Raw genomic sequence first — 72089 nt, 5'->3', positions numbered from 1 at the left:
GGTGGCCCCTGAAGGGGTCACGTTCCTCATTTCCCATCGCACTAAGTCGGGCTCGACCTCGGTCTTTTACCCCTTCTTTCCCGACGACCCGCAGCTCTGTGTCGTGTCCACCCTTCGCAGATATGTTTCGGTTACCTCCTCACTCCGGTCCTCTACGTCGGGCCAACTCCTAGTCTCCTACGTACGCCCTCACGCCCCAGTCTCGGTCACCACACTGGCCCGATGGATCCGATGGATCCTTTCCCTCGCAGGTATAGACCCCGCGTTCGGCGCCCACTCCGTTCGCGGAGCGGCAGCGTCTTCAGCCTTCCTGGCAGGGGCGTCCCTTTCGGATATTCTCCGAACGGCGGACTGGTCTAGGGAATCCACTTTCCGTACATTTTATTTTCGCACTCCCCCTTCTGCTGGGATGTCTCTTCTTCAGCGTTAAAATTGCAAAATAGGAAGCCTCCTGTCATGTTATAAAATTGAAGATTATGCTAGCTTTAGTGTACTAATAATCTTAATTTTAATAAGGACAGGAGGCGAGTATTTTCCCTCCCTTCTGTTCCCTACCCTGACTCCTCGGGGGAGTGGATCTTAAGGTGATGGATATTGGGATTTATTTTATAGTCACTCTACCTTCTGGACATATTTGGAATCTCTTCCATCTCTATCCCCAGTATTGCCACCTAACAGACAGTTTTAGTTGTACAACATACTTACACCTAACACATATTTAGCCTCTGGCCAGTTTACTATCTGTTTGTACTGATTTAATTTACACCATTTTGTTAAAACACACAGGCGTGAACTGTTACGGTTTATTACCTAACCGATTTTATACTCTCCTTTCAGTGTAACCCTCTTCAGGACCTCCACTGGTCGCTGGTTTGTTAACCTCACGACTCCGTAAGATGGGATGACGGCTTCGTTTGGTCTTACCTCCTATCTCGTTACCAGGAGTCTCCTCAAGTTCCGCTCGCCAGAGACCACAGTTACAGTTTCGTTGAGTTTCTGGATGTTCGAGCATCTATCTGGACTTGGATGTCGCTTCAAGAAAGAGGAAGTTGTGCAGGCAGCATGACCCTTATATACTATGCTGCTCAGTGATTTACTTGTTACTCTTTACGTTTTTCTTTACTGCTGTGGAGTTTAGTAAAGAGAGTTAATGCAAAATACTCGCCTCCTGTCCTTATTAAAATTAAGATTATTAGTACACTAAAGCTAGCATAATCTTCAATTGTGAACTCACTCAATTTCCAACCACAGTGTTTAATATACTGCACAATCATTTGTATATATTTTTGTTTTCTTTTGTATATTCACTATATTGGAGAACGCAAAGGGTACCTGTCTTTGAACCACAGGTAATTTACTGTAACCAAACACAGCGCTGCACTCTTAAAGGTAGAGGACCCAAGGGGTGGCAACACCAATTGGGCCTGAAACCTTTTTTGTATCTTGGTGATTATCTTTGTATGGTGGGCTTTTGAGGAGTACCCACAGAGTGTTTTTCAGCAGCTAAAACCCACTGTTTATACCTACTACTTAGCGCCACATATTCCACACCTATTGTGTAAAAATCCAGCATCTGCTGTATGACTGCAAATCATTCACTAGACTTGTAGATTCATGTCCGAACTGCAATTGGGGCTTTTCAAACTCTGAGCCACAATGTAGCCAATCACAAACCAGATGAAAAATGCAACGTCTGAGCATGTTCACAATAACTTGTGATTCAGAATTTTGCTCATAGTGCCAAAAAAAGAGAAATGATTACAATTAGTTTTACATTACACAGTAAATCGATACAGTCTGTTGATGATTAAAGGAACACTATAGTCACCTAAATTACTTTAGCTAAATAAAGCAGTGTTAGTGTATAGATCATTCCCCTGCAATTTCACTGCTCAATTCACTGTCGTTTAGGAGTTAAATCACTTTGTTTCTGTTTATGCAGCCCTAGCCACACCTCCCCTGGCTATGATTGACAGATCCTGCATGAAAAAAAAACTGGTTTCACTTTCAAACAGATGTAATTTACCTTAAATAATTGTATCTCAATCTCTAAATTGAACTTTAATCACATACAGGAGGCTCTTGCATGGTCTAGCAAGCTATTAACATAGCAGGGGATAAGAAAATCTTAATTAAACAGAACTTGCAATAAAGAAAGTCTAAATAGGGCTCTCTTTACAGGAAGTGTTTATGGAAGGCTGTGCAAGTCACATGCAGGGAGGTGTGACTAGGGCTCATAAACAAAGGGATTTAACTCCTAAATGGCAGAGGATTGAGCAGTGAGGCTGCATGGGGCATGTTCTATACACCAAAACTGCTTCATTAAGCTAAAGTTGTTCAGGTGACTATAGTGCACAACATTTTTTGAAAAAAGAGTGGAAAGAATTAAGAAGAGGGAAAGCAGTAAAGATCGGGGAGAGGAAAAGTGGACAGTAGACTTGTGCATACAGTTTCAAACAAATTGCAATTCATCTTAATTTTGAACAATCAGCAGTTGTTCCGAATTCTGTAACTTCGAAGCACTGTATGGATGAGTCACCAACAAATGGAACGGACAATGAAAGCACAGTTTAGTTTGTTCCATGATTCAGAGTTCCATCCGTGGAGCCAAAAAAGGAGATGATTGATGGCTAGAAGACAGGTACTAAATGTTGATTTTATTCACAGATCAAGTAGCCAATAGAGGGAATAAAGAGGAGCAGTAAAAAAAATAGATATATATTTATATATGATGTACATTTTTGCACATCTATCAATCACTGTATTTCAAAGACACATTACTGTGAGTATTGTTGATATGGCCCTCGGTATACCCTCAACACACACACTGTATGGAGCTCCTAGAAGAGAGGGGCATTGGGAGAGAGGAATTTGAGTCAAACTATATAAGGAGACTTGGTAGGTATGCAAAGGACCTATAGTCCAAAACAAAAAAATATCTATCAGGACAACCAAAGATTGAGTATATGTTGCCTTTTACCATAGAAAGGTTTCTGCTATATAAATTATAAAGTAGCCATATATAGATGGCCTTAGAGGACCAAGACCTAGGTGTATATTGTCCTCAGGTAAAGTACCAAGATATAGCCCCTGAGTCCACTTTCAAAGCATCCCAGAGCATTGAGCCACACCATAATTAGAAGCCCAGAGAGATGTTAGGATGAGAAACAAAATAAACGCCCACACTTGGTTTACTTGTACAGGGAATTTTGTAATTATTTAGACATTTGTATATGTAAATAGTAAATGGCCTACATCTGCTAAGATGATTTGTTAAAAGAGGTGTATTGAAGCAGGGCTTGCTCTGCCTAAGGGATATATTCTATCATTTCCTATAGGAAAAAAATATATATATTTTATTCCTTCCAGAATGACATACCTAGGAGTTATCCCTGTAAAAGATTTTAACTTTATTCATTAAGTACCAAAGACATGCCGTGCGTGCCAAAACAAAAATGGATTAAAAAGTGTATGAACCCATATTGTTAATAGAAAAGTAGTCTGATACCTGTATTTCAAAGTGAAACAAATTGATAACCATTGCTTTTGACCTCAGGTTTACGAGTAAACTTTACCCAGTTAATGAGGAGATACACACGCAATTTGAGTTATATCCAATGTACATTTTGAGATTGCACAACTAACCTTCATTTTGGTACCAGATAAAGTGAATGCAAACCAAAAACTAGATTAATGGAAAGGTAGGTACTCATTTATTTGCTTGAAATGCATTTTAACATACCTCGACTCTTCATGAAAACAAAAAAAAAAACGCACAGGATGGCCTAATGTAATCAAAAGCACAGTAAGATCAGCCCATATGTTCACATGCAGATTTCAAAATAAGACAAATCTGCAAAAACAACTTTTCACCTTTAACTTCAGATATGTGAAAATACAGTTTCCATGCTGTAGATTGCTGGACTTGTTGTAAGAGTAACAAGTCCAGCAATCTACTTTACCAACCACCATTAGATAGCAGGTCTTCTTCCCAAATTGGAAGCACCTGCCTCCCATCTGAAGAGGCCAATTACTTCTCCCCAGATTAACCCATTTAATGGAGGATGACTTCAATGCTGAGCACATGCTAAACATGCAAGCACAAAAATGATGAATAGGCCAAAGTAAAGAACAGAATCCATACTACGTAATAGTCAATGACCCACTGGAGCTCCATATTCCTCGATTAGAACTGAAAAGGAGAAATTGATATCTCCTGTGTCCACCAGACTATAGCATACTTCCTCAGAAGCTATCCATTAGCCCTGGTATTGTCCTCCTTCTGTGTCCATGGCTGTAATATAAAGGCAGACTTCTAATGAAGTAAAGCCATTAGATGCACTCTTTTATTTAGTTCCAATACTGGACATATACAACTTATCTAGATGATCACTGATAACCTCTTAAATACCACCCATTAGTTATAAGAAAACCTCAATGGAATTATGCTAATCAGTAATTTAAACTAATGATGCACTTGCCTGAGACGGAAAACCCCAAAACTAAGTAGCCGTAATAGAAGCAGATAGGGTGCTACATGCCTGTATTCCACTGGAATTTGGAGATTTTACAAACTAGTTGTCTAATCTGTTTAAGCTGGAGGCCTCTTTATGCACCCTATTGTTATCACCTCCATGAGAGAGGTTAGGTCAGACCCTTGGTCACTAAAAGGGGTACATCCAGGAAGTCACCTTGCTTAGGTGCTCTTTACTGGGTCTTCAGAAGAGGCTGAACGCAGGCAGAGCCTTCAATAATGTTGGCCTACGTAAGCATAGAATAAAATTTAGGCAGCTAAAGTAGGCTTATTGCTAACTGCTATAGGACAGGGGAAAAAAGACCTAAGCTTCTACAGAAGGAACATAATTTGTTAATTAATACTTCCTGTCCTGACTGCTAAGTGGGGATTTCACCCATTAGTAATGCTGCCATCTTGGCCAGGAACGTTACATTAAGTTTAGTCCTGAATAAAATATTAGGAAATTAATAGGGTTGTGAGATTGGCTGGAATTCTAATAGCTGTTTTAGGATGATGCGAATTTACACATTTGCATTGTATTTTGCCACCCCTTCCTTTTCATTTACATTTTATATAACAATTTCTGAATCAATATAACAGTTTATATATTTCTTAAAATTGTATGTAATTATTTGCAGAAGTAGTCAACAGGTCAGTTCAGGTTTTTTTTTATTTCTCCATAGATTTATTTTAACTTGATTTTCCCAAACCTGCCTCCAAAAAGGAAAATTTTCTGTGTTTCTCATGGAATCTGTACATTTATAAAACACCTAATTGGTTTACTTTAAACCCGACACCAAACATGTTCAAATTCAATTTTCACATATGGTCTCTGAATGTCCATGTTTTTTAGCATTACTATGATTTATAGCATTTATTGTAAAATTATATTTATTATCATTTATATATATATATATATATATATATATATATATATAACATATACCATATACTCATTCACAAATTTGACCTGTAAGACATTCATCTAAGGATAGTTTTTTTATAACTTTCCAACTAAGGTAAGATTTTGGGTGTTCATGATTTAAGAGAACAACCCTCCCTAGACCCTGTAACCAGCATTATTTGGGGGTTTAATGATAATTTGTCTATTAGTCTGAAGCAGTTGGAAGGTTTTTGTGAGTTTCTTCTGAAGGTTGCATTCAGCTGAATTTCTTGTTTTGCCTCTTTTTCCAGTTCATTAATCAGAAGCGCTGAAATTCTCGATTTTCTTTCCTTTAAGACTTTGAGAACAGAAATGTTATTTGCATCTCAAAGAACTGGGAATATATGGATCAGCTGTAGAGAAAATATTGGTGATATTAATATTTAAAATGAAACTATTTTCAATACTCGCTTTTAAGAAATACCTAACAGATTAGAGTTAACTTTAAAACAAAAAATATAAAACAAAAACATATTGATGATGACAAATTAAGTAGCTCTTTTTTTAGTATATGGTACTAAATATTCACTCTTTCTTTAATGAGGACTTTGAAGGGACGTCAATCTTAAATTTTGTTGCACACATTATTGTACAAACAGTGTGTAACATGTTTTATGACTTGTGTTTGAGAGTTAAACATAAGTATTTAAACAAACATTTATAAAATATGTAAACAAAGTTGCAAAATGAGCAAGCTAAGATTTTGGCCGCCGATATCTACATGAGAGCAGACACACAGAGTTTGAAGTAGCTGGAAACAGTGTGTTGATGATTAAAGGATCACTATAGTCTGCTGACATCATCAGAAGTGGTAGCCTGATCCAATAACAGTGCTTCCCCATAGGATTGGCTGAGACTGACAAAGAGGCAGATCGGGGCAGAGCCAGCATGATTCAAACACAGCCCTGGCCAATCAGCATCTCCTCATAGAGATGCGTTGAATCTCTATGAGGAAAGTTCGGTGTCTGCATGCAGAGGGAGGAGACACTGAATGTTTGGATGCATTTTAGGCAGCCATGACCCAGGAAGGATCTCTAACAGCCATCTGAGGAGTTGCCAGTGAAGTTATCACTAGGCTGTAATGTAAACACTGCATTTTCTCTGAAAATACAGTGTTTACAGCAAAAAGCCTGAAGGTAATGATTCTACTCACCAGAACAAATTCAATAAGCTGTAGTTGTTCTGGTGATTTTAATGTCCCTTTAAACATATACTCCTGGAAAGCTGGGGTGTGGTTTGTAGGGGGTAGGTGGCTTCTCCTCAAGTCTTTTGGGAGGTTTAATATCACATTAAGGAGCCATGGGAAGTGTAAAGAATCCTGTCCACATCCTTTGTCATGCAAGGGCTAAAGTATGACAGGTTAGAAATAAGAGTGGAGGGAATTGGAAAGAGGAAGAGTGAAAAGGATTTGCAACAGGAAGAGTGGAGGGGATTGGGAAGAGATAGAGTGGAGGGGATTGATAATAGGAAGAGTGGAGAAGACTAGGAATAGGAATAGGAAGAGTTGTGAGGATTGGGAAGAGGAAGAGTGTAGGATATTGGGAATTGGAAGAGCAAAGATTAGGGAGAGGAAGAGTGGAGAGGATTGGAAAAAGGAGTGGATACGATTGGAAAGAGGAAGAGTAGAGAGGATTGGGAAGAGAAAGAGTGGAGGGGACTGGGAAGAGGAAGAGTGGAGAGAATTGGGAACAGGAAGAGTGGAGATGATTGGAAAGAGGAAGAGTAGAGAGGATTGGAAAGAGGAAAAGTGGAGGGGATTGGGAAGAGAAAGAGTAGAAAGGATTGGTAAGAGGAAGAGTGGAGGGGATTGTAAATAGAAAGAATGGAGAAGACTGGGATGAGAAAGAGTGGAGGTGATTGGGAAGAGGAAGAGTGGGGAGGATTGGGAAAATGAAGATTGGAGGGGATTGGAAAGAGGAAGAATGTAGAATATTGAGAATTGGAAGAGTGAATGAGATTGGGAAGAGGAAGAATGGAAAGGACTGAGAAGAGATTGGGAACAGATTTGGGGGGGGGGGGGGGGGGATTCAGAATTCCATTTGTGGCACCAAAAATAAAAAGAGATGATTGATGGTTATGGTACAGTCATTAAATGTTGACTTTATTCACAGGTATTGAACAGTGTTTAATATAGGAAAAAAGAGTAGTTAAAAAACATCTATATTTCTAAATGTATTTATTATATATTTACTAAATTATTATTAATATATATAAAGCACTAACACATTTTGCAGCGCTGTACAATAAATATATATAATTTTTTTCATCTCCTTCTGTTTATCCTTCTATTGGTTGCTTGTTCTAACATGATTTGTGAACCAAATGACAGAAAACTGAGCCTATCAGTGTACTGCAAAATATATTTATTTATTTATTATTGCCATTTATATAGCGCCAACAGATTCCGTAGCGCTTTACAATATTATGAGAGGGGGATTTAACTATAAATAGGACAATTACAAATAAACTTACAGGAACAATAGGTTGAAGAGGACCCTGCTCAAACGAGCTTACATTCTATAGGAGGTGGGGTGTAAAACACATTAGGACAGGAATTTACAATCAAATAAGGTGGGCTGCCCTTTAGGAGAGGGCAAGAGACAGGTATGTGAGGTAAGGGTTAGTCTTGGAGGCCATAAGCTTTCCTAAAGAGATGGGTTTTAAGGCACTTCTTAAAAGATGCAAGACTAGGGGAGAGTCTGATGGCGGTAGGCAGGCTATATAGACATAATGTTTATGTTTATTTACAATCGTAATATTTAAGACTCATTCAAACGACTGTTAACAGGTACCATGTAGAGGAGAAATTTAGGTAGAAAAAACTAAATAAAAAATATCATATTTTATTTTAAAATTTCTATTATTAGGAATATAGTGTGTGTTTATGTATGTATATGATCCATAAGAAGGCAAAAATACAAAAATAATTAAATATCACTTGATTTTAGGTAATAAAAGAGCATATGTTATGTTAATATAGAGATCTAATTGTTTATCAAATAATAATAGAGTATTTTAAAGATAGATGGTGGAAAGGAAATAAAATAAATGCAAAACATAAAAATTCGGTGAATGTCAGACCCTCAGAAAGAAGATACAATATAGCAAAGTTAATATATACAGGAATATACAGTACGTTTTGATTAGACATGGAGCTTGTTTGAAAACTACTACTCCATTACTCATCGACACTTTAATGCATGTGGTCCATCAGTTTAACAGTCAAGGATGAAGCAGGAGGGTATTGGAGGCCACCTGAGAATAAACCATTTAATAGCGGAAAGATGGGATTATTCTGATGAGGTGGTTGGAGATACATCCACCAGAAGCCAAACATCAAGTAACAATATCAGGTGGAGCAGCAGGTCTGGGGATGCAAGTTAGATCTGGAGATGATCTTAAACCCATGTTTTCTTAATCATAATACCTGCTTGACTTGTTTCAGGCCTAACTGCAATTCGGCCACCTTTGGACGGATCGGGTGTTCGGAAAGATTCCTGAATTCTGAACTTTAACGTACATGGACTTACCAAAACAAGCAAAGTTGAACATGTTTGGGGAGGATCAATATTCTGAATTCCACCCATAGCGCCAAAAAAAGAGCTGATTAATGGGAAAAAATATGATTGATGACTAATGGCAAGTGGACAATAACTAGACATTGATTTTATTCACAGATCTAGTAAGAAGTGACCAATAGAAGGAAAATCAAGAGAAGCAGCAAAAAATATGTAATATATTTAAAATATATACACTGTTTAAAAAAATAAAGGGAACACAAAAATAACACATCCTAGATCTGAATGAATTAAATATTCTTCTGAAATACTTTTTTTACATAGTTGAATGTGCTGACAACAAGATCACACAAAAATTAAAAAATGGAAATCACATTTTTCAACCCATGGAGGTCTGGATTTGGAGTCACTCAAAATTAAAGTGGAAAAACACACCACAGGCTGATCCAACTTTGATGTAATGTCCTTAAAACAAGTCAAAATGAGGCTGAGTAGTGTGTGTGGCCTCCACGTGCCTGTATGACTTCCCTACAATGCCTGTGCATGCTCCTGATGAGGTGGCGGATGGTCTCCTGAGGGATCTCCTCCCAGACCTGGACTAAAGCATCTGCCAACTCCTGGACAGTCTGTGGAGCATTGTGTCGTTAGTGGATGGAGTGAGACATGATGTCCCAGATGTGCTCAATTGGATTCAGGTCTGGGGAACGGACAGGCCAGTCCATAGCATCAATGCCGTCGTCTTGCAGGAACTGCTGACACACTCCAGCCACATGAGGTCTAGCCTTGTCTTGCATTAGGAGGAACCCAGGGCCAACTGCACCAGCATATGGTCTCACAAGGGGTCTGAGGATCTCATCTCGGTACCTAATGGCAGTCAGGTTATCTCTGGCGAGCACATGGAGGGCTGTGCGGACCCCCAAAGAAATGCCACCCCACACCATTACTGACCCACTGCCAAACCGGTCATGCTGGAGGATGTTGCATCCAGCAGAACGTTCTCCACGGCGTCTCCAGACTCTGTCACGTCTGTCACATGTGCTCAGTGTGAACCTGCTTTCATCTGTAAAGAGCACAGGGCGCCAGTGGCGAATTTGCCAATCTTGGTGTTCTCTGGCAAATGCCAAACGTCCTGCACAGTGTTGGGCTGTAAGCACAACCCCCACCTGTGGACGTCGGGCCCTCATACCACCCTCATGGAGTCTGTTTCTGACCGTTTGAGAAGACACATGCACATTTGTGGCCTGCTGGAGGTCATTTTGCAGGGCTCTGGCAGTGCTCCTCCTTTTCCTCCTTGCACAAAGGCGGAGGAAGCGGTCCTGCTGCTGGGTTGTTGCCCTCCTATGGCCTGCTCTACGTCTCCCAATGTACTGGCCTATCTCCTGGTAGCGCCTCCATGCTCTGGACACTATGCTGACAGACACAGCAAACCTTGCCACAGCTCGCATTGATGTGCCATCCTGGATTAGCTGTACTACCTTAGCCACTTGTGTGGGTTGTAGACTCCGTCTCATGCTACCACTAGAGTGAAAGCACCACCAGCATTCAAAAGTGACCAAAAAATCAGCCAGGAAGCATAGGAACTGAGAAGTGGTCTGTGGTCACCACCTGCAGAACCACTCCTTTATTGGGGTGTCTTGCTAATTGCCTATAATTTCCACCTGTTGTCTATCCCATTTGCACAACAGCATGTGAAATTGATTGTCACTCAGTGTTGCTTCCTAAGTGGACAGTTTGATTTCACAGAAGTGTGATTGACTTGGAGTTACATTGTGTTGTTTAAGTGTTCCCTTTATTTTTTTGAGCAGTGTATAATAATGTAAGAAATGTGTAAGAAAATTAGAAAATTACCACATACTTTGATAAGATGTGTTTTTGTTTTATTGATATAGCCACCAATTCTTCTGCATTGTCATGTGTTGAATTCACTTTGTTTTTCTAATGTTTTTCATTTTAGTGAATAACTGAGAACGTGTTACAATTCGGACACGTTTCTATAAGTTTAAGTCTGTTTTCTCTGATTTATTTAATGTGGATTTGCTATTCACTTATCATAAATTCTTGAATTTTTTTTATTAAATCTGGACTTAAATCTAAACTAGAGGAAACATGAATGGACATGGGCGCACACACGCACACACAATTTCTCTCTCTCTGCACTATATTCAATGCCAGCCATTTCTCTGTAAAAAATGTTTAATTCATATGTAAAATGTCTGTAGAATATGTACTCCTTGTTGTAAATGTGAATAAGATCATACGTTGTAGGTTAACTCAATTTCTGTAGCCCCAAGGAGCCAAAGCGCAGCTTAGCGGAAGGAGGGCCTTGGCAGGGGTGAGGAGGCGGGCTTAGGAGGAGCCGGCCAGGACTGGGGGGTTGTGGGAAATAGGGGCTGGTCTACTTAAGTAGGCAGCCATTTTAATCAGAGCACATTTAATTTCTTACCTAGCCGAGTTTGTCCCACCCACCCTCCCTGTGTTTTTTCAGATGACTAATGGTATCCCGTTTTGTCACAGCGGCGGGATAGGGAGCCGAGGAGGAGGAAATAGGCTCCCATGAGGAATGTCACGGACATGGAAATTGTGGTCACTGGTGGTTGGTAGGTTTCGAGTCCTGGAGGTGGCTCAGAACCTGGTGGGGTAGGGGTATCCGGGTATATTATGGTTGGCACTTAAATTGTTATGTTGGAGTAAGGTTGCAAATTGTTAAAGATATATATATATGTGTTAGTATGTTGGGGGTCATTGCCCGTTATATTAAAAGAAGGATGCGGTTGCGAGGGCGTAGTATGGGGGCAATGACCCATATTTATATGTTAAATTATTATTATATTGTTATGATTGTTATTATTAATGATAAACTTATTATATTAATTGTTATAATGGTTAATAAAAGCTGTGGATATATACCCTAGTGTCAGCGTATTATTGGGTTAGGTATGTGGGGTTTTGTCCTAGGTTCCGACTGCCCATATGGCGACTATACACCTGTCATGTCTCTGTCTCCACAAACCTTTTCTCACATTCTCAGTTAAATGACATCCAGGTACGTTCTTTCACTACTGCTGGTTGAGGCAGCTGACTAGTCATTCATTCCTGGGGATAGCCAGCATTTAACAAGACCTGAAACGTTTCTCTTGCTCCTCAGATCAGAAGTGATAAAAATGTGCACTTCACCTAATCTTTTGACAATGTGCTGCAGCCAGTTCTTACCTTAACTTTGTTTTCATAGTGTATGCTCCTCACACTGATTACTATTGTATATTCTAATAAATGTCTTTAAGATATTGAAAATTCTGATAACTTGGAATTGTAATTCTGAAGCAGGAAATTTAATTTGGATGGGATGCTGAGATGGAATACGTTTTGTAACTTAATGTTTGTTTTATTACGCTCAACATGATGAAACCATAAAAGATTTTCAGTGCCGAAGAGTTTAAGAAAACCCTTGCGCGTTTGAGAAATGGCTTGCTACAAATAACCACATCAATGCTAATTATTGTTCTTTGTCTGTGCCCTTCTTCCAGCTGTCATTAGGTGGCAGCAAACATCTACTTTCCTACTGAAACATGTACTTAGAACTTCACATTTTCTGTTAGTACAGCTTAATTTTTCTAGATTCAGTTTTTCTTACATTATCCAACTTTACAGCATATTCGCAAATAAAAACGCGTTACACAGTATAAATGTCATTGCTAACAAAATGTATCAGAAAATAACATAACTTTGTGTTTAGTTGTGTGCATGTATGTGGATAGGTCTATATATTTTATTATTATCATTTATAAAGCTCCAACAAATTCTGCAGCGCTGTTCAATATGTTGCCGAACAAACAAGTATTTTCAACAAGACGAGCTGAGGGTGCTGAAGGCCCTGCTCAAACCAGCTAACATTCTAGAGGGAGTGTGGTAAAGTGATATAAGAGGTACGGGAAGGACGTTTCTTATGTACGGGAAAAAGAAGGTTACTAAAATAGTTTACAATGAAGGCTTAGTTTTTTTGATGACAGTTTCCGAAGAGGACACAAGGTACAGGGAGGGAAAGCTATTAACAGAATATAAAACATGCAAATATATATGAAAAATGTTAATTGCATTATACTATGTGGAGGTTATAAAAATAGTTTCATTTAAATACATCATCTATCACAATTGTGACTTTTTTTTAATGCTTAAAGCATATTATAATATTCATGTTAATAATATCCATGTTAATGTTATTCGCCATCATATTATTGAGATAGATATTTTGGCCCTGGAATTGATGAGTGGCATTCCTCAAATTGATGAGATGGGCATGGTGATGCTCAAATTCCTGAGATATACTGGATATTTAGCAGATTGCATTTTTGTCTAACTATAATATTTAAACAATGAGCTTTAATTTCCACAAAATATTATTTACTTATAGTATTTTGCTTTAATGTTCACAAAATATTACATTATTATAGTATTTATTATAGTATTGTGTCCAACAATTATCCCTACAGCTTGCAAAAATAATTTCTGAACATACTCACAGGTGAGTATCTGCTCATTTCTATCCAGTTGAATTTTTTTTTTTAAGTTACAAGTAATTTTCTATCAAACAAATAAGCATAAAACTAGTCAGGTATTGGAAAAATTATTAAATATATTCTATTGTTAACTGTTCGAGTTTAGTGGTGTCAGGTTTAGACAGTGGGGATACTTGTCAAAGTGTTCTGAAGTGTTCACAAGTTACCACAGACATTTTCATTTAAAAAAATCAACAAATTTTGTGGCAGAAAAATACAAAGGATACAAACAACTTTTGTGTCTGGAAAAAGTGATGTAAATATTTAGAAATCAATAACATTGCTAAAAATGCAGAAAAAAAAAATATGGCTAGGGGGCAAAAGAAGCAACAGATGGAAATATAGATGAAAATATATCCCAAAATATTCAAAGAGGAACTGTCACTTTGCTGCAATTTACACCCATGAATAAAATATTGAAAATCATCTATAACTTGTCTTTATCTTTTTCTTGTGATGCTAATTTATTTCACATTTATATTAAAGAATTAGGAACTTACATCGCAATCCAGTTCATACAAGGCACAGCCAGGGCACACATTGCTAATGAAGAGGAGAAATAGTAACATTGTTTCATTTCTCCTCCTCTCTATATGCTCTCTCTGTGCTGACTGCCAGGTGCAAAGGGCAGAGCTTATAACAATAATTGTCAGGGAGCTAAGATGGAGGCCAGTTACAGGATAGGTTTCAATATTTTATTTATCACACCTCACAAGTACGTATTTTTTTTTTTTTTTTTAATATAGGGATAACTAAACAGAGTATAAAAACGTTCTGGGAAGTTCCTTTTTAATAAACTTGCACAAAAACGTGCTAAAAAATAGACATAAAAGTGTTCAAACCAATTTGATAAATATTCCCCAATGTATTTCTTTATTGAATGCTATTTATTGACATGGTATTCACTTTTTTACTTAAAGACTGTTTTTTAACGGTGTATAACATAAAATTTACCATAATTGTTGCTTAAAATCTTTAAACACTTAGCAGCAGAGTATGAAGCCACTAATGGTCTCCTGCACCTAGATCTGTGATACCGTTGATGTATAAAGGTTACAGAGGAATCAATACATCTGACTGTTATAAGGAAATGTGTATATTTACTATATATATCATATTTCTAGATATTATTGAAAATATGGAAGCACATCCACTAAAGGCACATTTGTATTTACTTTGCAACTAATGTGCACTTTGTCAGGTACAAACTAAACTATAGAGGCTGGCCTTAACCACTCCACAAAAAAAAAAAAAAAAAAAAAAAAAGACTGCCAGAATCCCAACGTGGTTTTTGCAGGTTCTGAAAAAAATGTGTAAATATGTATTTTGCATGCCAACATACGTAGACAAGATATATTTTAATAAGCTAAAGATCAACAAACAGGATGTAACATTTTCCCATTTTCCTGGCTTTCTAATTAAAGATGCTCTCCACATGATATATTTTCCTAATTTCCCATAATCCTCCTGCGTATGCTATTTATGATGAAATATATGCTAGAATATCCGATTTTGTAGCACTTTGCATAGTCCCATTACCCAGTACATATTGCAAAATGTACAGTCGCATTGCTTCTTTACATTACACCCATATGTTTTCATATTTCCACAAAGAGGCACACAAACTAATGCACAGGGACTCATGCACAGCCACGGACAAACACATGCAAACAGTGACAGACACAAGTGAAGGGAGATGGAGACACACTATCACAGAGGGAGAATGGGCAATGGCATAGTTGGCAGGATTTATGTCTGCTTGATCATTACAGACATACAGAGATTCATAGATTAAATTACCCTTACCCCTGTGGTCACCCTCAAATGGAAGCTATGGGTGCTAACTGAGTATACCTGGCATTGGGGTATCATAGGGTGTAAGCATTGTTGGTAGAGAACATGCAGAAGACAGCAGCTTACAAAAGCAGGTTTAACACACGGGCTCTCAAAGCATGGGTCATTTTTAATAGCATTCCAGGTATAGCACTTAGGCCAGGTGTAGGCAACCTTCAGCACTCCAGATACTGTGGACTACATCTCCCACAATGCTCTTACAGCCATGATGCTGGCAAAGCATCATGGGAGGTGTAGTCCAAAACAAATGTAGTGCCGAAGGCTTCCTATCCCCGACTTAGGCTATTTACTAAGCACTGATGATTGCCTGATTTCTGAAACCATGTCAAGTCTGTGTGCAAGTCAGATGGCAGTATGTTTTCTTTGTTTTAAAACAGATAAAAATATAAATAAATAAAAATAGATGAAGAAGCCGAGGACATTCGTTAAATTGGATCATGGATCGCCTCCACCCACCCCCCTCTCCCTGCCCCCACTCTCCCCCTTACTGTGTAAGGTTTAATGTTTTCTTTTTACAAAGATAATGCTTTGTGAATATATTGAATTTGATATCATATAATATGATTTTACAGATACTCTTACTTATAGGTCAAGGCAAGAATAAAAGACCGAACCCCAACATCCTAATGGGTATGGTGGAGGTAGGGAATTCATATAATATTATTTACGGGACACATTGTGTCAGGAATAATATATAGTAAGTAAGCTTTAGTAAGAAGTACATAGTATACCGGTCTGGTGGAATAGTTATTTAAATAACTTTGAGTAGCTGTCTGCCAAGGAATGTTGCTAGGAACAACCAATCAGAGCAAGAAGACTCTTATATTCGGTGCAAAGCATTGTGTGCTTGAAGTTTTCAAGTTGGTGCAGGACTGTAATTTTCCCCAGACTCAGCTATTAATGCATAGTGTGAGTCTGAACAAACGTCAGGCTGCAGCCTGGACCTGGCCTGAAATGGCTTTTTTTGAATTGACTTTCTTTTAGAAGTCAGTTATAATATCAGAGTTTAATGCATTTGTTGGTGAATGCCTTTATAAATTCACATATCCTACCATTTCATTACTGTAGCATATGATGTAAATTACAGGAAGCAACTTAATCACTTCAAGTAAATTTGTTCTGTACTTGTTTTAAGACACAGCTCATTTTTTAAATATTAGTATCTATAAATAATTTATTGGTGAAAACACTGGCTCACGTAAGACGGAGCAAATGTATATTTTATGTGTAAATCTCAGCTTTTTGGCTACATATTTTTATACCCGCCCACCCCAAAAATGATTTCATTAAAACCATGGAAAATTGGCAGTTTTTGGAAGAGGTGGGCGAAATGTTTCCCATGTAGAAGGTCATCATTTTGTATTGAAATAGTTGATTTTTGGAATATTTGAATAAAGCGTTTCATGAAATAAATTTCGGTAATATTCTGATTCCTTAAAGAAGCCAAGGAGTTGTAGCACATTAGAATGTTTACATTTTACATATGTTATTCATAAATGCATTACATCTATCTATCACACCGACAGACACACACACAGACACTCACTCACTGACAGACACTATCTATCTATCTATCTATCACACCGACACACACACACACAGACACTCACTCACTGACAGACACTATCTATCTATCTATCTATCACACCGACAGACACACACACACACACAGACACTCACTCACTGACAGACACTATCTATCTATCTATCTATCACACCGACAGACACACACACACAGACACTCACTCACTGACAGACACTATCTATCTATCTATCACACCGACAGACACACACACACACAGACACTCACTCACTGACAGACACTATCTATCTATCTATCACACCGACAGACACACACAGACACAGACACTCACTCACTGACAGACACTATCTATCTATCTACCTATCTACCTATCTATCTATCTATCTATCTATCTATCTATCTATCTATCTATCTATCTATCTATCTATCTATCTATCTATCTACCTATATGTCTGTCTGTCTATCTACCTACATGTCTGTCTGCCTGTTTGCCTGTCTATCTATCTGTGCATCCTATCATTTAATATTATTTTCAATCACTTTGTGAAAAGGGTTACAGGGTGATATTTCTGATAAAATGTAAGTAATCATTATTCACTGCAGTGACTGCATTTCGAGAAGGTGATTTAACACTTCATTTTTAAATTTGTGTTACGGATATTGTGCCTGTCACAGCCAAGAGTCCCTTAGCATCTCTTTATTAATAATATATGTAATTAGTTCACTATAATTAAATTAGTCCCCAAGGTTTTATCCCTACCATGCAGTGTGTGAAACATTTCTCCTCTTTACTTAGTTGCCTTCTGAATGTACCAGACAGCGGTGTTATCCTTCAGGAGTGATTTTGGGCGTATGTTCCACTGTGTGAAATGTCAATGACAAACAGACATGGGTTTCAGCAAAGTGGCCGGAGTGGGCAGCCCATCCCTGTCTGACTCCAAAACTTTTTATAGATATTAATACAAACTATTAACTGCCACATTTTCACTGATTCCCCAGTCTTTATTCTGTTTAATAACTAGTGACTGCCCCCTCAGTCTTTATTCTGTTTAATAACTAGTGACTGCCCTCCCAGTCTTTATTCTGTTTAATAACTAGTGACTGCCCTCCCAGTCTTTATTCTGTTTAATAACTAGTGACTGCCCTCCCAGTCTTTATTCTGTTTAATAACTAGTGACTGCCCTCCCAGTCTTTATTCTGTTTAATAACTAGTGACTGCCCTCCCAGTCTTTATTTTGTTCAATAACTATTGACTGGCCTCCCAGTCTTTATTCTGTTTAATAACTAGTGACTGCTCCCCCAGTCTTTATTCTGTTTAATAACTAGTGACTGCCCTCCCAGTCTTTATTCTGTTTTAATAACTAGTGACCTTTCCCTCTGTCTTTATTCTGTTTAATAACTAGTGACTGCCCTCCCAGTCTTTATTCTGTTTAATAACTAGTGACCTTTCCCTCAGTCTTTATTTGGTTTAATAACTAGTGACTGCCCTCCCAGTCTTTATTCTGTTTAATAACTAGTGACTACCCCCTCAGTCTTTATTCTGTTTAACAACTAGTGACTGCTCCCCCAGTCTTTATTCTGTTTAATAACTAGTGACTGCTCCCCCAGTCTTTATTCTGTTTCAATACTAGTTACTACTCTCCCAGTCTTTATTCTGTCTTATTAGCTAGTCAGGGCCGGTGCAAGGATTTTTGCCGCCCTAGGCAAAAAAAAATTTGCCGCCCCCCCATATGTCCAGCCCACCATGTGACATCACAATGCCCCGCCCATATGCTCTGCCATATGGGCCAACGCCAGTCTTCACAAAGTGTCTTATCTGAAAAGACAGTGTGTTTACATTAAAAAGCCTACAGGCACAGGCTATAGACACCAGAACCACTACATTATGCTGTAGTGCTTCTGGTGACTATAGTATCCATTTAATGTGAGGTAAATTAGAGATTAGTGCCACTAATAATATATTGGATTGCCTACTTACCACCAGATGAGGACAAGAGGCTGATGATGGGCTCAGTCTGGCTCCACAGGTCTGGTGTAGAAGAGGCTCTCTGGAGACTGTTTTTAACAGTGCTCACAACAATTAACGAACAGGAAGCAGCTCCATTTTTTAGGGCCCCTTACACAGCTCAAGGTCTGGGCCCCCAGGGGGCATACGCCTACAATGCCCACCCATAAATCCACCTACATGGCCCATCCATGAGTTGGGGATGTTTTATGTGTGCAATTTGTGTAAGGGATGTAGTGTGTTTATATGGGATGTAGTGTGTGTTTTCGTGTAAGGAATGCATTGTATGTTTCTGTGTGTGTGTGTGTGTGTGTGTGTAAGGGGTGCAAGATTTGTTTCTTTGTATGTAATTGAATGCAGTGTGTGTCTGTATGGGGTGCATTCATTATGAAAGAGAACGTAAGGGATGCATTGTGTGTTTCGGGTGTGTCTGTGTGTGAGTAGGAATGCATTGTATGTTTCTGTGTGTGGGGGGGGGTGCATTGTGTATGTGTGTAGTGTAAAAGAGAGGGTTTGTGGGGTAGGATAGAGACTGGGAGGGGAACAGCTCTTTCTTTTTTTAAAAAAAATTCATAGTGCTCTCCCCTCAATTATTGATTTCCCCTTCCCTTCTGTCCCTCCGTGTTCTCCCCTTCTGTCACTTAGTGCTCTCCCTTGGCCCCCTGTCCCTCTGCAGTCCCCCTTGGTGGTCTTCTCACTCCCCCCTCCATAGTGGTCCTCCCTCTCCCAAACCCCTTAGTGGTCCTCCCTCTCCCAAACCCCTTAGTAGACCTTCCCCTACTCCCCCCACCCCCTTAGTGGTAATCACCCTCCTCCCCTCTCCTTAGTAGTCCTCCCTCCTTACCCCCCTTTGGTGGTCCTTATCCCCCCTCCCTCCCCTAGTGGTCCTTATCCCCCTCCCCTAGTGGTCCTTATCCCCCCCTCCCCTAGTGGTCCTTATCCCCCCAACCTCCCATAGTGGTCCTTATCCCCCCTCCCTCCCTCCCCTAGTGGTCCTTATCCCCCCTTCCCTCCCCTATTGGTCCTTATCCCCCCTTCCCTCCCATAGTGGTCCTTATCCCCCCTCCCTCCCATAGTGGTCCTTATTCCCCCCTCCCTCCCATAGTGGTGCTTATCCCCCCCTCCCTCCCATAGTGGTCCTTATCCCCCCTCCCTCCCTCCCCTAGTGGTCCTTATCCCCCCTCCCATAGTGGTCCTTATCCCCCTCCCTCCCATAGTGGTCCTTATCCCCCCCCCTCCCTCCCATAGTGGTCCTTATCCCCCCCTCCCTCCCATAGTGGTCCTTATCCCCCCTCCCTCCCATAGTGGTCCTTATCCCCCCTTCCCTCCCATAGTGGTCCTTATCCCCCCTCCCTCCCATAGTGGTCCTTATCTCCCCTTCCCTCCCATAGTGGTCCTTATCCCCCCTCCCTCCCATAGTGGTCCTTATCCCCCCTCCCTCCCATAATGGTCCTTATTCCCCCCCTCCCTCCCATAGTGGTCCTTATCCCCCCCCTCCCTCCCATAGTGGTCCTTATCCCCCCCTCCCTCCCATAGTGGTCCTTATCCCCCCCTCCCTCCCATAGTGGTCCTTATCCCCCCCTCCCTCCCATAGTGGTCCTTATCCCCCCATCCCTCCCCTAGTGGTCCTTATACCCCCCTCCCTTAGTGGTCCTTATACCCCCTCTCCCTTAGTGGTCCTTATACCCCCCCTCCCCCTTAGTGGTCCTTATACCCCCCCTCCCCCTTAGTGGTCCTTATACCCCCCCTCCCCCTTAGTGGTCCTTATACCCCCCCCCTTAGTGGTCCTTACCCTCCCCTCCTGCCCATGTAGCGTGGCCGGGCGGCGCGGAACGCGGGACAGGAACCTCTGTTTCCTGTACCCGGCCGCCGGCGGAATGACCGGAAATGCTCACTCAGTGAGCACTTCCTGTCATTCCGCCGGCGGCCGGGTACAGGAAACAAAGGTTCCTGTCCCGCGTTCCGCGCCGCCCGGCCACGCTACATGGAGAGACCGGCAGGAGGGAACGCTCTGCGCTTCCCTCCTGCCGGTCACTCAAACCCGGCCGCCCTCCGTGCAGCAGTGCTGCGCCGCCTGGGGCTTGTTAAAGCGCTCAGGCGGCGCAGCATGAGGAGGCGCAGCGGGGACAGGGATCCGGCGCCCCCTGGTAAGTTGCGCCCTAGGCGGCTGCCTAGGTCGCCTTACAGGTGGCGCCGGCCCTGTAGCTAGTGACTGCTCCCCCAGTCTTTATTATGTTTAATAACTAGTGACTGCTCCCTCAGTCTTTATTCTGTTCCATAACTATTGACTGGCCTCCCAGTCTTTATTCTGTTTTAATAACTAGTGACATTTCCCTCAGTCTTTATTCTGTTTAATAACTAGTGACTGATTCCCCAGTCTTTATTCTGTTTAATAACTAGTGGCTGATTCCCCAGTCTTTATTCTGTTTAATAACTAGTGACTGCCTTCCCAGTCTTTATTCTGTTTTAATAACTAGTGACCTTTCCCTCAGTCTTTATTCTGTTTAATAACTAGTGACTGCCCTCCCAGTCTTTATTCTGTTTAATAACTAGTGACTGCTCCCCCAGTCTTTATTCTGTTTAATAACTAGTGACCTTTCCCTCAGTCTTTATTCTGTTTAATAACTAGTGACTGCCCTCCCAGTCTTTATTCTGTTTAATAACTAGTGACTGCTACCCCAGTCTTTATTCTGTTTTAATAACTAGTGACCTTTCCCTCAGTCTTTATTCTGTTTAATAACTAGTGACTGCCCTCCCAGTCTTTATTCTGTTTAATAACTAGTGACTGCTCCCCCAGTCTTTATTCTGTTTAATAACTAGTGACCTTTCCCTCAGTGTTTATTCTGTTTAATAACTAGTGACTGCCCTCCCAGTCTTTATTCTGTTTTAATAACTAGTGACCTTTCCCTGTCTTTATTCTGTTTAATAACTAGTGACTGCTACCCCAGTCTCTATTCTGTTTTAATAACTAGTGACCTTTCCCTCAGTCTTTATTCTGTTTAATAACTAGTGACTGCCCTCCCAGTCTTTATTCTGTTTAATAACTAGTGACTGCTCCCCCAGTATTTATTCTGTTTAATAACTAGTGACTGCCCTCCCAGTATTTATTCTGTTTAATAACTAGTGACTGCTCCCCCAGTATTTATTCTGTTTAATAACTAGTGACTGCCCTCCCAGTCTTTATTCTGTTTAATAACTAGTGACTGCTCCCCCAGTCTTTATTCTGTTTAATAACTAGTGACTGCTCCCTCAGTCTTTATTCTGTTCAATAACTATTGACTGGCCTCCCAGTCTTTATTCTGTTTTAATAACTAGTGACATTTTCCTCAGTCTTTATTCTGTTTAATAACTAGTGACTGATTCCCCAGTCTTTATTCTGTTTAATAACTAGTGACTGATTCCCCAGTCTTTATTCTGTTTAATAACTAGTGACTGCCTTCCCAGTCTTTATTCTGTTTTAATAACTAGTGACCTTTCCCTCAGTCTTTATTCTGTTTAATAACTAGTGACTGCCCTCCCAGTCTTTATTCTGTTTAATAACTAGTGACTGCTCCCCCAGTCTTTATTCTGTTTAATAACTAGTGACCTTTCCCTCAGTCTTTATTCTGTTTAATAACTAGTGACTGCCCTCCCAGTCTTTATTCTGTTTAATAACTAGTGACTGCTCCCCCAGTCTTTATTTGGTTTAATAACTAGTGACTGCCCTCCCAGTCTTTATTCTGTTTAATAACTAGTGACTACCCCCTCAGTCTTTATTCTGTTTAACAACTAGTGACTGCTCCCCCAGTCTTTATTCTGTTTCAATACTAGTTACTACTCTCCCAGTCTTTATTCTGTCTTATTAGCTAGTGACTGCTCCCCCAGTCTTTATCATGTTTAATAACTAGTGACTGCTCCCTCAGTCTTTATTCTGTTCAATAACTATTGACTGGCCTCCCAGTCTTTATTCTGTTTAATAACTAGTGACTGCTCCCCCAGTCTTTATTCTGTTTAATAACTAGTGACTGCTCCCCCAGTCTTTATTCTGTTTAATAACTAGTGACTGCTCCCCCAGTCTTTATTCTGTTTACTAACTAGTAACTGCTCCCCCAGTCTTTATTCTGTTTAACTAGTGACTGCCCTCCCAGTCTTTATTCTGTTTAATAACTAGTGACTGCCCTCCCAGTCTTTATTCTGTTTTAATAACTAGTGACTGTCCTCCCAGTCTTTATTATGTATTATCTAACACAACTTATTCTGATTTAGGGCCCCCACCCACCTGATTCTGATTTAGGGCCCCCCCTTCAGTTTAAAAGCCCCCACTCGCGCGGCACGACTGGGGGCTCGGGAGGGGGACACAGGTTTTTTTTTTAGGTTTTTTTAACAGTGTGCAGCTACAGGATGCTCACTGTTTACTAGACATGCCCCTACTTGCGGCATAGCGAGTAGGGGCAGAATTTACTAATACTTAGTAATTTTTACTTATTATTAGTAAATTTGGCTGAAAGACCAATTTAGGTCTTTCAGCCTTTTATAGAAACATAGACCTTTTGGTAGATAGCTCCCTCATACCGTGGGAATTAGGGAGTTATCTGCTTACTCATTCCCATCCATTGACTGGCTAACTAACTTGCATTTTATATGAACGTGTTACTTGATTGTTGTAAGTGTTGCAGATGCTTACAGCTGAATTCTGGCTATGAATGTTTACTTTTTATTTAAACTAGTATACAGTGTAACATTCTTCATTCTTCCACTGGGTATAATAGTACTTCGGCAATTCGTCTATTCAACAAATCCGAAATTCGTCACTTCGGCTATTCGGATATTCGGCGCTTCGGGACTTCGGCAGCTTGGTTCGGTTCGGCACATCCGAAATTCAGCACTTCGGCTATTTGTACATTCAGCACTTGGGGACTTCAGCAGCTTGGTTCGGTTTGGCACTTCGGAAATTCAGCACTTCGGCAATTCAGCTATTCGGACATTAGGAAGTATCCGAATGTCCCAATTGCCCGAAATTCATCCGAATTGACATTCGGAACAAAACGAATTGCACATGTCTAATAACTAGTGACTGCCCTCCCAGTTTTTATTCTGTTTAATAACTAGTGACTGCCCTCCTAATCTTTATTCTGTTTAATAACTAGTGACTACTCCCGCAGTCTTTATTCTTTTTAATAACTTGTGAATGCTCCCACAGTCTTTATTTTGTTTTAATACCTAGTCACTGCCTCCCTGTTTTTATACTGTTTTAATACCCAGTGGCTTCCCTTCCAGTCTTTATTATGTTTAATAACTAGTGACTGCTCCTGCAGTCTTTATTTTGTTTAATTCACTAGTGACTGCCCCAGTTTTTTTTCTGTTTTAATAACTAGTCACTGCCCCCCAGTTTTTATTCTGTTTTAATAACTAGTCACTGCCCACCCAGTGTTTATTTTGTTTCAAATACTAGTGACTGCCCCCGGGTCTTTATTCTGTTTTAATAACTAGTGACTGCCCTCCAAATCTTTATTCTGTTTTAATAACTTGTCACTGCCCCCAGTCTTTATTCTGTTGTAATAATTAGTGACTGCCCCCAGTCTTTATTGTATTTTATTTTAATAACTAGTGACTGCCCCAGTCTTTATTATGTTTTAATAATGTGTGACTGCCCCCAGTCTTTATTCTATTTTATTTTAATAACTAGGTACTGACCCCAGTCTTTATTCTGTTTTAATAACTAGTCACTGTCCCCCAGTCTTTATTCTGTTTTAATAACTAGTGACTGCCCCAGTCTTTATTCTATTTTAAGAACTAGTGACTGCCCACAGTCTTTATTCTGTTTTAATAACTAGTGACTGCCCTAGTCTTTATTCTATTTTAATAACTAGTAACTGCCCCCAGTCTTTATTCTTTTTCAATAACTAGTGACTACCCCAGACTTTACTCTGTTTAAGTGACTAGAGACTGCCCTCCATTTTTTTATTAAATTTTAATGACTAGAGACTGGACAGACACACAGTCTTTATTCTATTCCAGTGACTAGAGACTGCCCCAAGTCTTTATTATGTTTTAGTGACTAGTGACTGCCCCTCACAGCCTTTATACTGGGTTAGTGCTATATGATAAGGCATTTCAAAACAAAACAAGTTAAGTAGGATATTATCTAACACAACCAATGTTAATATACTTAAAGTATAATATGCTGTTGTTATGAATAAATGTTAATTTATATATATAGCACAAGGGTTAAAACATTTCTGAGCTTTTGATACTATTTCTAAATGCTTGGAGAAAAGCGTGTGTGTAGACAGAGTCTAGGAACTGATCCAACCTGAAGGACATTTTTAGTGTCCAGCCGTTCATCTTACACCCATTTGTGGAGTCAATCAGGATAGCCCATCTCTGGAGCCAGTCAGGACAGCCAATCTGTGGAGCCAATCAGGATTGCATATTTATGGAGCAAATCAGGATAGCCCAACTGTGGAGCCAATCAGGACAGCCCGTCTGTGGAGTCAATAAGGATAGCTTATCTACCAGATACGTACGTGTAGAATATAGATAGTCTGCCCCTTTACAAAGTGGCAATTCCTGTAAACGAAAGACTTTATATTCTTTATAAACTTAACTTAACTTAACCCCTTAAGAACCAAACTTCTGGAATAAAAGGGAATCATGACATGTCACACATGTCATGTGTCCTTAAGGGGTTAAACATTTTAATTTGGAAAAATATGGCAAAACATTTGTCCCCCTCTAGTGATAGGTATATGCAAATAACAATGTTTTTCTTCAGAAACAAAACAAGTGGTCACAGTGATCTAAACAGTAGACCTGAAGGGCAATTTGACCATGGATTAAGTTGTACATGGCTATGGGCAGAATCCCATTTTTCATGGTAAAAAATCCCTTCCCATTTCTGCCTGTGTCCACACAGAGCATACTACTGGCAATACATTTAATTCAATTCGGATTCAGATTGCTGAAGGAGAAGACAGAGGGCAAGAATATCTGGGGAATATGCATTTTGAGGTAATAAACAGTGACACTGTAAATATTCTTCAATTGCCACTGAGAAAAACTGAAAAAAATGACAGTTACGAATTTCGTGTTATACCGTCACTTTTGACCCATTTGTGGTGCGTGTTTTTATCTGCGTAATTACGATAGGTTGGTTGCACCTCTGAGTTACGTCATAATGGATCCGCCGACTGAGATCTTTTCTAAACGGTGCAGGTGCATTGTGGCTGAGCTGTTTTTAAGGGCATTCAGGACCACTCCACACTGAATAAAGGAATCTAATTACCTGCAATACTAATTGCACAGTCAGCTAGTAACAGCCTTTATATTTATAAACCTGCACAGCTTGTGAAAGAACCCTCAAAAGTCTTGGCAGGAATCCCAGCCTAGGTAGAATGGAACCTCTTATGATTACAGTATGTAAACAAGTGTTTTGTTTTTCCTCATAAACATTGCCTCCAACTGCCAGGCTTAATTCACACGATTTTGTTCACTATGAGTCTATCAGTTAGTTTGAGAAACCCACAGCTTTTGGAAAACTGTAGTTTGAGATCATGCTACATTCAGTTTCTAGGGAAAAAAAAAAAAAAGCAAATATATTTTGACCTGACGGAGTCGCAAGTGGCAGCACATAGCGTAAAACAACCAATTACAGCGGTGATTGTTAATCTCTGCAAACAACTTCCGCAGACCCTGATATTTCAGAGTTCAGGGTAAAGGGAACATGCTAATTCATTTAGATACCGCAATAGATTTAACCATTTCAGTAGCAGACAGGAAGGGCACGGATGTAAAAATATAATATTGGGCAGCACAATATGTTAATCAGCTCCCATGCTGTGCAGAAAGGCTGCAATTGTGCGTCTTCACGCAGCTGCCGGGATATTTGCATAAATCTCAACATGAGAGTCCATGACATCAACCACTCAACAGGAAAGTGAAAGTGGAGAGGAGCAGGCTTCCAAAGGTGATCATTGATACATATTGTAGACATTTTTGAGCAGCTCTTGGTATGAAAACTACATTCAAGTTCCACTAGATATTTTTTTAGAAAGAGATATAGATTTTTTTCCCCCATAAAATATAATATAATATAATACATTATATATCCGTATCTTCAGAAGGATATTGATACCTTGGAGAGAGTTCAGAGAAGGGCTACTAAACTGGTTCATGGATTGCAGGATAAAACTAACCAGGAAAGGTTAAAGGAACTTAACATGTATAGCTTGGAGGAAAGACGAGACAGGGGGGATATTATAGAAACATTTAAATACATAAAGGGAATCAACACAGTAAAGGAGGAGACTATATTTAAAAGAAGAAAAACTACCACAACAAGAGGACATAGTCTTAAATTAGAGGGGCAAAGGTTTAAAAATAATATCCGGAAGTATTACTTTACTGAGAGGGTAGTGGATGCATGGAATAGCCTTCCAGCTGAAGTGGTAGAGGTTAACACAGTAAAGGAGTTTAAGCATGCGTGGGATAGGCATAAGCAGTGGTATATTTTGGAGTTGTGCTGCCCTAGGCACAACTAAATCCAGGCACCCCCTAAATCTACATTTCCCCCCCCCAATTCATGTCAAGGCCACTTTTTTGGACTGACAGACACAGGCCCTCATTGATACATGCACCCACATACACTCAATTGCAGATACACAGTAATTGGCAAACACATACAGTCATTGACATGCACACTGTTTAACTAACACACACTTTCACTGACAGAAACACACTGACATACCCATTGACTGGCAGACACACACTCTCAGATACACATAAAATGACAGACACACACTGACACACACTCACAGACATACCCGTCCTCACTGATTTGACACACACTGACAGCTATACACGCACTAACAGCTACACTCACTCACAAACTCACAGAGCGTGAGAGAGCAAGAAGAGCAGAGGACAGCGCTTCCTTGCCACCTGGCTAGGATATTAGTAGTTTAACACCTTGGGGAGGGGGGCCCTAAGAAGGACAGCCCCAGGACACGAGGCAAACAAGACATTTGTTTGGGAGCGTGGGGTGGCGTTTTTTGGCGCCCCCCCTGAAAGTGCCGCCCTAGGCAAATGCCTTGTTTGCCTTGTGGTAAATACAGCCCTGGGCATAAGGCTATCCTAACTATAAGATAAGGTCAGGGACCAATGAAAGTATTTAGAAAATTGGGCAAACTAGATGGGCTGAATGGTTCTTATCTGCCATCACATTCTATGTTTCTATATGACATATTTCTGAACCAGCAAGCATTTAGTTCACTTTTTGTTTTTATGAACATATACATTTAATGGTAATAGATTCTGGACACGTTGAATGGAAGATATATAATAATTATTTGTGATTATAGGAACACCATGCAAACATGTTTTGCTAACACTATAGTGCTTGAGTACCTGTTTAGGCCACTTTCCCACCTATAAATGGCATAAAAAGGTTTTAAACTTACATTTTCCTGATCATCGCACTGGTTCCGCCTCCGTGGCTGAAATTATCAAACCTGATGATTTCAGCCAATCCAATGCTTTCCTATAGGAAAGCATTGGGAAGCTCTTGCACATGCGCAGAAAAATGCCCCAATTAATTTTTTTACACCAATCCGTATCTTATCAATAAACTGTAGTTGTTCTGGTGACTATAGTGTCCCTTTATCTTTACACATAGTACTGTATTACAAGTTCGTTTTCTGGTATTGTCCCCAAAATACCAGTAACAATGCATAGTCTTCTAATTAAATAAAGGAAATATGCACTCAGATTTAGATATTATTTAGGATTTAGCACAAATACAAAACTTTATATATATTGTACCCATTCTAAAGTATTCCCTGCCAGGTTATGATGCTTATTCTCCTAAAATCACTAGGACATAGCATTCCTTGATCTTTAACCCCTTTTCTCCCAGAAATAGATTTACTTTAATTTACTTAGTAAAACAAAATGTAGTCCATAAAGCCTCATTCACCCCCATTTATAGTCTAGGACTGAATGCCAGCCTGCAGTACAGTGATTTTTAAACCAGTTCTCATGGCCCAGCAACAGTTCAGGATTTATGTGTTTTCCTTTTCTGTTCCAATAAAGACATTGACAAAACCTGGTCTGGTGCTGGGTAATGATGACTGGTTTGGGAATCACTTCTGTACAGGAACATATTTTTCTGTCAGGTCACACCGGTCACACATTAAGTGCCTGCAAGTGTGCTGAAAATGTCATCTCTCCTCTCCTCTCCTTCCAAACAAGAAAGGAGGTTTCAATGGTTCATACCATTCCTACAGTCTGGGGAGGCGGGGTGGGGGTGGAGTGAATAGACTCTACCATTTTTCTTTTAGCATTACATCAGCATTTTAGTGAATTATAAAGATTGTTATATCAGTTTTTGAGTACCTTGTATTTTAGAAATATCCTTTTATCATTCTGTTGTAATGTTTAGTAAGCTGTACTGCTAGTGAATCCTTCAGGGTCCTTCCAAATACCAATAAGCAGACCTTTTCACCATTTGTGCACACACGTACCCAGGCACGCACGCACGCACACACACACACACACATTGCTTTTATGCAGACATTTCAAAATATTACAGGATAAAAGACACCATATACTGTCCAAAGCTTTGCATTCTTCAAAATCTTCTATAAAGGATAAACAAATAAATGAAAAATGAAAATATTGTTATTTTACATAACACTGTTTTATTATATGTTTATATGCCAGCTATGCATCACTTGTTTCAAATAAAAGTATATATATTTTTTTAAACAGAAAGTGTTGGGTAGTGAAGGGGTTAAAGATTATAAATGCAGGATGTATTTTTGAACTGCGCAGAGGGAAGCCCCAAGCTGAAGTTAGATGTGTGTAAGTGTCCAAGTAAGTGCCATTACATCTGACCATACTCATTAGAGGCGATTCTCTGGGCGCCTTCATATAAAACATGTTTTAAAAATGTTTACAAAAAAATAAATATACAGTTTGAGAATCTGGGTTAAAAAAAATCACAAAAATAGCATGAAAAACACTGAATCTATGAATTTAAACATTTACATTTTTGTATTTCTTCTATTTCTCTTCTTCGTACTTTAACTTATGTGACTGATTTTCATTTTATTATATTTAATAGATTATGAAAGCCTCTGTCCTGTTGTCTCTATGCACACATAGACCTTATATATTTGTGTACACATATAATAGCTGCACACATTCCCCTCTGCTTCTCTAAACAAATAAACACTGGGGGGAAAAAAGACAGCCGAGTGCTGGTGGTGTGCTCAGCCCATGCCTTCCAGAGAGTGTATTTGTGTAAAACATAATGAAGCCTATTAAATACACTCTGACTTTCAGCCAACTTTCATTAACACACACCATGGGACTTCCACTCTTTCATGGGGGGGAGGGGGCATGGGAAGGTAGACACGTGCCTTTCAAATAATTTTCTTATTATTTACATTTCTATAGTGCGGTACATAAACGCAGACATGGTACAGTGAGGCCACTAGCTAGCCAGAGATAGGCAAAAAAATAGGTAACATTAAGACAGGGTTTTGGTAAGGTGGGAAACAATACACAAACAGTAAAAGTGCTTCAGCAAAATATAGGACGAACAAACTTGAAATAGAAAAAAAAAAGGAGAAAACACAAAACAGGTCTTTGTGGATGTAAAGTTAATTTAGCAAGTGATTTTTTTTCTTGTATTTTACTATGTAATTTTTTTTTTTACCTGAGGCAGATGCCTTGGTGTAACTGATACGTTTAATGCTGGCAAGTATTTTAAAGTGTTACAGACTGTAAGCTGGTTTGAGCAGAGTCCTCGTCAACCTATTGTTCCTGTAACATTTTGTAATTGTTTAATTTATTATAAAAGCCCCATCCTTTCATAATATTGTAAAGAACTGCGGTAAATTGGCGCTACAAAAATCCCAATAATAATTGTAATAATAATGGTTTATCAGATAGTGAAATAGTGTTAGGAACAGCCATATAGCAAACTTAAATTAGAAAGGTAACTCTATAACCTAAAAGGAAACCAGACTATGATTTTTTTGAATAACGAAATGGGGGGTTAAAGTTATTTGATACGTTAGCTTTTAATGAAGAATAAAATGTGTATATGTGTGAAAATTACAATAAAATAAATATTTTTGATGCAATTTGTGATTAAATAGCCCATTGAAAAGAATTTGTGGTCTGCTGTTCTACTCCAGAAGCCACATGGACCTTGTAAGTCACCCATCAAGAACCAATTTTTTTACACAGTAAAGATGCTACTGCCTTTATGTGCATGTAAAAAACACTCACACTCAAAAAAGCAAAATACGAGCAGACGTTTTGTTAACAGTTAGTGTTAAAATATTTACCGTATTTATCGGCGTATAACACGCACTTTTTTCCCCTGAAAAGAGGGGGAAAATCGTGGGTGCGTGTTATACGCCGATATCCCATAATTACTTACCTGTCCTGAAGCGTGGGCCGGCTTCACAGCTTGCACCGCGGTACAGGAACTTTAATTTCATGTTCCGGTTTCCGGCGGGACTGAAAGGAAGTGTGCACACTTCCTTTCAGTCCCGCCGGAAACCGGAACATGAAATTAAAGTTCCTGTACCGCGGTGCAAGCTGTGAAGCCGGTGTTCTATCAAAAAACCCTACCCCGTGAAAATTCCCTACCCTCGTCACTTCCGGTGACGCAGCCGCACCGGAAGTGACCCTCATCCAATGGAGGAGGAGGGTGTGCGCCACCGCGCAAGCGCACACCAACTAGGTAGGGATTTTTCACGGGGTAGGGGAAATGAATGCAACAGTGCGCACGCGCGGCAAAGTACTCCCGTCGGAAGTACAGCGCGCGTGCGCACGAGTTGCAAGGGAGCGCTTCACAAACCGCGCATGCGCAGTATAGGGGTAGGGAAATTTGATGGCTATTAGCCCTGTGAAATCTCCCTACCCCTATACTGCGCATGCGCGGACTCATCATCAGATTAAAGCCTCTCCCTGCTCCCAACACTCAGCCATCCAAGATTGAGGGTGAATTATGGTGGGACGGTGGGTGTTTATGTGCATTATATTGGGGGGTCTGTGCAGACCCCCAATTCTGCGCAGACCCCCCCAATATAATGCACATAAACACCCACCGTCCCACCATAATTCACCCTCAATCTTGGATGGCTGAGAGTGTTGGGAGCAGGGAGAGGCTTTAATCCGACGATCAGAGTTTGCGCATGCGCAGTATAGGGGTAGGGAGATCTCACAGGGCTAATAGCCATCAAAATTCCCTACCCCTATACTGCGCACGCGCGAACTCTGATCGTCGGATTAAAGCCTCTCTCCCTTGCCACTAGTGCGCACGCGCGCTGTACCTCCGACGGGAGTACTTTGCCGCGCGTGCGCACTGTGGCGTTAATTTCCCCTACCCCGTGAAAAATCCCTACCTAGCCTAGTTGTTGTGCGCCTGCGCGGTGGCGCACACCCTCCTCCTCCATTGGATGAGGGTCACTTCCGGTGCGGTCGCGTCACCGGAAGTGACGAGGGTAGGGAATTTTCACGGGGTAGGGTTTTTTGATAGAACACCGGCCCACGCTTCAGGACAGGTAAGTAATTATGGGAGGGGAAGTACACTATGGGAGGGGAGGGGGAAGTACACTATGGGAGGGGAGGGAAGTACATTATGGGAGGGGAGGGGGGGAAGTACACTATGGGAGGGGAGGGGGGGGGAGTACACTATGGGAGGGGGGGAAGTACACTATGGGAGGGGAGGGGGGAAGTACACTAGGGGAGGGGAGGGGAGGGGGGAAGTACACTATGGGAGGGGAGGGGGGAGAATACTATGGGAGGGGAGGGGGAAAATACTATGGGAGGGGAGGGGGGAGAATACTATGGGAGGGGGGGAGAATACTATGGGATGGGAGGGGGGGAGAATACTATGGGAGGGGAGGGGGGAGAATACTATGGGAGGGGAGGGGGGAGAATACTATGGGAGGGGAGGGGGGAGAATACTATGGGAGGGGGGGAGAATACTATGGGAGGGGAGGGGGGAGAATACTATGGGAGGGGAGGGGGGAGAATACTATGGGAGGGGAGGGGGGAGAATACTATGGGAGGGGAGGGGGGAGAATACTATGGGAGGGGAGGGGGAGAATACTATGGGAGGAGTGGGGGAGAATACTATGGGAGGGGAGGGGGAGAATACTATGGGAGAGGAGGGGGGAGAATATTATGGGAGGGGAGGGGGGGAGAATACTATGGGAGGGGAGGGGGGAGAATACTATGGGAGGGGAGGGGGAGAATACTATGGGAGGAGAGGGGGAGAATACTATGGGCGGGGAGGGGGAGAATAGTATGGGAGAGGAGGGGGGAGAATATTATGGGAGGGGAGGGGGGGAGAATACTATGGGAGGGGAGGGGAGGGGAGAATACTATGGGAGGGGAGGGGAGAATACTATGGGAGGGGGGAGAATACTATGGGATGGGAGGGGGGGAGAATACTATGGGAGGGGAGGGGAGAATACTATGGGAGGGGAGGGAAGTACATTATGGGAGGGGAGGGGGGGAAGTACACTATGGGAGGGGAGGGGGGGAAGTACACTATGGGAGGGGGGGAAGTACACTATGGGAGGGGAGGGGGGGAAGTACACTAGGGGAGGGGAGGGGAGGGGGGAAGTACACTAGGGGAGGGGAGGGGAGGGGGGAAGTTCACTATGGGAGGGGAGGGGGGAGAATACTATGGGAGGGGGGGGGAGAATGGGAGGGGAGGGGGAAAATACTATGGGAGGGGAGGGGGGAGAATACTATGGGAGGGGGGAGAATACTATGGGATGGGAGGGGGGGAGAATACTATGGGAGGGGAGGGGGGAGAATACTATGGGAGGGGAGGGGGGAGAATACTATGGGAGGGGAGGGGGGAGAATACTATGGGAGGGGAGGGGGGAGAATACTATGGGAGGGGAGGGGGAGAATACTATGGGAGGAGAGGGGGAGAATACTATGGGAGGGGAGGGGGAGAATACTATGGGAGAGGAGGGGGGAGAATATTATGGGAGGGGAGGGGGGGAGAATACTATGGGAGGGGAGGGGAGGGGAGAATACTATGGGAGGGGAGGGGAGAATACTATGGGAGGGGGGGAGAATACTATGGGATGGGAGGGGGGGAGAATACTATGGGAGGGGAGGGGAGAATACTATGGGAGGGGAGGGGAGAATACTATGGAAGGGGGGGAGAATACTATGGGAGGGGAGGGGGGAGAATACTATGGGAGGGGGGAACACTATGGGATGAGGGGGGAATACTATGGGATGAGGGGGGGGGGGAATACTATGGGAGGGGGGGAAATTTCCTGGAATTTCTTTCTAAAAATGAGGTGCGTGTTATACGCCGGTGCGTGTTATACGCCGATAAATACGGTATATAAAATGTCTAAAAATGCACCTGGGTAAGTAGTCGGGGTGTCTACATTCTAGAAATGTATACTTTTGTGCAGTGGAACAGCTTTCTGTTCAAGCATGAAACAACTTGCACACTTTTAACTTTAAAACTGTAATTCCCTCATTCTCTTTGACCTCTAGCTACTCAATGGGTATATTAAATGATTGCCGTTCCAAAACCCAGGACAAATAAATAAATCTAATTTGAGATCATTTTCTTTTGCTGCATCAGTTATGGAGAAATTATAATAAGCAAAACTACAACTTTTTTAGAATTATAATACTTTATTCATATATATTGTTGTATTCTAAAGAGAACAAAAATGCCAGACTTTGCCATGGTGACAAATACACCAAAACTGGGAAAAACTCAATAATTTACGTTTTTCTCTTTGTTTTTTATTATTATTTTTGTAAGTTTACAGAAAAGGATATTGTATGCTATGTTTTGACAAATATTTTAATGGTCTTGGGGTGGGGCAGCGTTAGATGTATTTAGCAAATTATATGTAATTACTCACATGAATTGCACACAAGTTATGAAAATTAAGCAATTAAATGATTCATAGGTAAAAAAAATAGTTGAGTTATGGGATGAATAACACAAATGTAAAAATAAAAGATATAACCACAATAGAGTGGAATCTATAATGTAAAAAATAATATGAAATATCAGTATAAAATATTTTTTACATTTAAAAATCACCCAGATATGATGTATTGAATAACATATCAATACAGTGAGGGAAAAAGTATTTGATGCCCTGCTGATTTTGAACGTTTGTCCACTGACAAAGAAATGATCAGCCTATCATTTTAATGGTAGGTATACTTTAACAGTGAGAGACAGAAAAGCAAAAAAATCCAGAAAAACGCATGTCAAAAAAGTTATAAATTGATTTGCAATATTCTGGCTCCCAGGTGTCTTTTGTACAGGTAACGAGCTGGAATAAAAGGGAATCATGACATGTCACACATGTCATGTGTCCTTAAGGGGTTAAGGGAGTGTTCCTAATCTCAGCTTGTTACCTGTATAAAAGACACTTGTCCACAGAAGCAATCAATCAATCAATCAGATTCCAAACTCTCCACCCTGGCCAAGACCATAAAGCTGTCCAAGGGTGTCAGGGATAAGATTGTAGACCTATACAAGGCTGGAATGGGCTACAAGACCGTCGCCATGCAGCTTGGTGAGAAGGTGACAGCAGTTGGTGCGATTATTCGCAAATGGAAGACATACAAAATAACTGTCAGTCTCCCTCGGTCTAGTGCTCCATGCAAGATCTCACCTCGTGGAGATTCAATGATGAGGAATCAGCCCAGAACTACAAGGAAGGATCTTGTTAATGATCTCAAGGCAGCTGGGACCATAGTCACCAAGAATGAACATCTGAATGATTCAGAGGAGAACTGGGTGAAAGTGGTCAGATGAGACCAAAATCAAGCTATTTGGCACCAACTCAACTCGTTGTGTCTGGAGGAGGAGGAATGCTGCATATGACCCCAAGAACACCATCCCCACCATCAAACATTGAGGTGGAAACATTATGCTTTGGGGGTATTTTTCTGTTAAGGGGACAGGACAACTGCACCGCATCCAGGGGCGTACCTAAAACATTTTGCACCCAGGGCGAATCCTAAATTTTGTATCCCCCAACTTTAAAATGTAAAGAAAAAAAACCCCCACAAACTGTTTTTAATATATTTAGCACTGAGCAGTGCTTGTGTGTTTGAATGTAAGCATGTTGTTGTATGGAGTATGTAAGTGAATGTAGGTGTGTGTTTTTATGTAGAGTTGGCATTTGAATGCAGGCGTGCATCTGTGTGTAGTGTGTTTTTTTAACACGGTGGTGTGTTTATACATAATGGTGGTGTTCTAATACTTAGGTGTGTTTGTAGTGTTGAGGTTTGTATACAGGGGTGTATTTGTGTGTAGTGTAGGTTTACAGTGCAAATACTGCTTAGAGCTCTGCCCTGCCCCTTAGTGGTCTTTCCTCTCCCACCACCCTCCCCTACCAGTCTTTTCTCAGCCCCCCATATTCTCCTCACCTCCCCCCTGTGTTCTCCTCATCTCTGCTTCTCCTCACCCCCCTCCATGTGTTCTCCTCATCTCCGCTTCTCCTCACCTCCCCCTTCCCTGTGTTTTCCTCATCTCCTCATTCCCTCTCCCTGTGTTCTTCTTACTCCTCCCCCCTCCCTATGTTCTTCTTACTACACCCCCCTCCCCCTCCCTATGTTCATCTTACTCCCTCCCACCCTCCATGTGTCCTTCTTACTCCCCTCGCCCTCCCTGTGTCCTTCTAACTCCCCCCTCCCCCTCCCTGTGTCTTTCTTACTCCCCCTCCCCCTCCCTGTGTCCTTCTTACTCCCCTCCCCCTCCCTATGTTCTTTTTACTCCCACCTCCCTATTTTTTTTTACTCCCCCCTCTCCCTCCCTATGTTCTTTTTACTCCCCCCCTCCATTGTTCTTCTCACCTCCCCTTCTCTGGCTGTAGCATGGCCAAGTTCCTCTTCCTCCTGGCTGTCAGTGTGCACTTCCTCAATCCGGCTGGGAACAGGAAACTGAATCTCCTGTACCGCGCGGTACCCGGCCGGACTGACAGCCAGGAGGAAGAGGAGCTCGGCCACGCTGCAGGGAAGGGGAGGTGATGAGAGAGGAGTGCTGCAGCCGCTCAGGCACACTACTGAGTCTGCATCAAAGGGACGATGGACGGGACCATGTACAGACAAATCTTCGATGAGAACCTCCTTCTCTCAGCCTGGGCATTGAAAATGGGTAGTGAATGGATATTCCAGGATGACAATGACCCAAAGCACACAGCCAAGGCAACAAAGGAGTGACTCAAGGAGAAGCACATTAAGGTCCAGGAGTGGCCTGGCCAGTCTTCAGACCTTAATACCATAAAAAATCTGTGTAGGGAGCTGAAGGTTCGAGTTGCCAAACGTCAGCATTGAAACCTTAATGACTTGGAGAGGATCTGCAAAGAGGAGCGGGACAAAATCACTCCTGAGATGTGTGTAAACCAGGTAGCCAACTTCAAGAAACATCTGACCTCTGTGATTGCCAACAAGGTTTTTGCCACCAAGTACTAAGTCGAAGGGGTCAACTACTTATTTTACTCATTCACATGCAAATCAATTTATAACTTTTTTGACATGCGTTTTTCTGATATATTTTTTTTTTTTGTTATTCTGTCTCTCACTGTTAAAATACACCTACTATTAAAATTATAGACTGATTATTTCTTTGTTAGTGGACAAACGTTCAAAATCAGCAGGTGATCAAATACCTTCTTTTTCCCTCACTGTATATGCTTATTCAATAAAGAGATTCTTCAATTCTTTAGTAAGTATAGAAAAAAGACAAAACTTCTATAGTGTAAAATGTAGCAATAGGATCTAAGTAAATACAATGAAACACTTCTAAACACAGAAGAGCTTAATCTGAATATTGCTAAAGGAATTTTGTGGCCACCCGGCGACCCAAGTAAAAGAGTTATAAAATTCTTGAATTTGAAAATTAAAGGGAATTTAATTTTAATCCGAGTAAAGAAATTGGGGGATATAGGATTTTTTAAAACTCACTCCTAGCCTCTTGCTCCTATCAAGTTAAGTGAAACGTTTACATATTTCCCAAACTAATCACCTATTCATAACATACAAAAAATGGAAGCTGCACTGGGCGTGTATACCATGCTGTATGGACCTCACATGGATTTCATGATATGTATACTGCAGATATGAAAAACCTAATGATTTGCTGCGGACACCAGGCAAACATCTAAAATATTCTAATAAACCTGACTTATTTGATATTTTTTACCTGTCTCAACATATCCTATTGATTAATATCCCCTACAAACACTTACAGGCATGCAAGTCAAGTCATATACTAGACTCTACTGTGTAATTGGATAATCAGCTGCTTCCTGCTGAGTCTATTTAGTAACGTACTACTACCTGATGTGTGTTATGAGGAATATCCTACTTCCTGCTGTGTATACTGAATAATATGCTACATCCTGCTGTATGTAATGAGTAATATGCTACTTTCTTCTGTGTGTATTGAGTAATATGCTACTTCCTACAGTATGTAATGAGTAATATGCCACTTCCTGCTGTGTATATTGAACAATATACTACTTCCTGCTGTATGTAATGAATAATATGCTACTTCCTGCTGTGTATATTGAATAATATGCTACTTCCTGCTCTATGTAATGAGTAATATGTTACTTCCTGCTGAGTGTATTCAGTAACATGCTACTTGCTGCTGTGTATATTAAACAATATGCCAGTGCCTGCCTTGTGTGTGAAGTAATATACATTTCCTGCTGTATGTAATGAGTAATATGTGACTTCCTGCTGTGTATATTGAATAATAAACTACTCTCCGCTATGTGTATTCAGTAACATGCTACTTCCTGCTGTATATGTGTTGAATATTATGCTACTTCCTGCTACGTGTATTGAGTAACATTCTACTTTTTGCTGAGTGTATTTAGTAACATATAACATCCTGCTGTGTATATTAAATAATAACATGCTGTTTATATAGAATAATATGCTACTTCCTGCTGTGTATATTTAATAATATGTTTATTGCTGTGAATGTAGGATAACAATAGTAATATTTAATAATATGTTTCCTACTCTGAATGTAAAATGACAGTACTTGGCGTAACATTTAAGGGTCCTTGTTTTAAATCCATCCAATGAGCTACTCTCATTGTCCTCGATGAGGTATTGTGGACTTGGCACAGATTGGACGGTACGCTTGATGCTAAGTACAGCTAGATCTGCACATATGGTGGAAATCTGCTGTGAACAATGCTGGGAATGTACATTTCAGACATGACACAGATTATTAATTGATTGTTATGGCTAATTTCACACACAATAGTCTTCTAATGCCAAAGGAAAACGAATGTTCATATCCGTCAATTACAGCCAAGCACAGAGCTCCATTCATATTTTATTTACAGTTATAAAGCTGCCAGGAACGATATTCTTTCAGGCTCATCGTTTGCTGAATTCCCCTACATGTTCCTTGCTTGTCTACAATGCCAAGCAGTAATTAAATATCAGGTGCATAAGCTGCTCTTTAATTTGACATGTATGCTTCGGGCGATAAACACATGGGGCGCGATGTGGGAGTGTTGCTAAGGGGATCTAGAATGAGAACATTGTATCAGCTTCTGTGTGACAGCCATTTGATCATGACTGTCGGCCCAGGCTAAAGAGGCTGGCTAATTAGCATCTATTAAAACTCACCTTCTAATCACAATCTCCTCGCACATGAAGAATATAATTTGATCCAGAAGAATGAACAATAGACACCTGCTGTCTCCGAATAATCTATTTGTACATTAGATGTGAATCCTTTAGCAGTTCATTCATACAGTAAGTTTGATTGTCACATCTCAGTGTTTGTAACTTCTCCACACGTGAATATTTCTAAAAAAAAATTGTATACAAATGCTGTTTGTTTGTGTCTGGCTGTAAATTACACCAGTGTTTGCTTTATAATTTGTCATAAATGTTTTGTAACATGCAGGCCTAAAGGTAAAGAATGATATCTTATTTCCCTTACTTGTAATATAACACCTAGTGAGGGAGATTAAAGTGTTTTCTTTTAAACGCTCGGAAACTGATATGTAAGTGGTAGAACCTTGCTCGGAGAATCCTCGAAAACTAAGAAGGTACTTTAAGTTATAAAACAAAACAAAAAGACTAATACTAATTATATTAATGATTACTGACTCCAATTAAGATGTTTAGGATGAAATCTGGAGATCTCTGATGTACCCTTGTTATCCAAAGTGGAACAGACCAATTTGAACACCTGTGTAAAATTCACGGTACACTGATGATCTATAAACATTTAGGTATAATTTAAGCAAAGCAACCAAGTTCACCCACATGGGAATGTGAGATCATATGCCGAAATCTGAATATGGAAAGTGATTAAATTCAGTAATGAGAGAAGATAAAGTTGTAATATACCTGGCTATGATGAACCCACCTGGGACTCGCTAAATTAGTTGACCCTGAGACTCTTTGAAAATTAACTCTTCAATAGCAGTGGAGAATCTATGAAGAAACTCTTTGGTAAGCAAACAAGCCTAACATCGGCACAACGAGAAATGGGCCATGGGCCTGAGCCTTGAGCTGCACCTCCATCAGCCCCTATGTTAATCAGGCCCTGGTCAGATCTAGTGCTATGCTGCTAGACCACTAGATTGGACCACAGAAACTACTACACTCATACACAGCCAGTGGCGTACATACCGGTGGCCGCCCTGCGACCCGGTATGTACCCACTGGACCAGCATCCTCTCCTGGGGGGGGCCCAGGAGCTGGCCACCTCAGGGCCCCCTGAGGCTCGCCCGGCTGACACCCGGCAGGCAGGCAGGTGGGCGCGCGAGGGAGCACTCTCCCCTGAGTGCTTCCTCTGCAGCTCCCTCGCGCACCGCACTGATACCGGAACCGGATGATGACATCATCTTCCGGCGCCGGCATCCCTATGTGGCACGTGAGGAAGCACCCAGGGGAGAGTGCTCCCTCGCATGCCCGCCAGCCTGCCCGCAGGAACGGCCGCGCAGGAGCCCAGCAGCACCACTGGACCCCAGGGAATCCCCTCAGCTCTCCAAAAGGTAAGGAGGCTGGGGGGATTACATTAAAAAAAACATATGTGTGTGTTAGTGTGTGTGTTAGTGTGTTAGTGTGTGTGTGTGAGAGTGTTAGTGTGTGTGTGTGTGTGTGTTAGTGTGTGTTAGTGTGTGTGAGTTAGTGTGTGTTAGTGTGGGTGTGTTAGTGTGTGTGTGTGTGTATGTGTGTTAGTGGGTGTGTGTGTGTTAGTGTGTGGGTGTTAGTGTGTGTGTGTGTTTGTCTGTGTGTTAGTGTGTGTGTGTTAGTGTTTTAGTGTTAGTTTGTGTGTATTAGTGTTAGTGTGTGTTAGTGTGTATGGGGATGTCACCCAGTATCCCCATGTTGCCTAGTGTCCCTATGTCACCCAGTGTCCCCTAGTGTCTGTGTCCCCATGTCTCCCAGTGTCCCCATGTCTCCCAGTGTCCCCAAGTCTCCCAGTTTCCTGAAGTGTTTCAGTGCCCCCATGTCTCACAGTGTCTCCTAGTGACATGGGGACACTGGGAGACATGGGGACACAGACACTAGGGGACACTGGGTGACATAGGGACACTGGGCAACATGGGGATATTGGGTGACATGGAGACACTGGGAGACAGGGAGACACTGGGAGCAATCCATCTATACAGCAGAATCAAACTGTAAGTAGTTTTTTGGTGATTTTACAGAATTGTCTCTTATGTTACTCCTTGTGATTTGCATCATGTGATGTCACTCATGCATAATTAGTTATGCAAATTAGTAAGGCCTGTATTTTTTTCCAAGAAAGTTGGTAAAACCTAACTACTCTTCACATACTCTTGCTTAAGTATGGAGACGTAAGAGGGATATATGGAAACAAAGCTTGTGTGGACTAGCTGAAATGAAATTAGTTAAGGTATTGCTGACTTTGGTCTCTCCAACACTGTGGCATGTTCCCTTTCTTCTACACTCACTACATCCACCTTTCTTCTGTCTCAGACTGTACACCAGGAGCTTCTGCCTGCTGGTAAGAAGGTAAGGAGACAAGTGGACATGTGAGTGCCAGGGGACGGTCCTTAGAAAGCGTGGAGCGAGCACATCATTAGATGCATTTATGCCAAGCTCAGGATGCTGTTGGCCAGCATGCATGATTGGCAGACAGCCTGACATGCACTCATGCCAGACTAGCCTTCCAATTCCAATTCCAATTCCAATTGGCAGACACACCTCTTTTTTGGGCATGTTCGCCCCTTTGGGAAGTTTTGGTTACATGATCTGCGTCAGTGGCCCACCTTTTTACACCGCCCATTGACTTCCTGCTTCATTGGACACTACTGTTAGGGGTTATGGATTTACTTGAAAGATGAAAGCATGAATTAGACAGAGATAGCAAATTTTAAGATAATCTGAGTTTTCTTTTAGCTGCATCCTATGAGTTTTCCCTTTGGCAAAATATCTACCAGATACACAACGCTTGAGAGGTATGACTGTTTTTGGTCGATAAGATTAGTACTTAGGCCCCTCATAATTGTCAGCACCAGGCCCACTGGGCACTTAATCTGGCTCTGGATCTGACCCACAGACCACATAGTGATTGCTCGTGATGGCACATCTCCACATTGCTCATTGTCCCACATGCAGATTGTTGGCTCAGTAATGGGCTAAATATGTTACAAATACTGTAAATTGATACTTTAATAGTGAATTATTGTCTAAATCTCTAAAGCTACAGAAAATATTTTAGGGTAAATTATTGAAATTACATGCATATCTAACATTTTATTATAAACCATGCAGAGGTTCCCTGTTGAAAAGGTAATTTTGGAACAAATTATTGCAATATGATTTTAAAAATAAAGTAAAAGTAAATTCAAAGTTGTATTCCCATTCGGGGTCTGTCTGGTGGGAGTCAGTTCAGGGTCTGTCTGGTGGGATTTAGTTGGGGGTCTGTCTGGAGGGATTCAGTTCCTGGTCTGTCTGGAGGGATTCAGCTTGGGGTATGTCTGGTGGGATTCAGTTCAGAGTTTGTCTGGTGGGATTCAGTTGGGGTCTGTCTGGTGGGATTTAGTTGGGGGTCTGTCTGGTGGGATTCAGTTCAGAGTTTGTCTGGTGGGATTCAGTTGGGGTCTGTCTGGTGGGATTTAGTTGGGGGTCTGTCTGGTGGGATTCAGTTCAGGGTCTATCTGGTGGGATTTGTTCATGTGGGTCTTTCTGGTGGGATTTAGTTCATGGGGGTCTGTCTGTTGGGATTCAATTCAGGATCAGTTCAGGAATATGGGAAAATCTATTTCTGCAAAAAAACACTTCATAAATAAATGCATTTGATAATAGATTTTATTTTTTTACTTTGCCATATGGTTCTTTTTTCTCACCAGTATTGCAAAGTATATAGCTTTAGCTGTCACATAATAGACATTATCATCTCTTCTATCACCTGCAAATAGATATATTAATATATATATATATATATATTTTTTTTTACCTAGTCCAATTAGGTGATGGCATGCTGTAAACATGTGAAATAGACTTGATATATAATTATACTTTCAAATGTGCGTACAAACTGTATGTGTAAATGATAATACACGTACATACAGACAAACACATACACACATCAAATGAATACAATAATGTATTATATATGTAGACACATTAGGAATATACATCTAAAATAACAAAAAATTAATAAATGTCTCAAGTAACATTTTTACACGATAACCCAATGTAGGTTTTATATTTTATTGCGCAGCTCTAATTATTAAAACAAAAAAGCACAAATTTCTCTGAATTTAGCATTTTAAACTATGTATATATGTTATAATTTGTTTGTATAAATGTGATATGCTTCCCATATCTAAATAGAATTATTTTGTTAATGTATACATTAATCTGTGAATTGCAGATATATGTCGTTTTTATATTTAAAGTATCTTAGTATAAAGGTAATCAACACAGTAAAGGAGGAGACTATATTTAAAAGAAGAAAAACGACCACAACAAGAGGACTCAAATTAGAGGGACACAGGTTTAAAAATAATATCAGGAAGTATTAATTTACTGAGAGGGTAGTTGATGCATGGAATAGCCTTCCAGCTGAATTGGTAGAGGTTAACACAGTAAAGGAGTTTAAGCATGTGTGGGGTAGGCATAAGGCTATCCTAATTATAAGATAAGGCCAGGGACTAATGAAAGTATTTAGAAAACTGGGCAGACTAGATGGGCCGAATGGTTCTTATCTGCCGTCACATTCTATGTTTCTATGTTTCTACCTCTTGTTTTGGAATAATTCAAACAAAAATGCTAAATACTGAAACGATGTTTTGTTAAATACAAGGTAAAAAAAAGACAATTTCTATTGGTGTTTAAAAGTATTTATTGCCATCATCCTTGTGTGCCTGATGAGGTGTTTTTAGAAAGGTGAAATTTGGTGCTATTTTTTGACTACAGGTGGCAAAGAGTTGCCAAGTACTGCAGGGTTTTCGACAAACACATTTACCTTATAATATGGATAGACTAGGGAATACTTCTACTGATTTAATTTGTATCATTCAATATATGGCTATAACCTCCACCAATTGACACCCCATCTATTGCTATATTTTACAGGAGATAAACTGGTTATACATGAGCTTGTTTGACATATATAAAAATAAAGCCATATATTACATATCTGACATGTGGTTAGACCATTGAAGCTTTATTTTTAAATTTCTGTACAGATTTAGAAGTAATATAAATGATTTACATGAATATGATGCCATCATGAATAACTACGACTGAGGAGAGAGATCAGATTTAAAAAAAATACCAACAAATGTATTAGAATATTAGGACTGTTAGTTTTTTAATAAGATATTAAAGTTCTCGAAACTGCTAAACGTCATTTTAATTTCTCAATAAGTTGACTCACCAATAAGATAAGATGTGTTTCTGGATCTAGTAATAATACAATTGCAGGGTTCTTGTTAAATTTTTACTTAAGGTGGCACTTGGGGAATATTGACCTCAACATGTTGCTGTTTCATAGTTGAATTATCCCATTTATCTTGTATTCAAAATCCTGAATTGTAGTAGGGTGATCTCTGTGAGGCCTAGAACATCTGCACTTGACTATGACTGGGATGAAGTTTTCTGCAAAGCACAGAAACATAGAAAATGTTCATGCTGGTATTTCACAAATGTATTCATCAAACCTCCAGAAACAAATGTAAAATAAGCAAATTAAACCATTGTGGTTTAATAAAATAAATACATAAAAAAAAAAAAAAACTAAATATAAAGAAAATGTAAAAATAAGAAAATGTTAATTAAAATATGTATGTTGCATGGATCAGCAATATCATTTAGAATAGTGATGTTAGCAAAACTATAAAACTATGAATTCAGAAAATACAAAAACAAATGCATGACAACATTTTGTAACATAAAATATTATCTAAATAATATATAAAAAAGTTAAGAGTTAATTGGCCATGGGAGTCAAAAGAAAGTATAGGCTTCTGTTTTTTGTTTTTTTAAACGGTATGTCGAAGGAATTTTGGCTGCACATTTTCTAACTAATGATAAAACAGTGAACATGTTGTCTTATACAGAAAAAAAGTGCTAAAACAAATAAATTAAATATAGATAATAGCTTGGCACCTCAAAAACAACTTTCATCATACATTGACCCCAATTTAATATTGTTAGATACGTTTTTAAAATAGTAATGTTTTTTGATAAACTTAAAAATTATTTGATATTATGAAAACGTTTTAATTTTGTAATATTTAAAAATTTGCCGATATTGTTATACCCATATAAAAACATCAAATCATTCATAAAGTGTATCCAACACTATTAAATTGAGGCCTTTATTAGAGAAAAAAACAACAGTATAAAACAGCTCTGATCTGAACGCAAACATAATGATTTTTGAACATACGGTGTGTTCTGCTAATGGTAGGTTTTACACGTACAATTTAAATTTACCTAAAAATTGCAGTAGTTCTAAACAATTTTAATATCAACAGCACAACAATGAAATCTCTACTTCTGGTACACTTCAAGGTTAATGAGGAACAAAGGCTGCATGGCAGAAATGTAAAATCTATGTAATAATTCTGCAAGATTGTTTAATGGCTGCTGAAATAAAGGTTTTCAGATTATGACTGAGCCCACATATATTGTCAGCGCAACCATAATCCTTTGTTAACTACCTGCAAAAACCACATGCTTTTTTTAAATTACAGTGCATAAACAATGTAATAGAAGCTGCCATTAATTCGTTTTTAAAAGGAAAGGATTTTAAATCCATTTGTTTATGGCGGCTAGGAAAGTCTCTACATATTGCAAATGTCGATTTATTGTTTCAGAAAAAGGCGAGAACTTAGCTAAACTGATAGGACTTTTATGAAGACAATAAAAATGCACATGAGATGATGTAAACCTGGAGTTGTGTGGGTAATCAAACAAACGATGGCGGTGTATTGCATATTCATTTGTGTACTCCAAATAAAATGTTTTCAAAGTTTGATACATTTTATTTTCTCTTCCTATAACTGCACAAAACCGTCAGTCGCTCTGCATTCTACAGCTAAAACCAGAAGCCAAATATCTCATTTTACTCTAGAGGTAGGATCGGGGTGTAATATGTCTCATCGTGGTGGAGCGGAAATAACGGGAGACCTGGTAACCTGCATCTTAGAATATAGGAAGATGTTTTATTATTATTATTATTATTATTATTATTATTATTAATGGTGGTCTGTTAAGACTAGTAGTGGTGGTCATTTTACATGGCTCTATTCTACATATTGTGTATGTTGTCTAATAGATATTATAACAAACACATAAAATGAAGAGAAGAGAAAAGAAAAGAAGATGAGTAGATACGTTCTACTTTGTGGCTAAGTGAAAAAATAAATATATTGGCATGTTTAAGCACCAGTCCTGTGCAAATAAAGCCCTTTCCTCCCAAACGTGTCCCTTTCATTTTTTAATTGCAAAGGTTTTCCTTTGCTCCAGCACTGGTCTTTACTCTCCAGAGAAACTAAATTTCCTACCAGCCCTCCAGTTATTTGCTGTATAGAACACAGATAAACTGTAAATGTTCAGTAGACAGGAACTTCATGACTCAAACTAGATTGGCTGTTTCTTGACCTTAGAAAGGTCTGCTAGTAAGCAGGGTATAATAGTAATATTGTTCCTAAAAGATTGCCATGACACTTTTGCAAAGGCCCCAGTAGTTTGTCAATTGTTTCCACTGCTGAAGTATCTGTAAGGAAAGGTTCCAAAAGATAGAAAGATTCTGCTGTCATTAAACACTCCACTTGTAACCCAAAGACTTGCGGTGGGTATCCACCCTGGGGGATTCTGGGTCAGTTCTGAAACAGATTTAGTGTGGACTATTGAGCACCTTCTAATATGAGAACCAGTTGTGTCAGTTCTCACCTCTTCATAGCGGTTGACCTGTTCACTATCCAAAAACTGCCATAATGCCTATAAACAAGGTCCCAATGACATATTTAGTATGAGGGTCTCAATATGAACTTCTGTCTCTAGCTGTGTGAACATACGTTACTACATATTTATCCCAAATCAGCTCTCTTTTTAAATCATAAATACTAAGTCCTCTGCATAATCCAAGGTCCTCGTTTTTTTTTTGTTTCAGTGTAATTTTTTTTTTTTTTTTTTTTTTTTTTTTTTTTTTATTCTTTATTTTTGCGTGCAGTGTAGAGTTACAGGCTTTTGTATTGACTTCATGACTTAAGACAAAAGTTGAATGACAACGTTAAACAAAGGAGGTCAAGATGAGCTGCACAATTTTTGTATGAAAACAAGCTTGGTCATAGTAAGGCATTGCAGTAATATAAGAATCATAAAAACGTACATATTGCCGGTAGCTTAATCTAGAGGCAGGGATAGTTATCAATCATGCTTAATGAGCGAGGTTATTATAGCATTTCTTACTGAGTGTGATGGTTGTAATATGTGCTAGGCAATCTAAAAGTTAGTGTCTATAGTATGTCGTCAGGTGAGTGAGATGAGCATGATGCTATGGAGAGAGTGCTAAGTCTGTCATGGAAACTTAGTGTATGCCCCTGGTTGTACTGAGTGTTACTTAATCTTAACGGCTAGTGAGTTAACATTAGTGCTACACACACCCGAAGCAATGATGGTGCTCTAGTCCAAGTGTACACGACCAGTATTGCCTGTATATGTCCGCCGGGCACCCAATGCTGGGGTTACAGCGCGTGTCGTCGTCAAGCTGTATGGTGCCATTTTTCCAGGTGTAGTAAAGTTGTACCGGACATCTACTGGATCAGTCCTTAGGTTGGGATCTTGCAAGGTCCTAATGGCAGATTGGACTGTGCTTTGATGGACCTACTTGGATTTTAGTTCATACTCAGTGCTGGCAGGCTGTTTGTTCTTAAGGGTGCGTTGCAGTCTGGAGAAGACTTGTTGCGTTGCGCCTCACAGGAAGAACATGACTGCAGGCACAGCCCTTAAAGCCACCCTTCAGGCAGATACCATAGGCCCCAGGTGAGTAGTGGCGTCCTCCACTGGCGCGGAGGTCTTTGTTGGATTTTATTTCCCTTTGGTCTGCACCATGTAAGTACCAGTGCAGGTTGCTGTGTTGATCCGATGTGCTGAATAGTTGCTCCTGCGGTAGGGCGCACATGTGGCTGGCGTGTGGCGGCCATTTTGAGGAATTCCGCTGGAGAGTTTTCTGTAGCAGGGTAGCAGTTTCCTGCCCCGCGTGTCGTGACTTGACAGGAGTCTCTGCATGTGTGTGTGCAGACCGGGATGACCCCCCCGGTCCAGAGGGGGGGGGGGACGCCGGACCCCGGCCGGAGACCCGGGAGAGCGGCCGTCTCGTCCCGGCTCAAGCTCCTCACGCCTCGGGCCTTAGTCGGGTTACTGAAGGCAGCTTGAAGGGTATGCCCTCGTACCTCGGGATCTGGGGATCAAGGTGGGTGTTGTTGCGGGTGGTTAGGGAGGTTTTGCCTCCAGTTTGCGACGTTTTCTCGGCTCCAAAGCGGGAGCTCAGACAGAAGCGTCTGATCCCGTCGGCGGTCCGGCCCCGCCCCCCAGTGTAATTTTTTATTCAGATCTGTATAATAACCAGTGTTATTTTGGATAAGATCACTAAACAGGAATTAAATAATAATAATAATAACAAAATAAAAAAATAAATAAATAAATAAAAAAAAAAAAAAAATACATATATATGAACTCCGCGGCAGAATGGTTCTTTTTACAGAACATACATTGTTTAAAGTACGCTGATTGTGTTTTTGTGATTTCATGATAGATTTATACTTTGCTATTAGAATGGACAGCAATATGTCACCATTAAAGTTTGAGTTATTAGATTACAAATTATTATTATGCCATTTTAAAAGAAAACTTGGAAAGACATCTTACAGACACAGACGCATAGGAGGCACAATAGCCCACCGTGCAATTAATTGGCAGGTTGGAAGTGTTTGTGAAATAACACTATTAAACAACATACTTCTAACACACAAATATAATTGTATAAATAAATGAATTGTTGATTTGATGTTTCCACCATCACAGCAGCGATTCCATCATTTATATTTTTTGTATTCATCGACCAACTGCGTATGATTAATGTCATTCTAACACAGAACTGTGAAACGTTCTGTATTGTGCGCTTACGTGTAATGGATTGTGGCATTATTTAAGATGTTCAATGAGGACAGTGTAGAACAAAATCAACTGCCATCTGAGGGAATAATACACAGAGATGTACATTCCTGTAGTTATTCATCAGTTTTGCATTTGACCTGCGTATGGCGTGTGAATATATGGAACGAATGGACAAAGATTTTCACAAACAATTAATCATTCACAAGAAGTGAAAATGAGTATTTGAGGAGATCTATAAACATCTCACTGATATATTTTTTTTTTTTAAATGAGAAATTGATTTTAAAATGTTGTATATGGGGTCTTAAGGATCGCCTAACTATGATCTGTTTGGGGGAGTTTGACATTATAGAAATTCAATACGTGAAAATTAAGAATTAAATTAAATATTAAAATTAAATATTAAAATTAGTACCCACCATATATATATATTAATTAGTCAAATACACGCTGTCCTCTGCTCTCTCTACTTTAACAAGTTTTTTACGGAGATGAGCACAGGACTTTGCGGTGATCAGTAACAGAATTCATCAGAAAACAGTGTTGGGCAAATTGGCAAAATGTGGAATAAAGCACGTAGGAAAGTGCTAAATATTCAATAATTAAATAAAACTTCCGGTGTGGCATACAGCTACAGGGAATGTGTAAACTGACACTTTTACACGTGTGTTGGAAGTACACGAAATGTAATTATTTCAAATACCTTCTCTCAGTGTCCAGATTCACAAACACATAATGAAAAGAAATTAACACATACGTATACTGTACTGAGTGTATACTGTACAAAGTTTATTAGTCTGGTTAGGAGATTCCGGCACAGTTACAAATGACAACTTGTTTGGGAGTGCTGCTAAGGAAGGACGGAGGCAGGGCAGTGGCCACTAACACAGGACAGTTAACGGTTGTGGGCTGCCGCGTATCATGTTCTCTTCCACTCAGTGGTCGCAGCGTGGTGCTTACTCTCGGTACAGATCAGCCAGAGACATGGTGGTAAGCAGGAAATGTATGGGTTAATGCACAAACTTTGTCTGTTTGGGTTTACAATCTATTAAAGGAGGTGTATTGGTGGGACAGTTGGTTGGGTTTGTTGCAAAAAGGTGCAATTTTGTAGTCGAACCCAAAGGCCGGATGCTGACAACCTTCCCCTTGCTGCATGCTCGAGTCAGGGTGCCAATTTTTACTCCGCAGTGTGTGAATGTTCCCATGTCATTAAGCTGCATCATCTCTCAGAATTCCTTATTCATTTTCACATTTGCAAAAAAAAGATCATGGGGATTTTCTAAATATGTAAGTTAAAAGACATTTTCTCTTTTCGCTTTTTAAATGTTTATTACATTTAATTGAACTTGATTTTGTTTTAAATTATATATATATTTTGATTATTTGGTGAAAATATCACTTTTGTATCTGGCTTTGTGGCCACGTTGAATCAGACTCTACTGCTATCTGACCAAGTGCCGCTCAACCTAACTTGCTGCTGCTGTGATTGCTCTGTGTGAACCGAAAGCGTAAACGAAGTTGAGCGGCAATTGGTCAGATAAAAGTAGAGTCTGACCCAACATAGGTGCTGAGATAAATAAAGTGACATTTTCTTACAAAAATGAATTTACATCAAATATAAATGTCATGAAGGTTTGTTAACTGTAATCAGTTTTTAAAGAAAGAAAAGTAAAAATCGGATAACATTTGTCGTTTACGCTCACGCTTATAGCTGCACATGCGCAGGTTTCGTCTGTGACTGTAGATTCTGTTATGTTAGGAATCTAGCTCCTTACATAAAAGGAAAAAGACAGAATGCATTGCTCGTTGAGATAAAAAGAGATATTTTTGCACCGTTATTGTTAAGGAAATGTTCTTGTGCCTTGTCTGGCTGCCAGAACACAGCTCTGCCAATCTGCCTAATCTCTCTCTCTAATTCACACCTTCCTCGCCAGTGTCAGAATCTAAAACTGTAAGAGACTGTGCGCACATGCCAACATTTCAAAGTAAGAAGCCACACAGCCCATGAAAATCATCATTCAGTTTACTAGAATCTAGACACCATGCCACAAGTCTGCTTTACTCCTGGTACCTTTCATAGGTTTCAGATAGAAATGTTTCAGAGAATGAATCAAAATGTGGTTTAGGCCACCTTAAATATGGGTCATGTACTCGCTTCTACCACCCATTTACATTTCTTCTTAGCTTGCTTGAGTGTATCTTAATTAAACCAGCTTTTACCTTATAAGATACTATATGATGTATAATTACTTTTTAGAAGGAATTGTGATTTTTCTTTTCTTTTCCTAACACAATGATTAGATAAAATAACAGCTGTTTCTACAAAAGTTGAGAAACTGTGAAGACCGTCTAGAACATACAGTTTGAACAGTGAAAATATGGATATACAATTGCAATTTCTCAATCAATTTCTAACACATACGACAAGAACATTCGGGCAAACTAATGTTAAAAATAAATGCGTTTCCTAAAGCTTAAATTCCGTTCAGAGGATTTTTAAATTGGAACCAAAATGAGTCAGATTTTTCATTCTGATAATTCCACCGATTCACTAATTCTTTACAGGTCATTGAACAGCTGTATATTAATGAAAATCACTTAATGTTCAAATTTCACACTTTCCTCTTTTTTTGAAAAATGTTGCATATCATTTGCAAATTAGGAGGGAAGTTACATCTATGGAACATTTATTTAAAATAATCGAAGAAATGAGAGCTGAATGAACACTCTGTTCAATGACGCTTTTCAAAAGATTACCATTTATTTCAAAGTCAGAAATAATTTTTGTAAGCATTTACATTTTCAGTTTTTTGAAGCACTTTATGTTCAATCACATTATTTTTATGATAATATAGCATTTGTATAAAAAAAAATAAAGGCTCAGTCTAATGAAAGAGTCAGCTTTTAATAAAACTAAGCTAACACCCGCTCCAAGATTTCAGCCTATAAATTAATAAATAAATAATAAAAAAAAAATGGATAACTATTGCAATTTTATAATATAATTCCTTATTTCTTTTTTACCGAAATAATATGAGCCTTGGGGATATTGTGATAACTATTTTTGTGAATTATTTGGGGTGATTTGTTTTGAGAGATGTTTCATTAAATAATTAGAATTTCTACAATCCATCCAATTGATCAGTACCAAGATTGGTGTAATTGTACCCAGAATGGAGAAGCAGGAATTTGCACTTTATGGTTCCTCTAGGTCAGGCATAGGCAACCTTCAGCACTCTAGATGTTTTGGACTACACCTCCCATGATGCTTTGCCAGCATTATGGGTGTAAGAGCATTATGGGGGATGTTGTCCACAACTTCTGGGGTTCCAAAGGTTACCTACCCCTGCTCTAGGTGCTTTACAAAACTACCCTAAACTCCCTGGGGTTCTCAAGTCAATATTTATATAAAAAAACAAGAAGCAACAGACAATAAAAGTTGTGTGTCCACAAACAAAAAGTATTTTTTCCAATGTGGATACAGTCATTTTGTTGGAAATTAGTTTACTAAAGAGAATTATATGCAAAAACCCAAAGAGAATCAAATCCCAGCCTCTGGATCAGTGCAATAAACATGCAGTTACTCATATGCTTGTATGATGTTAAAACATATCATCCTGCTTTTATTTCTTATATTTATTAAATCCATATTCTTTGTACCGTAATCAGATTTTCAAGTAATGCAATCATAGCAGCCTGATACACTCAACTTCCTCTTCCACTGGACAGCATGAAGGTACTCAACTTAACCTCAATAGTGATGTCGCTAACATAAAATTTTCCGTTCGCGAACGGCGAACGCGAACTTCCGCAAATGTTCGCGAACGGGCGAACCGGGCGAACCGCCATAGACTTCAATAGGCAGGCAAATTTTAAAACCCACAGGGACTCTTTCTGGCCACAATAGTGATGAAAAAGTTGTTTCAAGGGGACTAACACCTGGACTGTGGCATGCCGGAGGGGGATCCATGGCAAAACGCCCATAGAAAATTACATAGTTGATGCAGAGTCTGGTTTTAATCCATAAAGGGCATAAATCACCTAACATTCCTAAATTGTTTGGAATAACGTGCTTTAAAACATCAGGTATGATGTTGTATCAATCAGGTAGTGTAAGGGTTACGCCCGCTTCACAGTGACAGACCAAACTCCCCGTTTAACGCACCGCAAACAACTGCAAACAGTCCATTTGCACAACCGCAAACTCCCCATTTGCACAAGGTTGGATACCAAGCTAGCCATGTCCCGTTCCTTGTCCTCACTGATGTCATTGAAGGTCTCTTCCTCCACCCAGCCACGCACAACACCAAGGGTCCCGAAAGGTGACAACAAGCCCCCTGTATTTTTTTTTCTAAATGTACACTACTGTTACACCAGATATGAGTTGCACTGGTGTCACACTGTGCCCTGGCAGGCCCTGAAACGCACACATGTGAAGGAAACTGACTGCTATTATTTCACAGTCAAATTTCTAGTTTTTTTTTTTAATGTACAGTACTGTTACTCCAGATATGAGTTGCACTGGTGTGACACTGTGCCCTGGCAGGCCCTGAAACGCACACGTGTGAAGGAAACTGACTGCTATTATATTACAGTCAAAAAAGTTTTTTTTTTTTTTAAATGCAAGCTATTGTGACACCAGATATGAGTGGTGGCACTGGGCAAGTGGGCACAGTATACGCTGTGAGCCTGACACACATGCTGGCAGGCAGGCAACTGCAATTAGATTACAAAAAAAAGCAGACTGATGTTCTAGCCCTAAAAAGGGCTTTTTGGGGTGCTGTCCTTACAGCAGAGATCAGATGAGTCATTCAGGACTGTAGTGGACACTGAATACACTAGCCTAGCTATCGATTTCCCTATTAGATCAGCAGCAGCTACACTGTCCCTCAACTCACTAAGAATGCAGCTTCCGGAGGGCGAGGCCTAGCTGTCATGGAGGAAAGATGCACTTCGTGTGAGCTCCCTCAATATCTCACTTTAAACAGCTATCAACAAGCGAATTTCACCCCAGAAGGGGATGACCCAGCAATGTTGCTAGTACCTGACCGACCCGACATGCTTAATAGCGGTCAGCAACTCGACAGAGTCTTACTTACCTCCGCGTGGCAAGTGTGGCCTGGTGCTCACCGGGTGGGAGAGGCGGACGATCTCCCGATCCTGGGATGCCCAGGAGCAGCTACTTCCCAGCAGGAGCTCCATTACCCCCCCTCGGACTGGTGGGGGTTATCTCGGTCCACCCCTGAGAGGCTGTCTGGAGCTAATGGACGCACAGAGCACAGCCGCCCAGGCTGACATACTCATCTGCGACTCTCCCAATATGGCGGCAGCCACGTGTCCTCCTGGTACCAGCAAAGCATGGCAGGATATTGAGTCTAAGCTGGACAGACTCTTTAATCAATTTTGGAAGCAAATAACAAGCAGGAAGCCCCAACAAGCTCTACCACAGCCCCAACAAGCTCCACCACAGCTAAGCGAAGCAGTCCCCATTTAAATCCACCAACGCAAAAGGCGTCGAAGACGGGACCGGAGGCACAAACAGAAATGCAGAGCCTGCCCCACGTCAAGCACTCGCCTCCACCTTAAGCCACCACAATCCCGCACCGGACGTGAAGCACCACCGGGACAGATCCGACCACCCGACAAAACAAGCTTCCACCACCTCAAGCCGCGAACCCGGCACTCAGCCAGAGACTTGCCTTTGTTGTTCCAGGTATCAGGGACTCCCAGGGTCTGCACCTGGCGCCCAGAAGGGATCGGATGAGCACAAGCAGTAAACAGCAGCCTGCCAAGCATGTCCCACTATAGCCGATCCTCCACACCATGCCTTTGATCACATGAACTGCTCTCTGCACATTAACTAATCGTAAAGTAGCAAGCGTTTAAACATGTCATTATTTCACCTCCTAAAGAGTTTATTGTCGTAGTTCCTTACATGTCTTTACCTTAACCGTTCATGTATTATGTTATTCACTAGTCTCATCTCATGGGGCGACTCACACTTGATGTATAACTAGTGGTGGAGCTGCTGATATAAATACACAGTTGATAATATGCAAGCTACACCCTAAACATGACAGCCATCTTTCACAACAATGTACTGCTATATACTCATACCCTCAGTGCAACTAGCCATGATATACGCACGTTCAGCCTAGCATGCTCAAATATAACACACTTCTGTCTAAAAAAAAAAAAAAAAAAAATAATACAAAAAAAAAAAAGAATGCAGCTTCCGAATGAATCTAAAATGGATGCTGTCCAGGAGGTGGGAGGGTCTGGGAGGGAGGGTCTGCTGCTGATTGACTGGAATGTGTCTGCTGACTGTGAGGTACAGGGTCAAAGTTTACTCAATGATGACGAATAGGGGGCGGACCGAACATCGCATATGTTGCATATCGCATATGAACAAGCTATGTTCGCCGGGAACTATTCACCAGCGAACTATTCGGGACATCTCTAGTCAGGATAGATGCCTCTGGAATGGGAGGTACGGGTTGAGATGGTACGCATACCAGTGTCTCAGGGGCCAAATAAGCATTTCTGGACAAAGGTGTCTGATGGGCCTGGGCAATCTGCCCCATACGGTGATCCTGTTCTTAAAATCTTGCCTCATAGGAGGCCATTTGCTGTCCTAAACCTGCAGGGCCCATGGTCCTATCATAATCTCATGATGTAATACCCCAACACACAGAGTTTAGGATAGCAAGGGACAAGACTAGGATATAACTTATTACCTGGACTTAGAATGGCCAGACTAAACGTCAGACAGAGATAAAGCGTAATCAGAAACGAGACAAGGTCATGGTAACAGAGAGACTACGAAAACGAGAACAAGCCAGAGTCAGGTAGATGGTAATCAGTCACACGGGCAAACAAGACAGGAAAGGGTTAAAGATAAATTCAGAGTCAAGAACAAAGCCATGGTCAATACCAAAATAAACAAAATAGATCAAGGAACGCACTAAAGGGTACTGACACAGAAACCACGATAGGACAAAGTGGATAGGGCTAGGGAAGTTTAAATATCATTTAACATTTGATTGGCCCACGTCATGCCTACGCCCCCAAAACGTTCGTGTCTGGGGGTGCTGGAATGACGTGGGCCAATGGGAGCCTGAATCAACTTTTGGCTCCCACTTCCCCTTTAAGAGCGAGCTCGTGACTCGAGCCGTGCTCCTAGTGCCAGACGGGCCACGTGACCGATCACTGCGGTCAGTGCACACGGCTAAGTCAGAAGAGGAGATCAAGTCGCATGCGGCTCGTGTGGAGGCAGGAGTGATCCAGCCACACGCGGGTCAAGCTTAGGAGCCAGGTCGGTCCCAGGATAAGGTAAATGCAGCCACAACCACTTATCCCAATCACCTTTCCTAACGTCCTATCCCATTAAAAGCATATTACCGCATATTTAATAAAACAGATAGACCCCCTACTTCATCCAGGTTACCGATCGATGGTTCGATATTCTGAGCCCTCTCTGATTTACTGTACACGACTATTCGATATTCCCACAAATTTTATATAGCATTTTATGTTTTGTTTGAGACCACCTTAAAAATATTGGATATCGCAAAAAATCATGATCACTATATACTTTCTCTACAAACCTCTAAAACGAACCAAACTACTCATCCATCCGCTATACCACTTTATCCCACCTAGAACTAGTGCCCAGTTAAAATACTTGACTCTTACTTACCCACACTCAGTCATGCCACACACATTTCACCACTACTCTCACTGAATCCCTCTGACTATGGCTAAATTCATCTTCTACATCAGAACACTACTCCTAAGATTGGGTTGTATCCATGTCTCGGGTCTTTCATTTAGAATAGGGGCAGCTTCGGTCTCCTTCAACACTGACACTCCAGTGCATATTATTAAAAGATTGGGCAGATGGAAATCCTCAGTCTACAACCGATATATTCCTCATCCCGAGAAAGAAATGAGGAAAGCTTTTAAAAGTTTGGCTTTGTAAATTTGATGCAATAATGGTGTTTTTCTTTAATACCTTTTCACCCTCTCTGCATGAACCTGATTTACATATATTACTAATATGTTTCTGAACATATATATTATATTATTCACTCACTCACTCACTCTCTGGGCCGGCCTAAGACATCATGCTGCCTAGGTCCAACGATAAATGACTATGGGTGATAATGTATAATAAGCACAGGTTACTGACTATGGGAGGGATAATGTATAATAAACACAGGTTACTGGCTATGGGAGGATAATGTATAATAAGCACAGGTTACTGACTATGGGGGGATAATGTATAATAAACACAGGTTACTGGCTATGGGAGGATAATGTATAATAAACACAGGTTACTGGCTATGGGAGGGATAATGTATAATAAACACAGGTTACTGGCTATGGGAGGGATAATGTATAATAAACACAGGTTACTGGCTATGGGGGATAATGTATAATAAACACAGGTTACTGGCTATGGGAGGGATAATGTATAATAAACACAGGTTACTGGCTATGGGAGGGATAATGTATAATAAATACAGGTTACTGGCTATGGGGGATAATGTATAATAAACACAGGTTACTGGCTATGGGAGGATAATGTATAATAAACACAGGTTACTGGCTATGGGGGGATAATGTATAATAAACACGGGTTACTGGCTATGGGGAGGATAATGTATAAAAACACAGGTTACTGGCTATGGAGGGATAATGTATAATAAACCCAGGTTACTGGTTGTGGGGGGATAATGTATAATAAACATAGGTTACTGGTTGTGGGGGGATAATGTGTAATAAACACAGGTTACTTGCTATGGGGGAGATAATGTATAATAAGCACAGGTTACTGGCTATGGGAGGATAATGTATAATAAACACAGGTTACTGGCTATGGGAGGATAATGTATAATAAACAGAGGTTACTGGCTATGGGAGGATAATGTATAATAAACACAGGTTACTGGCTATGGGAGGATAATGTATAATAAACACAGGTTACTGGCTATGGGAGGATAATGTATAATAAACACAGGTTACTGGCTATGGAGGATAATGTATAATAAACACAAACACAAAAAAAATAAAAAATAATGCAGCTTCAGAATGAATCTAAATTGTATGCTGTCTAGGAGGTGGGAGGGTCTTGGAGGGAGGGTCTGCTGCTGATTGGCTGGAATGTGTCTTCTGACTGTGAGGTACAGGGTCAAAGTTTACTCAATGATGATGAATAGGGGGCGGACCGAACATCGCATATGTTCGCCGTCCATGGCGAACGCGAACAAGCTATGTTCGCCAGGAACTATTCGCCAGGAACCGTTTGGGACATCACTAAACCTCAAAATAACACTGCCATTACCACGGCGGGTGAATTTTTATTCTATTATTGATGTCAAAGATGACATTTGTCAAATTGTTACCTTACAGGAGCATGTTATTCTTACAGAGTAAATCTGATAAATAATTACAACATGAGAAAAAATGCGATAGAGACACTCAAATGGCACAAATTGCGCAGAGAAGGAAAGTATCGCCCGTTAGTCACCGAGCAGGTGCCACTAGGTTCCTTGATGTAGAAACAAAACACATGAAAAACTCACGCTATTCCTTTACAACCTACACAGATATTTTATTTTTAGGTGACAAGGGCCCCGGAAAATCCATGTGTCACAATAGCTGGACCGATTCCTGGCTGAACTCCTGAAACCCGGGCCAAGTTGCACAAAAATTTAGACGAACTGAAAAGTGCTGAACTGGGTCCTAATTTTGAATTCTGCCCATGGCAACCAAAAAAAAAAAGATAATTAATGGGGAAAAATCCGATGACTGATGACTAGGGAACAGTCACTAAATGTTAATATTATTCACAGATCAAGTGAGAAGTGATCAATAGAGGGAAGCACAGGGGAACCAAATGGCAGGAAAATATATACTTAATATATTATGTATGTATTTTGAAGCACACTGACTGGCCTATTTTTGCACCCTTTTTGGGTCATCTAATTTGGTTTCTGAACCAGAATACGGATGAAATTTGTACGTCCCAACATTTTCCTTCTTTGTGAAAAATGGTTCGGCCAAACCAAAGATTCACACAGAACACAAATCTAACATTAACAGTCTGATTGTTGAACTATATTATATATATCCTGGCAAAGGTATATGTGGGTGATACTGCAGTACTTGTAGGGTGCAGCAAAATACAAATCTGGTATCTTTATAATAAAATGCACCTGCCTGTAAGATTCATAAGTTAAAATCATCAGGTGGACTCTCCTACAGTAGTTCAGATAGCTCCTCAGAGGATGATGCAGGATGTCATAAAATTTATTATGACACAGACCATTTTTTAAAAGCAAAAAAAGGAACTGCACTCAATCCATAGACAAAAAACCTGGGTTCAACCAAATATGGGGCCAGCACCAAGGACCAAAAGGTAGTTTGTAGTCACAGAAGAAATAAAAAGGTCCAGGCACTCCAATGTTTAAATAGGCAAATATATTGGAACTACAGTGTCCAGCAGCAACGTTTCGACCAAAAGGTGACCAATAGATAATTTGTAATTCTATTTCGCATCAGAATTCATGTACTCAACAGTAATTTGTGGTGAATTGAAACACAAATTGCAAAATTTAGGCTAATTTGCCAAGATAAATGTCAGGGTTGATGAGAGTATCCTGAGCAAGGTGAGGTGAGAGGAAGCAACATAACTGTTTCAACCCCCAGTCGCACAGTGCAGCTCACTGGCCAAATGAAATGTCATTATATCCATTGCATTGTTAAACACCAGAGTTCTTTTGAGTTTGATCTCCAGTCAATATTTAAACTTAGACAGCCTTTCTCAGTTGCTAACAAAAAAGATTGTTTGATTGGTAATGATTAGCAATAAAGATTGACATATTTATAGAGGAGAAGTGTTGCGAGTCACCTTGTTGAGGCGCTAGGTTACAGAGGCTGCAATATATACCATCTGGTTATGTTTATAGTATGGTGCATATGGTTTGTATTACATTGTTACATTTCTAAAGATACGTTTCTGATCACTAAGGCTGGAGAGAGCACATTTCAGAACATATTGGGATATTATAATAGCAATTTTAAATACAGATATATACACTGATCAGCCACAACATTAAAACCACTGACAGTTAAAGTTAATAAAATTGATTATATTGTTACAATGGAACCTGTTAAAGGCGAGGTTCAATTTCATGTTTTCAAAGCAGGAAAAATAAGCAAGCGACATTTGACAAGGATCAAATATTGATGGCTAGACGACTTGGTCAAGGCATCTACAAAACTGCAAATCTTGAGAGGTGTTCCCAGTATGCAGTGGTTAGTACCTACCAAAAGTGGTACAAGGAAGGAAATTTTCAGAAGCTGGATTGCAAGACAAGGAATACCGTATTATCTTTCATACTCTGAATTCCCATCCTTAATATTCTTGCAAAAACTTAACACATAAAAAAAACAAAAAACCTGTAAAGGTGATCAGGTTAAATTTGAGATATTTCTGAAAAGCAAACAACATTATGATGTAGTCATAAATGTTTGTGTTGTGTACACATAGCTTGTTTAAAACACATTGCCCTTTATTTACTTATTTTTGGCGAGGAGAGATCTATCTGGTGAAAGACTTATTAGGAATAGATAGGAGGCGCATCAATGTATTATCTAAAGTGTTCTCCCATCCATTTGCACGGTCTACTGAGTGAATACCTTTCTGAATAACACAGAAATGTCACCATTCTGTGGACTGCTGGTCCTTACTTGAGAGTCACCACTGAGGCCTATTCACAGCAGGAAGCCTTGAACTAAATTTATTGCTTAGGATGGCCTACTAGGTTGCGTTTATTGAAAGATATCTGATAGACTAGTGAAACAAGTAGACTCACGCACCATTTTGACTCCAACCTGAATAAGAGACTTTGATCTTTGTAGTAGTGCAGCACAAACCCAATTGTGACTGCATGAAAAGGCAAATGTCTTGGAGGATTACACCAAGCCATCCGATTTGTGCACTTGCTGGACATTTTCTATCTTCTTTGACTCTGCGGTGGAAATAACGAAATAATTCACTGTTATTGCAGTTCTACGTTAAGCAGATAATATTTTCCTTTTACCATTCCTTCATCTGGATCACAGTGCTGATTATTTGACTCTAACATATCTTCCCTTTTTCTGGACTATTTAGGCCTTATCCTGTTACTTGGATAAGAGATGTATTTTTTTCCATTTCAAAACCATGCCTGCATATACAGTGTTTTGTATATCAATTACTTAACAGGCCCGTGCATTTGGATTCGGCTGAATTGTGATTAGTCTGAATTTACGCCAATTGGCTGTTTGGCCAAACCCTGTATCTCTGAAGCACTGTAAATACCTATAACCGAGTAAATGACTAGCACGATGGCCAAACATGTTCAATTGATTACAAATGTAGCTTTCCGTATGTAGCTAAAAAAAAAAGATGATTGATATTGATAGCTAGACCACTGGGTCAAAGCATCTCCAAAATAGCAAGTCTTCTGGGATGTTCCCAGTGTACATTGGTTAATACCTACAAAAAGCGCTGCAAGGAAGGACAGCCGGTGAACCGTCATCAGGGTCATGAGGACCCAGGACTCATTGATGCACGTGGGGAGTGAAGGCTAGCCTATCTGGTCCAATCACATGGAAGAGCTACTTAGGTAAAATTATTATCATTTGTCCTTGGACAATTTTCGGCTGAACCAAACCATCGCATGAACGAGCTTCAGACATCCCCAATAAAGTTTAAATTTTGGGAAAAATGATTTGGCCAAGTGGAACTTTCCCAACATGTTCAAGTCTACTACTCAATAATAGCACAATTACAATAATTGGGCAGACTAAATGGGCCTAATGGTTCTTATCTGCCGTCACATTCTACGTTTCTAAGAGGCAGACAGGCCGACGAGAGTTATTGGTTAAAAAACATGTTGCAGAAATACAAGTACCATAATTGATATTTCTAATGTTAAACTCTGCAATAAACAAACTAGACATGACAGTGTCCCTTTAAAGCAGTATACATATGGCAAACATCATTAGACATTTAAAACGACGCACGGACACCATTTATTTAAAGCATTAAATAAGGGACATATAAAGGACATTATACTATAGCTTGGGTGGCACTCATTTGCGATAAACAGTTCTTACGTGTTGCCCAAAGACAGTGTGATCCAGGAAAGGCTTTGAACTATTTTAGCTCCATGTTCCTGATAATTAAAGTGTGATGACCTCCTCATTAGTGACAGGAGAATGATTAGGATTGTCCTGTATATATCCTAATGGATGCAAGCTACACATATGATTTGGGAATATCAAAGCAATTTTCTATGTTATTTATTAGAGTAAAAATTACGAAAACACACACAAACCTTTAGTTTGAATTACGAGTGTTAATGTATGCAGAAACCAACGACTGCCTCATCTTGCTTCCTCTCTTGTATCTTAAATTTTTCATTACAAATTTCCAAGGCTTCAAAGTAACATCTCACAGTCAGTGCCCTTTTTTCTTTTCTTGCATGACAAAGAGCTGTCAGAAAGTGTTCGTGTGTTTGTTAGTGTTTTTCCCTTTATTCTCTCATCTAAATGTCAAACAACTTAGCTTAAATAAAGCATAGCATTCTTCATCTGGTGCGTCTCAAAAGGAAAACAACACTACAGAAGGCATCGGAAAAGGCCCTAATTAATGTTTCTCATTGATTTTGTTTTAGTGTGATGTATTTTATGAAAAAAAATATGAAACCAGAAGGCAATCTCATTAAAATCATTAGCAACTCAATGTTATCTAAAAACAGCTCATTCTTTGGTTTATTATAATCTTAAAAACAAATTCTATTCAAACACATGTTCCCCTTACATATATCATATACTCAACATTAAATAATCATATTATACGCTCCTCTTACTGATATTTTATATGGATCCACTCAGTATTAAATAATTATATTATACGCTCCTCTTACTGATATCGTATACCGATTTACTCAGTATTAAATATTTTTATTATACGCTCCTCTTACTGATATCGTATATGGATTCACTCAGTATTAAATAATTATATTATACGCTCCTCTTACTGATATTGTATACCGATTCACTCAGTATTAAATAATTATATTATACGCTCCTCTTACTGATATTGTATACCGATTCACTCAGTATTAAATAATTTTATTATACGCTTCTCTTCCTGATATCGTATATGGATTCACTCAGTATTAAATCATTTTATTATACGCTCCTCTTACTGATATTGTATACCGATTTACTCAGTATTAAATAATTTTATTATACGCTCCTCTTACTGATATCGTATATGGATTCACTCAGTATTAAATAATTATATTATACGCTCCTCTTACTGATATTGTATACGGATTCACTCAGTATTAAATAATTATATTATATGCTCTTCTTCCTGATATCGTATACCGATTTACTCAGTATTAAATAATTATATTATACGCTCCTCTTACTGATATCGTATACCGATTCACTCAGTATTAAATAATTATATTATACGCTCCTCTTACTGATATCGTATACGGATTCACTCGGTATTAAATAATTATATTATACGCTCCTCTTACTGATATCGTATACCAATTTACTCAGTATTAAATAATTATATTATACGCTCCTCTTATTGATATTGTATACTGATTTACTCGGTATTAAATAATTGTATTATATGCTCCTCTTACTGATATTGTATACCGATTCACTCAGTATTAAATAATTATATTATATGCTCCTCTTACTGATATCGTATACCGATTCACTCAGTATTAAATAATTATATTATACGCTCCTCTTACTGATATTGAATATGGATTCACTCAGTATTAAATAATTATATTATACGCTCCTCTTACTGATATTGTATACCGATTCACTCAGTATTAAATAATTATATTATACGCTCCTCTTACTGATATTGTATACGGATTCACTCAGTATTAAATAATTATATTATATGCTCTTCTTCCTGATATCGTATACCGATTTACTCAGTATTAAATAATTATATTATACGCTCCTCTTACTGATATCGTATACCGATTCACTCGGTATTAAATAATTATATTATACGCTCCTCTTACTGATATCGTATACGGATTCACTCGGTATTAAATAATTATATTATACGCTCCTCTTACTGATATCGTATACCAATTTACTCAGTATTAAATAATTATATTATACGCTCCTCTTACTGATATTGTATACTGATTTACTCGGTATTAAATAATTGTATTATATGCTCCTCTTACTGATATTGTATACCGATTCACTCAGTATTAAATAATTATATTATATGCTCCTCTTACTGATATCGTATACCGATTCACTCAGTATTAAATAATTATATTATACGCTCCTCTTACTGATATTGAATATGGATTCACTCAGTATTAAATAATTATATTATACGCTCCTCTTACTGATATTGTATACCGATTCACTCAGTATTAAATAATTATATTATACGCTCCTCTTACTGATATCGTATATGGATTCATTCAGTATTAAATAATTATATTATATGCTCCTCTTACTGATATCGTATATGGATTCACTCAGTATTAAATAATTATATTATACGCTCCTCTTACTGATATCGTATACCGATTTACTCAGTATTAAATAATTATATTATACGCTCCTCTTACTGATATCGTATACGGATACACTCGGTATTAAATAATTCTATTATACGCTCCTTTTACTGATATTGTATATGGATTCACTCAGTATTAAATAATTACCGTATTTATCGGCGTATAACACGCACTTTTTTCCCCTGAAAATAGGGGAAAAATCGTGGGTGCGTGTTATACGCCGATATCCCATAATTACTTACCTGTCCTGAAGCGTGGGCCGGCTTCACAGCGCGCACCGCGGTACAGGAACTTTCATTTCAGGTTCCGGTTTCCGGCGGGACTGAAAGGAAGTGTGCACACTTCCTTTCAGTCCCGCCGGAAACCGGAACCTGAAATTAAAGTTCCTGTACCGCGGTGCGCGCTGTGAAGCCGGCCCACGCTTCAGGACAGGTAAGTAATTATGGGAGGGGAAGTACACTATGGGAGGGGAGGGGGGGAAGTACACTATGGGAGGGGAGGGGGGGAAGTACACTATGGGAGGGGAAGGGGGGAATACACTATGGGAGGGGAGGGGGGATACACTATGGGAGGGGAGGGGGGAGAATACTATGGGAGGGGAGGGTGGAGAATACTATGGGAGGGGAGGGGGGAGAATACAAATCTGGGGGGAGAATACTATGGGAGGGGAGGGGGGGAGAATTCTATGGGAGGGGAGGGGAGGGGGGAGAATACTATGGGAGGGGAGGGGAGGGGGGAGAATACTATGGGAGGGGAGGGGAGAGGAGGGGGGAGAATACTATGGGAGGGGAGGGGAGGGGAGGGGAGGGGGGAGAATACTATGGGAGGGGAGGGGGAGAATACTATGGGAGGGGAGGGGGGGAGAATACTATGGAAAGGGGGAGGACACTATGGGATGAGGGGGGAACACTATGGGATGAGGGGGGAATACTATGGGATGAGGGGGGAATACTATGGGAGGGGGGGAAATTTCCTGGAATTTCTTTCTAAAAATGAGGTGCGTGTTATACGCTGGTGCGTGTTATACGCCGATAAATACGGTATATTGTACGCTCCTCTTACTGATATTGTATATTGATTCACTCAGTATTAAATAATTATATTATACGCTCCTCTTACTGATATTGTATACCGATTTACTCAGTATTAAATAATTATATTATACGCTCCTCTTACTGATATCGTATATGGATTCACTCAGTATTAAATAATTATATTATACGCTCCTCTTACTGATATTGTATACCGATTTACTCAGTATTAAATAATTATATTATACACTCCTCTTACTGATATCGTATACCGATTTACTCAGTATTAAATAATTATATTATAAGCTCCTCTTACTGATATCGTATACCGATTAACTCGGTATTAAATAATTATATTATACGCTCCTCTTACTGATATCGTATACCAGTGATGGCGAACCTTTTTGAGCCCGATTGCCCAAACCGCAATACATGCCGGATTTTTTTCCTTAAAGTGCCAACACGGCAATTAAACCTGAATATTGAGGTTTAAGTTTAGAAAAAAGAACTCGTACTGTTGTCCGAACTAATTAACAACTTTTGTTTTAAAATAACACAACAACAGAGAGTTCAGTGATACAAATTTTAAATAAATAATGATATAAATAGATAAAATTAAGCTTATATTTATTAGTATCTCCAACAAATGCAATACATACACACACAGGCTGCTGAATACATACACACAGGTTGCTGAATACACACACACAGGCTGCTGAATACACACACACACACAAGACTGCTGAATATAGAGACTGCTGAATACACATACAGACAGTCTGCTGAGTACACTACACACACAGACAGACTGCTGAGTATACACACAGAGACTGCTGAATACACGCACACACAGCTGAATACACACACACACACACACAGACTGCTGAATACATGCACACACACAGACTGCTGAATACATGCACACACACAGACTGCTGAATACATGCACACAAACAGACTGCTGAATACATGCACACAAACAGACTGCTGAATACACGCACGCACACAGACTGCTGAATACACGCACGCACACAGACTGCTGAATACATGCACACAGACTGCTGAATACACGCACACACACAGACTGCTGAATACACGCACACACACAGACTGCTGAATACACGCACACACAGACTGCTGAATACACATACATACTGCATTGAGGGGTGTAGTGTATGTGTTTGTGTGAGGGTTGCTGTGTGTGTGTGTGTGAGAGGGGTGCTGTGTGTGTGGGGGGTGCTGTGCTGTGTGTGTGTGGGGGGCTGTGCTGTGTGTGTGAGGAGTGCTGTGTGTGTGTGTGAGGGGTGGTGTGTGTGGGAGGGGTGCTGTGTGAGAAGTGCTCTGTGTGTGTGTGTGAGGGGTGGTGTGTGTGTGAAGGGTGGTGTGTGTGTGAAGGGTGGTGTGTGCGTGAGAGGGGTGGTGTGTGCGTGAGAGGGGTGGTGTGTGCGTGAGAGGGGTGCTGTGTGCGTGAGAGGGGTGCTGTGTGCGTGAGAGGGGTGCTGTGTGCGTGAGAGAGGTGCTGTGTGCGTGAGAGGGGTGCTGTGCTGTGTGGGGAGGTAGGGGTGCTGGGCGGGGGTAAGGGTGCTGTGTGTGGGGGGGTAGGGGTGCTGTGTGTGGGGGGGTAGGGGTGCTGTGTTTGGGGTAGAGGTGCTGTGTGGGGGGTAGAGGTGCTGTGTGGGGGGAGGGGAGGGATGCTGGGTGTAGGGGAGGGGTGCTGGGTGTGGGGGAGGGGAGGGGTGCTGTGTGGGGATTTGGGGTACTGTGTGGGGGGGGTAGGGGTACTGTGTGTGGGGGGGTAGGGTACTGTGTGTGTGGGGGGTAGGGGTACTGTGCGTGTGGGGGGAGGGGTACTGTGTGGGGGGTAGGGGTGCTGTGTGTGTGTGGGGGGAGAGGTACTGTGTGTGGGGGGAGGGGTACTGTGTGTGTGGGGGAGGGGTACTGCTGGGGGGTAGGGGTGCTGTGTGTGGGGGGGTAGGGGTGCTGTGTGTGGGGGGTAGGGGTACTGCTGGGGTAGGGGTGCTGTGTGTGTGTGGGGCTAGGGGTACTGCTGGGGGGTAGGGGTGCTTGTGTGTGGGGGGTAGGGGTACTGCTGGGGGGTAGGGGTGCTGTGTGTGTGGGGATGGGGTGTGGGGGGGTAAACGTTTAAAAAAAAAAAGTATGTTAAATTATCTTCTCCCCCCCACCCCCTTCTTACTTTTAATGAAGAAGGGGGGGACACAGTCATCCCTGGTGGTCCGGTGGTAGCAAGTACTGCTTCCGGTTCGGGAGGCAGGGGGAGGGATCTTTGAAGCAGCTCCCCTGTCCTTCCGCGCGATGCTGTGTGGAGGGTTGCGATGGTAATGCGCGGCAACGCTCCACACAGCTTGCTCGCGGGAGGACAGGGGAGCTGCTTCAAAGATCCCTCCCCTGCCTCCCGAACCGGAAGCAGAGTAGGCGCCTGCCGTTTCAGGCAGGCAGGTGCCTACTCTGCAGTGATGGCAAACCTATGGCCGCGTGCCCACAGAAAGGGCCCGGCGTGCCACCTGTGGCACGCGTGCCATAGGTTCGCCATCACTGTCGTATACCGATTCACTCGGTATTAAATAATTAAATTATACGCTCCTCTTACTGATATCGTATACCGATTCACTCAGTATTAAATAATAAAATTATACGCTCCTCTTACTGATATCGTATACCGATTCACTCAGTATTAAATAATTATATTATACGCTCCTCTTACTGATATCGTATACCAATTTACTCAGTATTAAATAATTATATTATATGCACCTCTTACTGATATTGTATACCGATTTACTCAGTATTAAATAATTCTATTATACGCTCCTCTTACTGATATTGTATATGGATTCACTCAGTATTAAATAATTATATTATATGCTCCTCTTACTGATATTGTATACCGATTTACTCAGTATTAAATAATTATATTATACGCTCCTCTTACTGATATCTTATGCGGATTCACTCAGTATTAAATAATTATATTATACGCTCCTCTTACTGATATTGTATATGGATTCACTCGGTATTAAATAATTATATTATACGCTCCTCTTACTGATATCGTATACCGATTTACTCAGTATTATATAATTCTATTATACGCTCCTCTTACTGATATTGTATACGGATTCACTCAGTATTAAATAATTATATTATATGCTCCTCTTACTGATATTGTATACCGATTCACTCAGTATTATATAATTCTATTATACGCTCCTCTTACTGATATTGTACACGGATTCACTCAGTATTAAATAATTATATTATATGCTCCTCTTACTGATATCGTATATGGATTCACTCAGTATTAAATAATTATATTATACGCTCCTCTTACTGATATCGTATACCGATTCACTCAGTATTAAATAATTATATTATACGCTCCTCTTACTGATATCGTATACCGATTTACTCAGTATTAAATAATTATATTATACGCTCCTCTTACTGATATCGTATACCGATTTACTCAGTATTAAATAATTATATTATACGCTCCGCTTACTGATATCGTATACCGATTCACTCAGTATTAAATAATTATATTATACGCTCCTCTTACTGATATCGTATATGGATTCACTCAGTATTAAATAATTATATTCTAAGCTCCTCTTACTGATATCGTATACCGATTTACTCAGTATTAAATAATTATATTATACGCTCCTCTTACTGATATTGTATATGGATTCACTCAGTATTAAATAATTATATTATATGCTCCTCTTACTGATATTGTATACCGATTTACACTCACTCAGTGTTTAAAAATGATTATATTACATGCTCCCATTACAAATATGGTGTATGAACTGACTTAGTATTTAATATTTAGTATATTATATGCTCCACTTACTGATATCATATGCCAACTGACTCAGTATTTAATAATTACACACTCCCCTTACTGATATTGTATACCGATTCACTCAGTATTAAATAATTATATTATACGCTCCGCTTACTGATATCGTATACCGATTCACTCAGTATTAAATAATTATATTATAAGCTCCTCTTACTGATATCGTATACCGATTTACTCAGTATTAAATAATTATATTATACGCTCCTCTTACTGATATCGTATACCGATTTACTCAGTATTAAATAATTATATTATACGCTCCTCTTACTGATATCGTATACCGATTCACTCAGTATTAAATAATTATATTATACGCTCCTCTTACTGATATCGTATACCGATTTACTCAGTATTAAATAATTATATTATACGCTCCGCTTACTGATATCGTATACCGATTCACTCAGTATTAAATAATTATATTATAAGCTCCTCTTACTGATATCGTATACCGATTCACTCAGTATTAAATAATTATATTATAAGCTCCTCTTACTGATATCGTATACCGATTTACTCAGTATTAAATAATTATATTATAAGCTCCTCTTACTGATATCGTATACCGATTTACTCAGTATTAAATAATTATATTATACGCTCCTCTTACTGATATCATATACGGATACACTCGGTATTAAATAATTATATTGTACGCTCCTCTTACTGATATTGGATATGGATTCACTAAGTATTAAATAATTATATTGTACGCTCCTCTTACTGATATCGTATACCGATTTACTCAGTATTAAATAATTATATTATACGCTCCTCTTACTGATATCGTATACCGATTTACTCGGTATTAAATAATTATATTATAGGCTCCTCTTACTGATATCGTATACCGATTTACTCAGTATTAAATAATTATATTATATGCTGCTCTTACTGATATTGTATACGGATTCACTCAGTATTAAATAATTATATTGTACGCTCCTCTTACTGATATCGTATACTGATTTACTCAGAATTAAAAAATTCTATTATACGCTCCTCTTACTGATATCGTATACCGATTCACTCAGTATTAAATAATTATATTATACGCTCCTCTTACTGATATCGTATACCGATTCACTCAGTATTAAATAATTATATTATAAGCTCCTCTTACTGATATCGTATACCGATTTACTCAGTATTAAATAATTATATTATACGCTCCTCTTACTGATATCGTATACCGATTTACTCGGTAGTAAATAATTATATTATATGCTCCTCTTACTGATATCGTATACCGATTCACTCAGTATTAAATAATTATATTATACGCTCCTCTTACTGATATCGTATATGGATTCACTCAGTATTAAATAATTATATTCTAAGCTCTTCTTACTGATATCGTATACCGATTTACTCAGTATTAAATAATTATATTATACGCTCCTCTTACTGATATTGTATATGGATTCACTCAGTATTAAATAATTATATTATATGCTCCTCTTACTGATATTGTATACCGATTTACACTCACTCAGTGTTTAAAAATGATTATATTACATGCTCCCATTACAAATATGGTGTATGAACTGACTTAGTATTTAATATTTAGTATATTATATGCTCCACTTACTGATATCATATGCCAACTGACTCAGTATTTAATAATTACACACTCCCCTTACTGATATTGTATACCGATTCACTCAGTATTAAATAATTATATTATACGCTCCGCTTACTGATATCGTATACCGATTCACTCAGTATTAAATAATTATATTATAAGCTCCTCTTACTGATATCGTATACCGATTTACTCAGTATTAAATAATTATATTATAAGCTCCTCTTACTGATATCGTATACCGATTTACTCAGTATTAAATAATTATATTATAAGCTCCTCTTACTGATATCGTATACCGATTTACTCAGTGTTAAATATTTATATTATACGCTCCTCTTACTGATATCATATACG

The sequence above is a fragment of the Pelobates fuscus genome, chromosome 12 (genome assembly GCF_036172605.1).
Source record: "Pelobates fuscus isolate aPelFus1 chromosome 12, aPelFus1.pri, whole genome shotgun sequence".
Classification (NCBI taxonomy): domain Eukaryota; kingdom Metazoa; phylum Chordata; class Amphibia; order Anura; family Pelobatidae; genus Pelobates; species Pelobates fuscus.
This window is presented reverse-complemented; position numbering follows the sequence as displayed.